Genomic DNA, 71946 nt, shown 5'->3' with positions numbered 1-71946 from the left:
AGTCTCTTCTTAATTAGAAGAAGCTTTTGCTTTGTACCCATGATTTGTGAGGCTGAAGTGAGACGGAAAGGGGCAGTTCTGATACTTGCATGAACACTTTATTTTCTTGTCATACATTCCCAGCACTTTCTGAGGTTTTGCTAAGCACTTTAAAGCCACCGTGGGATATGGGACAATTGGTGTTAGCACTGTAACAGCTTCCCCTCAGTCCTTCACAGCATGAATCAGAAGTATAAATTGCCATGCCTAAGTGGGAGAAGTAAGAAATAGACTGTTCCCACTGGAAAGATAAGTGACTGGAAATGAGCCCAAAAATTTGTGCTTTGGAGTCTCAAAGCTGGAATACTGCTAGAGTGGATTACCAGGGAAACCAGCAAGGAGTAGAAACCAGAGCCTAAACATCTGACTGCTTGCCTGGCACATATTTTACAGAGCTGCAGTGTGCATAAAGACCTTGGATTTACTTCATCTCTCAATAAAGAGACATATTCAAGTAAACTGCTGCAGAACATCATTTGTGACTGGTTCAACCTTTGATTCCCTACAAGCAGTGTGCTCCTGGGTACAACCAATGACTCTCAGAATTAGAACTAGCATTAGAATTAGAAGCAGAAGTAGAAAAGTAGAAGTAGAAATAGAAGTAGAGGTAGAAGTAGAAGTAGAAGTAGAAGTAGAAGTAGAAGTAGAAGTAGAAGTAGAAGTAGAAGTAGAAGTAGAAGTAGAAGTAGAAGTAGAAGTAGAAGTAGAATTAACCATGTTGGAAGAGACCTTTGAGATCATCAGGTCCAACCTATCACCCAACACCATCTAATCAACTAAACCATGGCACCAAGCACCCCATCCAGTTTCTTCCTAAACACCTCCAGTGATGGTGACTCCACCACCTCCCTGGGCAGCACATTCCAATGGCAAATCACTCTTTCTATGAAGAACTTCTTCCTAACATCCAGCCTAAACCTCCCCTGGCACAGCTTGAGACTATGTCCTCTTGTTCTGGTGCTGTTTGCCTGGGAGAAGAGATCAACCCCCACCTGGCTACAACCTCCCTTCAGGTAGTTGTAGAGAGCAATAAGGTCTGCCTTGAGCCTCCTCTTCTCCAGGCTAAAAGGGAATAAGTGGGTTGAAACAATAGGCTAGCAGAAGAATTAGTGACTGCATTCCAGAGAGCTGATCTGCTAGGCAGAGACTAGATTAGTTAAACCCAGGAATAAGATGTTTAGTACAACAAAGCAGAAAAATTTGAAACACTACCTTGGATTTTTAGCTATAGAACAACAGAATCATAGAATGGCTTAGGTTGAAAGGGACCTCAGACATCATCTATTTCAACCCCTCTGCCATGGGCAGGGACACCTCTCAACTAGAGCTGGTTGCCCAAGGCCTCAGTTCATTTTGAAGAAAGTTACAGCAGTTCTGGGCTCCTCAGTTTAGGAAGGATGTTGACTTGCTGGAGCATGTCCAGAGAAGGGTGACAAGGTTGGTGAAGGGCTTGGAGCACAGCCCTTTGAGGAGAGGCTGAGGGAGCTGGGGTTGCTTAGCCTGGAGAAGAGGAGGCTCAGGGGAGACCTTATTGCTCTCTACAACTACCTGAAGGGGGACTGTAGCCAGGTGGAGGTTGGTCTCTTCTCCCAAGCAACCAGCAGCAGAACAAGAGGACACAGTCTCAAGCTGCATGAGGGGAAGTTTAGGCTGGAGGTGAAGAGAAAGTTCTTCACAGAGAGAGTTGTTAGCCATTGGAATGTGCTGCCCAGGGAGGTGGTGGAGTCACCATCCCTGGAGGTGTTCAAGAGGGGATTGGACGTGGCACTTGGTGCCATGGTTTAGTCATGAGGTCTGTGGTGACAGGTTGGACTTGGTGATTTTTGAGGTCTCTTCCAACCTTGGTGATTCTGTGATTCTGTGTAAAAGAGAGGAAGGAGGATTCTGTGCCAATTTAACTCCTACTCCTTATTTTCAGTGACACAGGACCCTCTACATGTCTTCCTCTGCCCAGTGATAAGCTGGAATGCCCATCCACTCTGTATTTCCTCTATTGACAATTATTGCCCAAGCAGCAGCTGATTTCCAGCAGTCAATTATAGCAACAGCCCCCCCCTCTCCCCCTTCCCCATCTCCCCCTCTCCACATTCCCACTCTCTGGAAAAAAAATTGCTACTTTTATACATACACTTTAGATCCCTCTTACAGCGTCTGGATTTTGCATCCTCAGGCAGGCTTCAATCCCACCTAAAAAGTTTTGTTTGGGTTTTTTCTTTTTTTAGCCCTGGACTTACAGGAACTGGAAATATATTCCAGAGAACTGACTCCCAAACCCACCAAAGATCTGGAGATGACCAAGCCCAGCAATGTGTTCATCCTGGCCTGTATCAGGAACAGTGTGGCCAGCAGGAGCAGGGAAGTCATTGTGCCCCTGTGCTCAGCACTGGTTAGGCCACACCTTGAGTCCTGTGTCCAGTTATGAGCCCCTCAATTTAGGAAAGATGTTGAGATGCTGGAATGTGTCCAGGAGGGCAGCAAAGCTGGGGAGGTGTTTGGAGCACAAACCCTGTGAGGAGAGGCTGAGGGAGCTGGGGTTGCTTAGCCTGGAGAAGAGGAGGCTCAGGGGAGACCTTATTGCTGTCTTCAACTCCCTGAAGGGAGGTTGTAGCCAGGAGGGGGTTGGTCTCTTCTCCCAGGCAACCAGCAGCAGAACAAGAGGACACAGTCCCAAGCTGCACCAGGGGAGGTTCAGACTGGATGTTAGGAGGAAATTCTACACAGAGAGTGTGATTGGCCATTGGAATGTGCTGCCTGGGGAGGCGTTGGAGTCAACATCACTGGAGGTGTTTAGGAGGAGACTTGATGGGGTGCTTGGTGCCATGGGTTAGTTGATTAGTTTGTGAGGGATGATAGGTTGGACGCGATGATCTTGAAGGTCTCTTCCAACCTGGTTTGTTCTATTCTATTCTACATATGCATATGCACACAGAGAGCTTCTCTGCAGGGTCTACTGTGCATGCAAAATCTGCCCTAATTCTGAGAAACTTGCTTCTAACCCTCCTCCACACTCACATGTATTCTAATTCCCTCCCCCTTGTATGAATTCACCCTCTCCCACGCTGACATAGATATTACCTCTCTCCTTAACCAGTCTCTTTGCCTCTGAGCTAAATTACTCTGCTGTGGAAATTGCCATCAGCAATTTTCACCCTTTGCTGCTCCTTCAAGGAGTTTATGCAGTGGTGCAGTCGTGATGCTCAATTAGTTACTTGGTATCTTTGGAGCTGTTTTCTAACCATATGGACCCACCATGGTGCCATGGTTTAGTAGTCATGAGGTCTTGGGTGACAGGTTGGGCTTGATGATCTTTGAGGTCTTCTCCAACCTCATTGATTCTATGATTCTATGATAAGATCCTGGCTGAATTCATGGCTGGAGCTCTTGACCCCAGGTAAGCACAAGGAAAGTCTTCTACCTTTCCTCCTGAAAACTTTGTAACTAAAAATTTCCTCAACACTTTCTACCACATGGGGATATTCCAAGGTTAAGGATCATGGGTACTGTCATGCTAGAGTAATGAACTACAAATGAGCCCAAGAAATCTTTTGCTTTCCCTATGTGAGCATAAAAAACCAATCCAAACCAAACCCAACCCATCCCCAACCCAACCCAACCCAACCCAAACCAAACCAAACCAAACACAAACCAAACCCAAGCCAAACCTAAACCTAAACCTAACCAAACACAACCCAAACCCAACAAAAAGCAAAGCAAACCAAACCAAATGAAAACAAACCAAACCAAACCCAAATCAAACCTAAACCAAACCAAACCCAAAACAAACCAAACACAAACAAAACCAAACCCAACCCAACCCAAACCCAACCCAACCCAACCCAAAACAAACCCCACCCAGCCTAACCCAACCCAAGCCAAACCCAACCAAACCAAACCCCAAACCAAACCAAACCCAAACCAAACACATACCCAACCCAACCAAATCAAACCCAACCCAAACCCAAACCAAACCAAAACCAACCCAACCCAAGCCAAACCAAACCCAAACCCAAACCCAAACCCAACCAAATCCAAACCATACCAAATCCAAACCAAACCAAACCCAAACCAAACCAAACCAAACCAAGCCAAACCAAACCAAAACTAAAACAGGTTCCCAGACAATAACCTTGGTGGTTGTATACAAGAAGTTGAACCTAAGCACTCAGTTACTAAAGGAAGAACAGAAGTGAATTTCTGAGCTATAGCATGTCAAAAAAAAGTTGAAATTTAGGGTAAGGATAGATTGTGGAAAATGTAGATCAGCAGCTAATGATCTCTTTGAAAGAAAAGTTTTCACTGTCTCCCCCACCCCCATGAAAAGATCTTGCTGCCAATAACAGCTTTTTGCTCATGAGAAATGCTGATGTTTGTGGGAAGTGAAGGGAACCTTTACTCAGTTATTCTGATCTTTTAAGTAAATAATTATTTCTTTTCTGGATGAAGTTACAGAGTTTCTTGGGAATACAGATAATGTAGCAGGAGGAAAAGTAATTACTGTAATTTTGCCCGTGCTTTTAGGAAATAATCCATCTGATAAGCATTGCATTTACATTTTGTGAATCACCCAGCTAAGCACATGAGCATCTTAACTAGGTGCATGCAGTCTCTAGTTATCAAATACTATGCTTCCCATGCTGACAGAAGCATTTGTTTTCACAGAATCACAGACTCACCAAGGTTGGAAGAGACCTCAAAGATCACTAAGTCCAACCTGTCACCACAGACCTCATGACTAGACCATGGCACCAAGTGCCACATCCAATCCCCTCTTGAACACCTCCAGGGACGGTGACTCCACCACCTCCCTGGGCAGCACATTCCAATGGCTAACAACTCTCTCTGTGAAGAACTTTCTCCGCACAACCAGCACCAGAACAAGAGGACACAGTATCAAACTGCACCAGGGGAAGTTTAGGCTGGAAGTGAGGAGAAGGTTCTTGACAGAAAGAGTGATTGGCCATTGGAATGTGCTGCCCAGGGAGGTGGAGTCACCATCGCTGGAAGTGTTTAAAAGGAGACTGGATGAGGCACTTATTGCCATGGTTTAGTTAGTCCTGAGGTGTTGGGTGATAGGTTGGACTTGATGATCTCTGAGGTCTTTTCCAACCGTATTGATTCTATGATTCTATGAACACCACACACAAGACTTAGCAGTGACCTTTCTCTACGCATCAGTCCTCAGTACTAAGTAGAAACATTCAGCATTGTCTCTGTTGAAAACTTGCTGGTGATTTCAGAAAATGCAGTCACTTAGGAGAGACTTAGCTGAAAAGTAAAATCACTGAACAGAATTAGTTGTGTTCTAATTCAAACCAGGACACACGGGTTCAGGCATTGCAGGAACAGCCGTGTCACGCACTGTCCAAGCGTGTGAATGGAGACGGCAGGATGCCATCTGCTTGGAAGGTTCTGCAGGTTCCACTCTTTCTCTTCAGTGCCTCTTTGTCCCTTTCCTACCAAGTCTCAACCCTCATGGCATCTGAGCTGCAGCTTCTCATGTAAGCTGCTAGTGGAATAGTTGTTTATTATGTCTTCACAGAGAGAGTTGTTAGCCATTGGAATGGGCTGCCCAGGGAGGTGGTGGAGTCACCATCCCTGGAGGTGTTCAAGAGGGGTTTGGACATGGCATTTGATACCACGGTTTAGTAGTCATGAGGTCTGTGGTGACAGGTTGGACTTGATGATCTTTGAGGTCTTTTCCAACCTTATTGATTCTATGATTCTGTGATTTTGTGCAGGAATCTGCAACTTTCAGTGTTCATGTGACATACAGCAAGGCATTATTTTTCCACTGAACACCTTTGCCTTAAAAAAAACACATTCTATCCTCTGCAGAGGATAACAAAATATTCCTAAGGCATCAGGCTTGTTACACAGATTTTTTCCTCACTGCCTATATGCCAAAGCATTTCACAGTTGTAAAAATTATGAGGCTGCATAGAGTGAAATGTAAGGAAAGCTGCTGCAGAATGACACTGCACAGCGTGAGTGGGAGAGGGAAGGACAAGTCCATCATGAGACCAACAACTGAAGGAGAATAAAAATTAAGAGTCATAAAACAAACTGCCATTCAAAACTCCCTTTCCATAGCAAGGCCATTACTGTGGCTTTTGACAGCTTCACAAAATGAGGATAATTTGGGAATGGTCCTGAGAATGTATTTCTGCTCCTGTCCTGTGTGCCACAGGACATGTCAGACCTCTTCCATAGCCACACTCTGAAATCCAACAGAGCACTGGAATGGAGCATTCATAAAGATAATGAGACCAGCTGCAAACAGAGCAAATGGATTAAAAATGAAAAGGGAGATAAAGTTTGGTTTCCAAAGCAAAGCCTTATACTTGCAAGGACCTGAATGAAAACCTACCCCCGATGCTGTATTGCCTGGTGTGTATTTGATGCACATGCATCAAATTTGGAGACAGGGTAGGCAGCACCACTGGCTCAGTTTAGTAGGACACTGCCCCTATGATCTGTCTGTGATAGAATAGAATAGAATAGAATAGAATAGAATAGAATAGAATAGAATAGAATAGAATAGAATAGAATAGAATAGAATAGAATAGAATAAACCAGATTGGAAGAGATATTTGAGATCATCAAGTCCAACCTATCACCCAACACTGTCCAATCAACTAAACCATGGCAATAAGTGCCCCATCCAGTCTCGTCTTAAACACCCCCAGTGATGGTGACTCCACCACCTCCCTGGGCAGCACATTCCAATGGCCAATCACTCTTTCTGTGAAGAACAACTTCCTAAAATCCAGCCTAAACCTTCTAACAACATCTATCTGCTTCAAAGCATATGTGACCAGGAAACAGTATCAGGCTAACATGTTTCCCGTGCTTTCCTCCCACAGTTTTCTTTTACTGCTGCCACTGCTACAGCACAATATAGGTCTGTGAAAACACTTTTTGTGATTTTGATTTTTTGTTTTGATTGTGCTTGCATGCAGAGAAATGCACACCCAAAGTACTAATTGCTTTGTATGAAGCAACTGTCAGTGCAAACTAAGAAACGGATTAAACTGCCGGTGATAAACACAGAATAAATGGGACATTAAGTGCTTTCAAAATGAAAGGAGACTGCATTTGTTTAATGACCTCTAACCTCAGTCTTGGAACAGCTCTTTAGAAACTGATCAAATAAAATAATGCTTGTCTGCTTCATGAAGGCTCACTTCTTAGAGTCATAGAATCAATGAGGTTGGAAAAGACCTTTGACATCATCAAGTCCAACCTATCAGCCAGCACCTCATGACTAACTCAACCATGACTTGAAGGGCCACGTCCAATCCCCTTTGAACACCTTCAGGGACAGTGACTCTACCACCTCCCTGGGCAGCACATTCCAATGGCTCACAACTCTCTCTGTGAAGGACTTTCTCCTCACCTTGAGTCTAAACCTCCCCTGGGACAGCTTGAGACTGTGTCCTCTTGATAGTTCTGATAATTTTCATGATAAATCTCTGGCCTGCCATCCTCAGCGGAAAACAAACACAGCAAAAGGCAAAATCTTTGTAAGAAAGTTTAAGAAACCTTCTTCCTTCTTTAGAAAATGCATCTTCAGAAGAAGTTTTTATTTTCTCCCTCTTGCTTCACACCATTTCCATTTTACACCTGTTCTGCTGCTTCCCTTCCCACACACTCTCCCTACCTGTTGCTGGTTTTGTGGTCTAATCATCTTACTTGGCTTATGAACAATTACATGCTCCTGCCTAGAGGTGCCATGGATGCCAGCAGTTCTCTGAAAATAATATTCTGTTTGACACCTCGTCTGCAGCTATGCCAGATACAACTGCAGCTTAAAAATGGATACGGGAGGTAAAAAATACAAACTACAATGGCACCTAAGGAAAAAAATAGTGACTTCTACAGATCTCTGTCTGGGATCAGTGGATGCAACAGGTGTGCTCCCATGCAGACAATTAACACATCTCTCCATGGATGTCACCGTCACTGGGGGTGTTTAGGAAGAGACTGGATGGGGTGCTTGGTGCCATGGTTTAGTTGATTAGATGGTGTTGGATGATAGGTTGGACTTGATGATCTCAAAGGTCTTTTCCAACCTGGTCTATTCTATTCTATTCTATTCTATTCTATTCTATTCTATTCTATTCTATTCTATTCTATTCCATTCCATTCTATTCTATTCTATTCTATTCTATTCTATTCTATTCCATCCCATCCCATCCCATCCCATCCCATCCCATTCCATTCCATTCCATTCTATTCTATTCTATTCTATTCTATTCTATTCTATTCTATTCTATTCTATTCCATTCTATCACTGAGTTCAGTGATACTTTCGAATATTATTTCCTGCCTTCTCTCTCTGGGCCACATAACAGAAATGTTTTATGTATGTCTTTCCCTCCCCATATGTCCATAACCTTAAGTTATTCCTGAGCAATTCAAATCCTTACCCATCTGCTGGCTCAGGATCCAAACTCTTATCCATTTATCTGGTATATTAAAAGATAAAATCACTTGAATCTTGACGCAGACAACACACAAATTCAGATGCTGTACCCAATCACCTTTAATACCACTGCTGAAGCTGTCAATGGCAAGGTAATTCACTTGATTTTAAATGTGCAAAATGCTAGAGACTGTTGGTGTCAAAGCAGATGGGGCCTCTTACTTCCTATGAATTTTATTTAGCCCATCTCATTGAGTCCTATGTCCAGTTCTGGGGCCCTCAGTTTAGGAAAGATGTTGAGTTGCTGGAAGGTGTCCAGAGAAAGGCAATGAGGCTGGGGAGAGGTCTTGAGCACAAGCCCTATGAGGAGAGGCTGAGGGAGCTGGGGTTGTTTAGCCCAGAGAAGAGGAGGCTCAGGGGAGACCTTCTTGCTCTCTACAACGAATTGAAAGGAGGCTGTAGAGAGGTGGGGGTTGGTCTCTTCTTCCAGGCAACCAGCACCAGAACAAGAGGACACAGTCTCAAGCTGCACCAGGGAAGGTTTAGGCTGGATGTTATCATTGGAGGTGTTTAGATGGAGACTGGATGGGGTGTTTGGTGCCATGGTTTAGTTGATTAGATGCAGTTGGATGATAGGCTGGACTCGATGATCTCGAAGGTCTCTTCCAACCTGGTCTATTCTATTCTATTCTATTCTATTCTATTCTATTCTATTCTATTCTATTCTATTCTATTCTATTCTATTCCCTGTACCTCAACCACTTCAGACCATAGGGCTAGGGCTTTGCCATTGTTTGATAATCAAATTTGATTTCACAAAAGATCTTTGTTCATTGTCATTTCATAGATGCCCATTGCATGTAGCTGAACTGCAGACTATGAGCAGAATCCTCATCATACATAATGAGTCAAACAGGGCTTCCCAGCAGGCCTCTGCAAAGCAGAGAGATGTCAGTGTGTTGTGCAGATTACAAATGCAGTCAAGAGGTGTGTCTCTCCTCAAGGGGTGGAAGCTGACTTTCCTGTTCTTATTTCAAGGGTCACTGGCTGCCCAGGGAGGTGGTGGAGTTACCATTGCTGGAGGTGTTTAGGAAGAGACTGGATGGGGTGCTTGGTGCCATGGTTGAGTTGATTAGATGGTGTTGGGTGATAGGTTGGACTCGATGATCTCAAAGGTCTTTTCCAACCTGGTCTATTCTATTCTATTCTATTCTATTCTATTCTATTCTATTCTATTCTATTCTATTCTATTCTATTCTATCCTATCCTATCCTATCCTATCCTATCCTATCCTATCCTATCCTATCCTATTCCGTTCCGTTCTATTCTATTGCTGAGTTTTAAGCCAACAGTCTTTGGAGCAGAGAATAAAATTCAAGACTTCCCATCTCTTCCCTTGACATGGGGCATAATTTATGGCACTTTTTAAAGACATGAGGGAACTGAGCTTGAATCCCTTTGAGCTAAAAAGAGAAGAGGACACTTCCCTTTTTGTTATGAAAGACACCCACACCTGACAAAATGATTTGTGCAGCACTCAATTCATTAGGCTTCCTCAGGGAACATGTACCAGTGAAGACTCCTGGTATTATAAAACACCTAATGTGTACTCAGAGTTTTGCCAGGAACTTGGAGCCCTTTAGCAGGATTTTCTAGAGGATTTTCTTTCCCCTTACAGGGGACAGAGCAGAGAGGATGTCTCAAATCACTTGCAAAAGGGGCAACACGACAGTAGATGCAAGGTGATTCATGGGGGAAAGAAGGGAAAGTTAGATCAGGCTACCTATTCAACTACCTGAAGGGAGATTGTAGTCAGGTCAGGGTTGGTCTCTTCTCCCAGGCAACCAGCACCAGAACAAGAGGACACAGTCTCAGGCTGCACCAGGGGAGGTTTAGGCTGGATGTTAGGAAGAAGTTCTTCACAGAAAGAGTGACTGGCCATTGGAATGTGCTGCCCAGGGAGGTGGTGGAGTCACCATCACTGGAGGTGTTTAGGAAGAGACTGGATGGGGTGCTTAGTGCCATGGTTTGGTTGATTAGATGGTGTTGGGTGATAGATTGGGCTTTCTGATCTCTGATGTATTTTCCAACCTGCATTATCTATTCTATTCTATTCTATTCTATTCTATTCTATTCTATTCTATTCTATTCTATTCTATTCTATTCTATTCTATTCTATTCTATTCCATTCCATTCCATTCCATTCCATTCCATTCCATTCTTGTCTTCCCTCAAAAACTGGCATGTCAGCTGATGCCTATGAACTTTCACTTACGCAACAACAGCCTCCGTTGTCACTTTGACGACCTAAGAATATTAAAATACTTCCTGGCAAAGGGTAAATTGCAATATTGTGCCACAAAGGGTTTTATGATACATATGTCTAGAAAGTAACTAAGTCTCCCACAGTCTCTGTCAACACCTGTTCTTTATATGCCTAAAGCTGTCTTAACAACTCCACTGTCTCTGCAAGACAGTGTATCTAGATGCCATGCCACACAAGGTAATTGGAAGTCTACCACTTGAATTTCAGACTCTCTATACTACTTAAGTTTCTGAACATTTTACCTATTTTACCTTTATTTTGTCAAGAACAGTGAGTGTTTGAATTCAGAAAACCACCTCCTTTCACCCTTGTGCTCTGCTTCTCTGGAATCCTAAATCATATAGAATCATAGAATCAATAAGGTTGGAAAAGACCTCAGAGATCATCAAGTCCAACCTGTCACTCAACACCTCATGACAACTAAACCATGGCACCAAGTGCTACACTGAATCCCCTCTTGAACACCTCCAGTGATGGTGACTCCACCACCTCCCTGGGCAGCAAATTCCAATGGCCAATCTCTCTCTCTATGAAGAATTTCTTCCTAACATCCAGCCTAAACCTCCCCTGGCACAGCTTGAGACTCTGTCCTCGTGTTTTGATGCTGATTGCTTGAGAGAAGAGATCAACCCCCACCTGGCTACAACCTCCCTTCAGGTAGCTGTTGAGAGCAAGAAGGTCTCCCCTGAGCCTCCTCTTCTCCAGGCTAAGCAACCCCAGCTCCCTCAGCCCCTCCTCGCAGGGCTTGTGCTCAAGACCTCTCACAAATCACACACATGAAAAGCTACCATTTTCTTCCTCATCTGAAGAGCTCTGCAGGAAAGGATAAGGAGGTTAAAATTCACAAGAGAACCATACTGTACATGAAGGCTTGAAAAAACTGCAGTGCTGGGTTTGGGGAGCAAGGGAGAGAAGGCTCTGGAGAATGATATTTCCTAAAGATTCATCTTAGCAGATGCAATTAACTTCCTCAATACCCTTTTGGATAAAAGTTATCAGACAAATGATCATGAGAGAGAACATGATTTAGCTCCAGCAAGTCTCGATTTACAATCTGTCTTCCCTCATCTGAGCTCATTTTGTGCAACTCCTGTGTCATGTTCCTTTCTTGCAGAGATGGAAGAAAGAGTTTAAGTCAGATAAGTGTAGAGCCTCCAGAGGCCCAAATGAAATGTCTCTTAATGGCATTTTGATGGCAGTCCCAGGATATCACCGTATCCTACAGGGCTATTATGAGGGGAATTTCATCTGCTTTACTCAAAGAACCTTTGGTGACAGTCTGAAAAAAAATAAATGCATAATGCAGCAGTTTAAGAGAGCTAAAATATTTGGTTCAAGTTTCCTGGGTTTCAGCACTGGCTGAGAAAGGAGGCAGGTAAAAAAAAGGAGATAATTATAAATGACTCTCCCTTTATCCTGTCGCTCTCTTTTCCCACCACTCTCCAACATTCAAAGTCTTCCTGAGGAACAAGGGGCAGGATGTTTTTTTTTAAGAGTACTCTTTGCCAGGCTTCCCAGGGGAGTGGTCTGATTTTCACAAGCATGAGCAGGAGACCTCTCCCTGATCATGTTTCCAAGCCAGGATTATTAATTGTTGGATTTCACAGAATCACAGGATCATAGAATCGCCAAGGTCGGAAGAGACCTCAAAGATCATCAAGTCCAACCTGTCACCACAGACCTCATTTCAGGCCCTTTAACTGTTTCCTTTTCTGCTGGTACATTGTTTAGGATAGGAAAGGAGGGAAGGGAAGGGAAGGGAAGGGAAGGGAAGGGAAGGGAAGGGAAGGGAAGGGAAGGGAAGGGAAGGGAAGGGAAGGGAAGGGAAGGGAAGGGAAGGGAAGGGAAGGGAAGGGAAGGGAAGGGAAGGGAAGGGAAGGGAAGGGAAGGGAAGGGAAGGGAAGGGAAGGGAAGGGAAGGGAAGGGAAGGGAAGGGAAGGGAATTGGCCAGGTTGGAAGAGACCTCAAAGATCATCAAGTCCAACCTATAAACCAATACTATCTAATCAACTAAACCATTGCACCAAGCACCCCAACCAGTCTCTTCCTAAACACCTCCAGTGATGGTGACTCCACCACCTCCCTGGGCAGCACATTCCAATGGCAAATCACTCTTTCTGGGAAGAACCTGGCTACAACCTCCTTTCAGGTAGTTGTAGACAGCAAGAATGTCTCCCCTGAGCCTCCTCTTCCCCAGGCTAAGCAACCCCAGCTCCCTCAGCCTCTCCTCACAGGGCTGTGCTCCACACCTCTCCTCAGCCCCGTTGTCCTTCTCTGGATACGTTCAAGTGTCTCAATGTCCTTCTTACATTGAGGGGCCCAGAACTGGACACAGGACTCAAGGTGTGGCCTTAATCAGTTCTGAGTCCAGGGGCAGAATGACCTCCCTGCTCCTGCTGGCCACACTGTTCCTGACACAGGCCAGGATGCCATTGGCCCTCTTGGCTGCCTGGGCACCCTGCAGGCACATGTAGCTGATGTCTGAAGCAAAAAACTAATTAAAAAAACCTAATAAAGTATCAAGCCACTTAATCTTTTTGTATCCTGCCATTGGCATCACATTCTGGAGTCCCTCAGCTTCTTAAAAATATATACAAAATTCCATTGGGCCTGATCTGCAGCTCACACCTCCATGATCTGCACTTCCAACTACAATTTATTCAGGCAGTAATACAGAAGAAATTGGTTGTTTTCAGCAGTTTATGACTTGTTATTTAACATTTAACAGAATGGCAGTTTATTTTGGTAACAACCAATACTGAGAGCTTTATGGCCATTGTAAACCATAATCAACTGTTTGTGTCATTACTAGTTTTTCAAGATATAAAAGTGGCCAGCTGCATTGGGGAAACTGTTTGGAAGCTATAAACATTTGCATTGAACATTGTGCAAGTGGTCAGTTCACCTTAAAGGTCAATTGTATTTACAGAATAGAATAGAACAGAACAGAACAGAACAGAACAGAATACTCTTAACCACATTGGAAAAGACCTTTCAGATCATTGAGTCCAACCTGTCACCCAACATCATCTTATCAACTAAACCATGGCACCAAGCACCCCATCCAGTCTCCTCCTAAACACATCCAGAGACAGTGAGTCCACCACCTCCCTGGGCAGCACATTCCAATGGCAAATCACTTGAATATCTGTGAAGAGAAACCGCTGGACAGATGGGCAGAGTCCAAGGGCATGAGATTTAACACTTCTAGCTGCCAGGTTCTACACAATGGCCACAACAGCCCCATGCAGTGCTACAGGCTGGGGTCAAAGTGGCTGGAGAGCGGCCAGGCAGAAAGGGACCTGGGGGTACTGGTTGGCAGTAGGCTGAACATGAGTCAGGCCAATGGCATCCTGGCCTGCATCAGCAATAGTGTGGCCAGCAGGAGCAGGGAGGACATTGTGCCCCCGGACTCAGCACTGGTTTGGCCACACCTTGAGGACTGTGTCCAGTTCTGGGCCCCTCAGTTTAGGAAAGATGTTGAGTTGCTGGAAGGTGTCCAGAGAAGGGCAACAAAGCTGGGGAGGGGTTTGGAGCACAGCCCTGTGAGGAGAGGCTGAGGGAGCTGGGGTTGCTTAGCCTGGAGGAGAGGAGGCTCAGGGCAAACCTTCTTGCTGTCTACAATTACCTGAAGGGAGGTTGTAGCCAGGTGGGGGGCTGGTCTCTTCTCTCAGGTAACCAGCACCAGAACAAGAGGACACAGTCTCAAGCTGCACCAGGGGAGGTTTAGGCTGGAGGTGAGGAGAAAGTTCTTCCCATAAAGAGTGATTGGCCATTGGAATGTGCTGCCCAGGGAGGTCATGGAGTCACCATCACTGGAGGTGTTTAGGAAGAGACTGGATGCAGTGCTTGGTGCCATGGTTTAGTTGATGGTGTTGGGTGATAGGTTGGACTTGATGATCTCGCAGTTCTTTTTCAACTTGGTTAATTCTTTTCTATTCTCATTGTAAATTATTCAGAAGATTGGTAAAGGCCAACCCCAGAAAGACAATATTGAAGCAAGTCCCAGTATTTTATATTTTTTTCAGTTATGGTCACAAAAAAAGGAATCTGTAGGAGATGGACCATATGGAAGATTGTGTTATCTCATCATCATGCCAGAAACTATGGTTTGTTGCCTTTATAGATGTTGCAACTCTTTTGCTGAATAAATTTATTGTACTGTGTACTTCAAAACACCTCAATCATCAAGGTTTCCAATTTCATAGAATCATAGAATCAATAAGGTTGGAAAAGACCTCAAAGAACATCAAGTCCAACCTATCAACCAACACCCCATAATTAATTAAACCATGGCTTCTTGTGCCACATCCAATCCCATCTTGAACAGCTCCAGGGATGGTGACTCCACCACCTCCCTGGGCAGTACATTTCAATGGCCAATCACTCTTTCTGGGAAGAACTTTTGCCACACCTTGAGCCTAAACCTCCCCTGGCACAGCTTGAGACTGTGTCCTCTTGTTCTGGTGCTGGTTGCCTGGGAGAAGAGACCAACCCCCACCTGGCTGCAACCTCCCTGCAGGGAGTTGTAGACAGCAAGTAGTTCTCCCCTGAGTCTCCTCTTCTCCAGGCTAAGCAACCCCAGCTCCCTCAGCCTCTCCTCACAGGGCTGTGCTCCAAACCCCTCCCCAGCTTTGTTGCCCTTCTCTGGACACCTTCCAGCAACTCAACATCTTTCCTAAACTGAGGGGCCCAAAACTGGACACAGGACTCAAGGTGTGGTCTAACCACAGTGCTGAGACCAGGAGCACAATGACTTCCCTACTCCTGCTGGCCACACTATTCCTGATGCAGGCCAGGATGCCATTGGCCTTCTTGGCCACCTGGGCACACTGTTGGCTCATATTCAGCCAGCTATCAACCAGTACCCCAGGTCCCTTTCTGCCTGGCCGCTCTCCAGCCACTCTGTCGGCAGCCTGCAGCACTGCATGGGGTTGTTGTGGCCAAAGTGCTTCTGCCTTAGCATCAGGCAACTGGCCACAGATTTCATAGCTGATGTATTGAGAAAAAATTCAAAATGCTTCCATTCTGACTGGAACAGGGTTCAAATGAGAGCACACATTTTATAACAGTATATCAATTCTTCATCTTAATCCATTATATGGAGCCAAGACTATGTGGGTAATTCACAGTGAATAATTCAAGTGTACAAATTAGTTTCTATTTTTGCTCTCTGCAATTTCCTTTCTTCTACTTACTTACCTAATATTTCTTTCTGCTCCACAGTTGCACAAGTAGTTACTGCAGAATGTTTGAGCTGAGTTTAATCACGATAGCTCTTCTACTGCTACTGTCTTAGTGGATATCATAGTATCATAGTATCAGTCAGGGTTAGAAGGGACCATAAGGATCACCTGGTTCCAACCCCCCTGCCATGGGCAGGGACACCCCACACTACATCAGGCTGGCCAGAGCCTCATCCAGCCTGGCCTTAAACACCTCCAGGGATGGAGCCTCAACCACCTCCCTGGACAACCCATTCCAGGGCTTCACCACTCTCATGGGGAAGAACTTCCTCCTCACCTCCAGCCTGAATCTCCCCACCTCCAGCTTCATTCCATTCCCCCTAGTCCTATCACTCCCTGAGATCCTGAGAAGTCCCTCCCCAGCCTTCTTGGAGGCCCCCTTCAGATACTGGAAGGCCACAATTAGGTCACCTCAGAGCCTTCTCTTCTCCAGCCTGAACAGCCCCAACTCCTTCAGTCTGTCCTCACAGGAGAGGTGCTCCAGCCCTCTGCTCATCCTCGTGGCCCTTCTCTGGACACCTTCCAGCACCTCCAGATCCCTCTTGGAATAGGGGCTCCAGAACTGGAGGCAGGACTCCAGGTGGGGTCTCCCCAGAGCTGAGCAGAGGGGGAGAATCCCCTCCCTTGCCCTGCTGGCCACACTTCTCTTGCTTCAGCCCAGGATCTGATTGGCTTTCCGGGCTGCAAGTGCACACTGAGAGCTCCTGTTGAGCTTCTCCTCCACCAGCACCCCCAAGTCTCTCTCCTCAGGGCTGCTTTCCAGCCAGTCTCTGCCCAGCCTGGATTTGTGCCTGGGATTGCCTCAACCCAGATGCAGGCCCCTGCACTTGGTCTTACTGAACCTCAAAAGGTTGTATTGTGCCCACCTCTCCAGCCTGGATGGCCTCCCTTCCCTCCAGCCTGTCTGCTGCACCACACAGCTTGGTGTCATCAGCAAACCTGCTGAGGGTGCACTTAGTGCCATCGTCCATGGCACCCACAAAGATGTTGAACAAGACTGGATATATACATCTGCAAAGTTCATGACAATATTTACCTATGAATAAAAAAATCCTTTCCTCTTAAGAGTTGTACCTGGCTGTAAAGGTTTGGATTTTTGGCTTTCCAAGTTGTTTGCACTAGTAAAACTTCCACTAATCAAAGCTATTGCACAGAAAGGAAAAAATGGATGAAAAATATCTCTTTAAACCTTTGAGCAGGCAAGAGGAAGGTTTAGGGGGTTAAAATTTATGTTTAGTAGTATAGATTCACTACTTCTCTTCAGCTTTCTGGCAGAAAGCTTTAATTCATTTTTTCATCTGGTCTTCAAACATTACAAAGACAATTAAGCCCTCCCATAACTCTGGTGAAATGGAGGACATTATAGCAGAGATTACTTTGGCACTGTAGTTCTTGGTTTAAGTGCTTTCTTGCTCATGCACACATTTTAGGATAGGATAGGATAGGATAGGATAGGATAGGATAGGATAGGATAGGATAGGATAGGATAGGATAGGATAGGATAGAATAGAATAGAATTAACCATGTTGGAAAAGACCTTCAAGATCATCAAGTCCAATCATCCAACACCATCTAATCAACTAAACCATGGCACCACGCACCCCATCCAGTCTCTTCCTAAACACCTCCAGTGATGGTGACTCCACCACCTCCTTGGCAGCACATTTCAATGGCCAATCTCTCCTTCTGTGAAGAACTTCTTCCTAACATCCAGCCTGCACCTCTCCTGGTGCAGCTTGAGACTGTGTCCTCTTGTTCTGGTGCTGGCTGCCTGGGAGAAGAGACCAACCCTCACCTGGCTACAACCTCCCTTCAGGTAGTTGTAGACAGCAATGAGGTGTCCCCTGAGCCTCTTCTTCTCCAGGATAAGCAACCCCAGCTCCCTCTAAATAAAACAGAAAATCAAAAGCACAACAAATGCTTATTTTTGCTTCCCTGACAAGCCTAGAAATAATATGTGACGTGAAAGAAACTGAAGCAAAGTCCTAAGGAAAAAATTCCAGCCCCTAATCTACCTCCTAGTCATATTCAGCCTGTCCTTCATGCTGTTAAAAATTCTCTTCAGCCCAGGGCATTGGTAGCATAACTGCAGCAATGAGGATCAGGCAATGCTGCCAGTCAGTGGCATTAGCACTTTGCTGGTTGCAGAAAACCTAAAAATAAAAGCAGAATGTTTCATAAAGCAACAAAAGCAAGGCAGGCTTCTTCCTACCAGGCTACATCACTACAGCTACAGGCTACCAGGTATCCAAGATGAAGAGCAGTTGAAGAACACAGAATACAGAATTAATCAAGTTGGAATAAGACCTTCGAGATCATCAAGTCCAACCTGTCACCCAACACCATCCAATCAACTAAACCATGGCACCAAGTGCCTCATTCGGGCTCTTCTTACACACTTCCAGTGATGGTGACTCCACCACCTCCCTGCGCAGTGGATTCAGCGATTCATTTTTCAGGGCTCTGCGATCATTTGCTTATCATAGTATCATAGAATCAGTCAGGGCTGGAAGGGACCACAAGGATCATCTAGTTCCAACCCCCCTGCCATGGGCAGGGACACCCCACACTACATCAGGCTGGCCACAGCCTCATCCAGCCTGCTCTTAAACACCTCCAGGGACGGCACCCCAACCACCTCCCTGGACAACCCATTCCAGGGCTTCACCACTCTCATGGGGAAGAACTTCCTCCTCACCTCCAGCCTGAATCTCCCCACCTCCAGCTTCATTCCATTCCCCCTAGTCCTATCACTACCTGAGATCCTGAGAAGTCCCTCCCCAGCCTTCTTGGAGGCCCCCTTCAGATACTGGAAGGCCACAATGAGGTCACCTGGGAGCCTTCTCTTCTCCAGACTGAACATCCCCAACTCCTTCAGTCTGTCCTCACAGGAGAGCTGCTCCAGTCCTCTGACCATCCTCATGGCTCTTCTCTGGACACCTTCCAGCACCTCCAGATCCCTCTTGTAATAGTGGCTCCAGAACTGGGCACAGTACTCCCGGTGGGGTCTCAGCAGAGCTGAGCAGAGGGGGAGAATCACCTCCCTGGCCCTGCTGGCCACACTCCTCTTGCTGCAGCCCAGGATCTGATTGGCTTTCGAGGCTGCAAGTGCACACTGAGAGCTCCTGTTGAGCTTCTCCTCCACCAGCACCCCCAAGTATCTCTCCTCAGGGCTGCTTTCCAGCCAGTCACTGCCCAGCCTGGATTTGTGCCTGGGGTTGCAGGACCCTGCACCTGGCCTTGTTAAACCTCAAACCTTATGAGTTTGGCATCCTCACCCAGGGACACCCTAATCCATGAGCTCACCAGAAATGTGCTGCCCAGGGAGGTGGTGGAGTCCCCATCACTGGAGGTGTTTAAGAGGAGACTGGATGGGGTGCTTGGTGCCATGGTTTAGTTGATTAGATGGTGTTGGGTGATAGGTTGGACTCGATGATCTCAAAGGTCTTTTTCAACCTGGTTAATTCTATTCTAAGCTATTTTAAGGACACCTCAGTGCCATGTTTTTTCTCTTTCCCTGTTGCCCATGGACAAGCTTTTGAACTAAGAATTTCACAGCATAGAAACAAATTCTGTGCCCTCTCCACCTCCACTCTCAACCCAACAAACCCTGGGTACTTTTTCAGCTATGCTTCAAGTCAATCTGAATAACCAGGTCAAACTTGCCAAGCACTGGCTGCTCAGCAGCTAATGCTGAACTAGCATAAGCTAATTTATATTCTGTAGGGTCACTTAAACTCTTGAGTGTTAAGCTGAAGTGTCAGGCAGGTCCCAGTGGGGCAAGCCTTTGCAGGTCTTGGAGCACTTTTTCTTAGGAGGAGAGTTTCGTCCCTCATTAGAATTCGTTTCATATTATGGATTCCTTCCTTCCTCCCAGAAGTGGAAGGACTAATTAGGAATAGTTATCACTGCTGACATTCAAAGCATTATTAGAATTGCAGCCCACTGAAACAAAAAGGGAATTCATATCTATTGTAGGAGGTAACCTGACAATTCAGGCAATGTTAGACTCCAGAGGGTCACCTTTAAAGCTTTTCTAAGCTTCAGCTGCAGCAACCTGTCTGTCATTACAGACCAGTGAGAATGGGGTACACAAGCCTTGGAACACAAGCCCTGTGAGGAGAGGCTGAGGGAGCTGGGGATGTTTAGCCTGGAGAAGAGGAGACTCAGGGGTGACCTTATTGCTGTCTACAACTACCTGAAGGGAGGTTGTAGACAGGTGGATCTTGGTCTCTTCTCCTAGGCAGCCAGTACTAGAACAAGAGGACACAGTCTCAGGCTGTGCCAGGGAAGGTTTAGGCTGGATGTCAGGAGGAAGTTCTATACAGAGAGAGTGATTGGCCATTGGAATGCACTGCCCGGGGAGGTGGTGGAGTCACTATCACTGGAGGTGTTCAGGAGGAGACTTGATGGGGTGCTTGGTGCCGTGGGTTAGTTGTTTAGGTGGTGTTGGATTGGTTGATGGGTTGGAAACGATGATCTTGAAGGTCTCTTCCAACCTGGTCTATTCTATTCTATTCTATTCTATTCTATTCTATTCTATTCTATTCTATTCTATTCTATTCTATTCTATTCTATTCTATTCTATTCTATTCTAACTGATGTTGTCTGGACCTCTGAGTTGTTTGCTGGTTTGGTTTCTTTTTTGCTTGTTTGTTTGGGGAGTTTTGTGGTGGTGGTGGTTGGTTAGTTATTGTTTCTTATGTTGTTGTTGTTTGTTTGCTTGTTTTTCAGCCTAACCCCTCAACTGTTCTCACTTCTGCTACTGCATTAACCACCGAAGATGTTCACAGAATCATAGAATCAATAAGGTTGGAAAAGACCTCAAAGATCATCAAGTCCAACCTGTCACCCAACACCTCAGGACTAACTAAACCATGCCTTCAAGTGCCACATTCAATCCCCAGTTGAAATCCTCCAGGGACAGTGACTCCACCACCTCCCTGGGCAGCACATTCCAATGGCCAACAACTCTCTCTGGGAAGAACTTTCTCCTCACCTCCAGCCTAAACTTCCCCTGCTGCACCATCTAATCAACTAAGCCACGGCACCAAGCACCCCATCCAGTCTCTTCCTAAACACTTCCAGTGATGGTGACTCCACCACACTGCACTGGCCAATCACTCTTTCTCTGAAGAACTTCTTCCTAACATCCAGCCTAAAAAAGCTGGGTGGTTCCTTGAAACTACAGCCCCATCACAAGTTTTAATGCAATGAGGTACCATGGAATGTGCTGCCCAGGGAGGTGGTGGAGTCGCCATCCCTGGAGGTGTTCAAAAAGGGATTGGATGTGGCACTTGAAGCCATGGTTTAGTTAGTCATGAGGTCTTGGGTGATTGGTTGGACTTGATCTCTGAAGCCTTTTCCAACTTATTTATGATTCTATGCACAAGTCAGGGGGGCCTTCAGTGGCTACAGGCTATAAAGCTGGCATAAGAAGGGCACACTGGTACATCTTTGTGCCCACAGAAGATCTCACAAGAGTCTTCTAGTCTGACATTTTTGTTATGCTTACAGACTTTGAAAGCACCAAACAGGGTTTAGCTTCACAACTTTTAAGCCACATCCCTTTGGGGGTGGGGTGGCTGTTGCTGAGGGGAAGAAGAAAACCCTTTCCTATTTAATTCTCAGCAGCTGGCAATCTAATCTAAGCTTGCTAACCAGTTTTACATACGCAGCTTCAGTGCTTAGCAGCAGATAGAGCTACAAGTTTGAGGAAGGGGGGGGGGGGGGGAAGGCAACCTAAAATAAATCACACTTAGAGATTCCAGGCAGATTTCAGTATCAAAATGGAAACAGAGATAAAGTGTTCAGAAGCTTAGGAGAAAAAAAAAAATTGAAAGACTCCATCTGAGTGTTGCTGCAAAGGGTTTGTAGTGTATAGGAATCTTCATTATAGTAGAATCCCTCCTCCCATTCCCCACCCCACCCCCCCCAAACATTTTTAAGTTGCAGTGCTACAGGCTTTGGTCAGAGAGGCTGCAGAGCAGCCAGGCAGAAAGGGACCTGGGGGTACTGGTTGATAGTAGGCTGAACATGAGCCAGCAGTGTGCCCAGGTGGCCAAGGAGGGCAATGGCATCCTGGCCTGCATCAGGAATAGTGTGGCCAGCAGGAGCAGGGAAGTCATTCTGCCCCTGTACTCAGCACAGATTAGGCCACACCTTGAGTCCTGTGTCCATTTCTGGGCCCCTCAATTTAAGAAGGATATTGAGACCCCTGAACGTGCCCAGAGAATGGCAACAAGGCTGGGGAGGGGTTTGGAGCACAGCCCTGTGAGGAGAGGCTGAGGGAGCTGGGGTTGCTTAGCCTGGAGAAGAGGAGGCTCAGGGGAAACCTTCTTGCTGTCTATAACTACCTGAAGGGAGGTTGTAGCCAGGAGGGGGTTGGTCTCTTCTCCCAGGCAACCAGCACCACAACAAGAGGACACAGTCTCAAGCTGCACCAGGGAAGGTTCAGACTGGATGTTAGGAAGAAGTTCTTCCCAGAAAGTGTGATTTGCCTTTGGAATGGGCTGCCCAGGGCATCACTGGAGGTGTTTAGGAAGGTACTCTATGGGGCGCTTGATGCCATGGTTTAGTTGATCTGATGGTGCTGGGTGATAGGTTGGACTCGATGGTCTTTTCCACCCTAGTTAATTCAATTCAATTCAATTCAATTCAATTCAATTCAATTCAATTCAATTCAATTCAATGCTATGCTATGCTATGCTATGCTATGCTATGCTATGCTATGCTATTCTCTGTTAATGATTGCCTTTATATTTTCACTGACATTGTGTTGCATTGTCAGTTTCTAATATTAGATGCAATTTTGATACATGACATTGAAATTGGGCTTAAAGTAAGATTCCACTTGAAGGAGTCACTTTAGATCTAAGCCTTTGTAAAGCTGTTTATTGCTTTTGTGATTGTGCTATCAAGTATCTCTTGTATACAAGTACCATGCTGCTAACAGCCAGATCCAAAATAGATAAAGAGAGATAAACATTTGCCTAACTCAAATTCTGATGTCTGAAGACAGATTTGTACTCTAGAAGCCCTGCTTCTTCACTCCAGTTTTGAAAAGTGAATATACAGACTAGAATAGAATTAACCAGGTTGGTAAAGACCTCAGAGATCATCAAGTCCAACCTATCATCCAACACCATCTAATCAACTAAACCATGGCACCAAGCACCTCATCCAGTCTCTTCCTAAACACTTCCAGTGATGGTGACTCCGCCACCAACCTAGGCAGCACATTCCAATGGCCAATCACTCTCTCTATGAAGAACTTCTTTCTAATGTTATAAATGCAATAGTGGTTTTGATTTGTGTTGCAGAATGTGATTTTAGGGAAGCTTGGTACCAAGTCTGGACAGTTGGTTTGTTTTGAGAACAGAGGGTAAATATTCAGATTATTTTGACTTCAGAGAGGAGCCTTATGCCAACTTTCTCAGGACCACAGAATGTTTACCTTAGATAAGCCCTGTGCTGCAGCTGTGCCTGTGTGAGCAGATGAGTTGTTCAAAGGATACAGGAGAATAGAATAGAATAGAATAGAACAGACCACACCAGGTTGGATGAGACCTTCAAGATCATTGCATCCAACCTATCACCCAACACCACATAATCAACTAAACCATGCAACCAAGCACCCTATCAAGTCTCCTCCTAAACACCTCCAATGATGGCAACTCCACCACCTCCCCAGCCAGGCTGGAAAAGACCTTTGAGTCCATCAAGTCTAACCTATCACCCAACACCATCTAATCAACTAAACCATGGCACCAAGTGCCTCATCCACTCTCTTCCTAAACACTTCCAGTGATGGTGACTCCACCACCTTCCTGGGCAGCACATTCCAATGGCCAATCTCTCTTTCTATGATGAACTTCCTAACATCCACCTAAACCTCCCCTGGTGCAGCTTGAGAATGTGTCCTCTTGTTCTGGTGCTGGTTGCCTGGGAGAAGAGACCAACCCCCACCTGGCTACAACCTCCCTTCAGGGAGTTGCAGACAGCAGTGCTGCAGCTGTATTTTAGTTTGGCTTAACCTCTGGTTTCCAAAAACTGTGTTTTGCCTTTGCACGTTGCCAGAATTAAGTCTGTAAGTGCTGACTGCCTCTATGCCCAGTACACACCAAGGAACTAGGAGATTAGATGGAGCTATGAAAGCTGTTGGAGTCAAACTGCTTCTGGACACAGCACTGGACACGCTGGCATCTAAACTGTTAAATGCTGTAGATTTAACACCTTGAATACCGTGTCCAGTTCTGGGACCCTCAATTTAAGAAGGATATTGAGACCCCTGAACGTGCCCAGAGAAGGGCAACAAGGCTGGGGAGGGGTTTGGAGCACAAGCCCTATGAGGAGAGGCTGAGGGAGCTGGGGTTGCTTAGCCTGGAGAAGAGGAGGTTCAAGGGAGACCTTCTTGCTCTCTACAACTCCCTGAAGGGAGGTTGTAGCCAGGTGGGGGTTGGTCTCTTCTCCAAGGCAACCAGCACCACAACAAGAGGACACAGCCTCAAGCTGTGCCAGGGAAGGTTTAGGCTGGATGTTAGGAAGAAATTCATCACAGAAAGAGTGATTGCCCATTGGAATGTGCTGCCCAGGGAGGTGGTGGAGTCACCATCACTGGTGGTGTTTAAGAAGAGACTTCATGGGGCATTTGGTGCCATGATTTAGTTGATTGGATGGTGTTGGATGATAGATTGGAGTTGATGATCTCAAAGGTCTTTTCCAACTTGGTTAATTCTATTCTATTCTATTCTATTCTATTCTATTCTATTCTATTCTATTCTATTCTATTCTATTCTATTCTATTTCTATTCTATTCTATTCTATTTCTATTCTATTCTATTCTATTCTATTCTATTCTATTCTATTCTATTCCATTCTGTTCCGTTCCATTCCATTCTTTGGCAACACAGAAACATAACTCACTGCCAGTGAACTCCACTTGGACTGGGATCCAGCTACTTCAAGGTTAAAATCAAGACAGCCAACAGTTAGAAGGAGGAAAAAAAGAAGTCCACAAAAATAAGACGTGACAAGTGCTTATTTATGCCATCATTTCTCAGGAGCCAAGCTGCACCTTAACACATAAATGCATTGTACCTTTAGTGAAACCTTCCTCCTGAATAGCTAATAAGTAATACTTAAGTGCTTTCACCAATGAACTGACTGACATTAGTTACTGTGAAATCATTTTTATTATCCATCTGTCCCCAGAAAAGGTGGAGATAGCCAAAATCATTTGGGGGCACCTCCTGCAAGCTTATGAATTATTGAAGGCTGGAGGTAGAGTGGCTGCACTGAGAAAAGATGGACTGCATTTTTACTGTTCCTGAGATGATGGCTGGAAAGGCAGGCAGGAGCCCAGGGAACATCTGCAGGATTGTACTCTTGATGAAGGAATTGTGGAAAAGACTGAAGCTGACTCACCAGAGACTGAAATATTTAATTGTGTAATATCAGCATATGGAGATGCCAACTGAGCATGTAGGCAAGTTGCAGATGTTGCTTTGTGGCACAGCACCTGGCTTCCAGCTCTCTCTCCCAGGTATTTAAGGCCCCTGTTGAAACGGTATTCATGTGCTGCTGAGAGTGACGTGAGCTGCTGGTTAATACAGTAAGGAGAGGAGAAACATAACAAATAGGAGCTTGCAAAGCACTTTTTTTTTTTCCTCAGAGGGAAATCCCACTGCTTCTTCACCACCTGTGGCCACAGAAAATCAGGAATCTTGTAGCCCTCCACTTAATGCAGGAAACCTGGACTGCTGTCAGTAACCTCAGCACTCAGATCTCTAAGCCTGTCTTAGCTGATCAATTTCTTCCCTACAGCAATTTCTACCACAGCAATTCCTGCTGACCCAGCGAGGGAAGCACTGAACAGTTACAGGCTGTCCAGCTGCTGAACCTGCTAACTAGGTGCTCACAATTTGAGATGTTTCTCTCTGCCATTAGCAGTTTTACAAGGCAGAATGTCTTTGTTCTTGGCCCACTGAGAGACTAGGTGGCTTCCCACCCCTTGGTATTAGAATAGAATAGAACAGAATAGAATAGAATAGAATAGATCAGGTTGGAAGAGACCTTCAAGATCATCGCGTCCAACCCATCAACCAATCCAACACCACCTAAACAACGAACCCATGGCACCAAGCACCCTATCAAGTCTCCTCCTGAACACCTCCAATGACGGCGACTCCACCACCTCCTTGGGCAGCCCATTCCAATGGGCAATCACTCTCTCTGTATAGAACTTCTTCCTAACATCCAACCTAAACCTCCCCTGGCACAGCCTGAGACTGTGTCCTCTTGTTCTGGTGCTGGTTGGAGAAGAGACCAACATCCGTCTGTCTACAACCTCCCTTCAGGTAGTTGTAGAGAGTGATAAGGTCACGCCTGAGTCTCCTTGTCTCCAGGCTAAGCAACCCCAACTCCCTCAGCCTCTCCTCACAGGGCTATGTTCCAAACCCCTCACCAACTTTGTTGCCCTTCTCTGGACACATTCCAGCAATTCAACATCCTTCCTAACCTGAGGGGCCCAGAACTGGACACAGTACTCAAGGTGTGGCCTAACCAGTGCAGTGTACAGGGGCAGAAGGACCTCCCTGCTCCTGCTGGCCACACTCTTCCTGATGCAGGCCAGGATACCATTGGCCCTCTTGGCTGCCTGGGCACACTGCAGGCTCATGTTCAGCCTACCATCGACCAGTACCCCCAGGTCCCTCTCTGCCTGGCCGCTCTCCAGCCACTCTGCCCCCAGCCTGTAGCACTGCATGGGGTTGTTGTGGCCAATGTGCAGAACCCAGCACTTGGATGTGTTAAATCTCATGCCCTTGGACTCTGCCCATCTGCCCAGCCTGTCGAGGTCCCTCTGCAGAGCCTCTCTACCCTCCAGCAGATCAACTCCTGCCCCCAGCTTGCTGTCATCTGCAAATTTACTGATGATGGACTCAATGCATTAAGAACAACGGCCTAACCCAACCAGTGACACCAAAGCTGGATGCAGAGTCCTCTGGAGAGCTGGCTCCAGGACTCTACCACAGAGCAGTATTAAAATACCAGTATTTTGTATTCTGCACCTCTCCAAACATTCAAGACCATTTTAATGATGGTTCTATGTTCAGCTGTCCTTGAGACTTTATAAACAGGCAAACAAAATCACCCATGGAAAGCACTGCAGGATACTCCTTTGAATGTTGCCCTCACAGAATCACAGAATCACCAAGGTTGGAAGAGACCTCAAAGATCATCAAGTCCAACCTGTCACCACAGACCTCATGACTAAACCATGGCACCAAGTGCCACGTCCAATCCCCTCTTGAACACCTCCAGGGATGGGGACTCCACCACCTCCCTGGGCAGCACATTCCAATGGCAAATCACTCTTTCTGGGAAGAACTTTCTCCTCACCTCGAGCCTAAACTTCCCCTGGTGCAGTTTGAGACTGTGTCCTCTTGTTCTGGTGCTGGTTGCCTGGGAGAAGAGACCAACCCCCTCCTGGCTACAACCTCCCTTCAGGGAGTTGTAGACAGCAAGAAGGTCTCCCCTGAGCCTCCTCTTCTCCAGGCTAAGCAACCCCAGCTCCCTCAGCCTCTCCTCATAGGGCTTGTACTGGAGGCCTCTCCCCCAGCCTAAGCAACCCCAGCTCCCTCAGCCTCTCCTCATAGGGCTTGTACTGGAGGCCTCTCCCCCAGCCTCATTGCCCTTCTCTAGACACCTCAATATCCTTCTTAAATTGAGGGGCCCAGAACTGGACACAACACATCCATTTTGAAGAGGAGCCATGGTGGAGAAGAATGTTGCCACTATTTAAAACTAGAGTTTGTTAGATGCAGTATCTGCTGTATTAAAAAGAGAGAAAGAAAGAAAGAAATCCCTAATTAACCTCTCCTTGTGTGAGTCTGTACAGAAATAAGGAAACTGTAAGAGCACAGTAGGGGTGTTTTAATGTCACACGAAGCTGTACAGTAATTATTCTGTGTACCATGACTAACTCTAGGAAAATCTTAACCATATTAATTAGATGATGCTACCATTGTCAAAATGCACCAGAATAAATCAACCTCGATGCAGATTTCTTCCACACAAAACATTCTGTATCTGAGAAGTCAAGAAAGTAGCCTCAGGAGGCTATTGAGAAGGTTAAATTAACAGGCTATACTATTAAGAATGTAGTCCTTTTTTTCCTATCCATTTTTCCTAGTCCAGTTGAGCATCAAATCAGGTTGTGCTCTGCAAGGCAGTCTCCTGCCTTTCTTAGCCTGCAAAGCTGACTATCGGCAACAACGAATAGAGCAGTATTTACATGATTTGCTCAACCTCACCTGAGGGGCACAAAACTGGAGTCCTGTGTCCAGTTCTGGGCCCCTCAGTTTAGGAAAGATGTTGAGTTGCTGGAACGTGTCCAGAGAAGGGCAACAAAGCTGGGGAGGGGTTTGGAGCACAGCCCTGTGAGGAGAGGCTGAGGCTCAGGGGAGACATTCTTGTTCTTCTCCCAGGCAACCAGCACCAGAACAAGAGGACACAATCTCCCTTCAGGTAGTTGTAGAGAGCAAGAAGGTCTCCCCTGAGCCTCCTCTTCTCCAGACTAAGCAACCCCAGCTCCCTCAGCCTCTCCTCATAGGGCTTGTGCTTGAGACCTCTCCCCAGCCTTGTTGCCCTTCTCTGGACACGTTCAAGTGTCTCAATGTCCTTCTTAAACTGAGGGGCCCGGAACTAGACACAGCACTCAAGGTGTGGCCTAACCAGTGCTAAGTCCAGGGGCACAATGACTTCCCTGCTCCTGCTGGCCACACTATTTCTGATACAGGCCAGGATGCCATTGCCCTCCTCGGCCACATGGGCACACTACTGGCTCATATTCAGCCTACTATCAACCAGTACCCCCAGCTCCCTTTCTGCCTGGCTGCTCTCCAGCCACTCTGACCCCAGCCTGCAGCACTGCACGGGGTTGTTGTGACCAAAATGCAGCACCCAGCACTTGGACTTGTTGAATGCCATCATGTTGGACTCTGCCCATCTGTCCAGCCTGTTATGGTCCCTCTGGAGAGCCCTTCTACCCTCTAACAGATCAACTCCTGCTCCCAATTTGGTGTCAGACTTGCAGCAATCGTGCTCACACAAGTTATTAGCTTCACCTATTGTGCAACATCTGCCAGAGATACAACTGGCCACTTAGATCTTTTGTTTGCTTGTTTGTTTTAATTTGTGTGCCACAGTCTGCCTTGAAAAGGAGAAAGCAGAACTAGAATTTGGGTTTATTTGTTTTCATTAAGGACAATCTCCCTCATAACCCAAAGCCATAAACCAAGTGTTTCATCCAAAGATATAGATATTAGATCAGGAAGAAAATGATCAACACCACAACCTCTTGAAAATAAAACCTCTGCTTCCTACCAAGACATGGAAAGTTAATTTTTAAGAGCAGAACAAGGAGCTGTTTTTAATGCTCTTCTTTCATCTGATCCTTGAGAATAGCTCTTTATGGCTCAGGATAAAAATAAAGGAAACAATGAAATGTGAAAACAGCTACTCAGTTCAAAATCATTAGAGAGAATGTTTTCATCATCTACCACACACACACATCAGGTTTGATGCTGAACAGTGACTCAGATCACTTACATACTCCAGAAAATTAGGAACAATCCCACCATCTCACTTCTCTCAAAACAAAAACCTTCGTGATTTGTTTGTTTGCTTTGCTAATACATATCAACACACCAGGGAAAGGAATAACTAGCCTTAAATGTGCAATAATTGGTGGCAAAACCAATTCAGGCACAGGAATAAAGTCCAATACCTTTAACATTTCTTGTAGTGGAGCTTCAGCACAAGCCCTACGAGGAGAGGCTGAGGGAGCTGGGATTGTTTAGCCTGGAGAAGAGGAGGCTCAGGGGAGACCTCATTGCTCTCTGCAACTACCTGAAGGGTGGTTGTAGACAGGAGGGGGTTGGTCTCTTCTCTCAAGCAACCAGCAGCAGAACAAGAGAACACAGTCTCAAGCTGTGCCAGGGGAAGTTTAGGCTGGAGGTGAGGAGGAAGTTCTTCACAGACAGAGCTGTTAGCCATTGGAATGTGCTGCTCAGGGAGGTGGTGGAGTCCCTGTCCCTGCAGGTGTTCAAGAGGGAATTGGATATGGTACTTGGTGCCATGGTTTAGCCATGAGGTCTGTGGTGACAGGTTGGACTTGATGATCTTTGAGGTCTCTTCCAACCTTGGTGATTCTGTGCTTCTGTGGTTAGGTTTATGCCTATTCCCAGGCAGACTTTTTCTTGAAGCCTTCTTTTGCTTTTTTCACTCAAGTTGTGTCATATGCCTTGCCACTCCAATTGCAAAGAACTACATGAAGTTAGTGGTTTTTTTCTCAGGGTCAACATTTTTTCATGTCTCTTTCATGAAAGTTGGAGAATTGTGACAAAGCCTTATGAGGAGAGGCTGAGGGAGCTGGGGTTGCTTAGCCTGGAGAAGAGGAGGCTCAGGGGAGACCTTCTTGCTGTCTACAACTACCTGAAGGGAGGTTGTAGCCACGTGGGGGGTGATCTCTTCTCCCAGGCAACCAGCATCAGAACAAGAGGACACAGTCTCAAGCTGCACCAGGGGAAGTGTAGGCTGGATGTTAGGGAGAAATTCTTCCCAGAAAGAGAGATTGGCCATTGGAATGTGCTGCCCAGGGAGGTGGTGGAGTCTGTCCCTGGAGGAGTTCAAAAGGGGATTGGACGTGGCACTTGAAGTCGTGGTTTAGTTAGTCATGAGGTATTGGGTGACAGGTTTGACTTGGTGATCTCTGAGGTCTTTTTCCAACCTTATTGATTCTATGAGTCTATGAAAGAGTGAAGAAATAGATAAAATACCCATATTCATATACAGTCTATGAAAAATCCATATAACATTCACCACTGGATGAACAGAGAAATGCACATTCTGGCAGATAATATGAGGTTGGATGCTTTAAATATTTTAACTGCTTTTAGCCACTTTCCTCTGGCTAAATAACCTAAGAAATGGGTTACCTACATTTTACATTTGTAGCACTTGAGTTGGTTGTTGCACCTCAAATGATACGTGTTTAAAAGGACACTAGGAAGTCTTTCAGTCTTGGTGATGAATCCACTAGGCTGCCTCATCTCATCATCATCCTCTTAGGAGAGTTAACTCATCTGCTGTCATCTTACTGGTAGGCATTTGCAGCAGCCAAGTGCCCCAGATAGCATCTGCTCCCAGATGTCGTTTAAAACATGTTCACCTTAAAGTTAGAGATGCATAGCTTCAGTATTTCCTGAAGCCAGCAATAGGTTGCCAAGGTGCTGCATAAGGAGGTGTGTATACTTCAGGAAATGGAGATGTGAACATTACTGGAGAAGTCACCCAGAAAGTTCACCCAGAGCCATGAGCGAAGTGACTGTCATTAGCAGTACAGGCCTGTTGATTCCCTGCCATAAAGGTCCTACATCAGGCTGACTGGATGGGCCTAGACAACCACATCCTGTAAAATCCACCTGACTCCATGCCACACAGATTTACCGCCTTCATTCCTACTGCCACAAAGACCCCTGCACCACCCCAGCTGCTACAGAGTTGGGTACTCCATGACTTAAATTAAAAGCATGCTCATACAATTATTTGACAATTTCAGAAAGTTCTTAATATACAAAAGAACTAAACCCAAGACAATTCCTTCCTATCTCTAAGCCCCACTGATAAAGCTAAAGGAAGCTGCAGTCAGCAGGCCTGTTAGTCATTTAGTTCTGACTTCTCATAGAATCATAAAATCAATGAGGCTGGGAAAGGCCTCATAGAGCATCAAGTCAAACCTGTCACCCAACACCTCAGGACTAACTAAACCATGGCACCAAGTGCCACATCCAGTCCCCTGTCACCTCCAAGGACGGTGACTCCACCACCTCCCTGGGCAGCACATTCCAATGGCCAATCTCTCTTTCTGGGAAGAACTTTCTCCTCACCTCGAGCCTAAACTTCCCCTGGTGCAGCTTGAGACTGTGTCCTCTTGTTCTGGTGCTGGCTTCCTGGGAGAAGAGACCAAGCCCCACCTGGCTACAACCTCCCTTCAAGTATTTGTAGAGAGCAAGAAGGTCTCCCCTAAGCCTCCTCTTCTCCAGGCTAAGCAACCCCAGCTCCCTCAGCCTCTCCTCATAGGGCTTGTGCTCAAGGCCTCTCCTCAGCCTTGTTGCCCTTCTCTGGACACACTCAAGTGTCTCAATGTCCCTCTTAAATTGAGGGGCCCAGAACTGGACACAGGACTCAAGGTGTGGCCAAACCAGTGCTGAGTACAGGGGCAACAATGACTTCCCTGCTCCTGCTGGCCACACTATTCCTGATGCAGGCCACGATGTCATTGGCCTTCTTGGTCACCTGGGCACACAGCTGGCTCATGTTCAGCCACTGTGCTAGTCAACCACTACCCCCAGGTCCTTTTCTGCCAGGCTGCTCTCCAGCCAATCCAACCCCAGCCTGTAGCACAGCATGGGGTTGTTGAGACCAAAGTGCAGCACCCAGCACTTGCATCTCTCAAACTGCACTCATGAACGAATCCTACTATTTCACAAATGATTCATGTCTAAGGTGATACTGAAAATGTGCTGTATGGCATCTGACATACTTACTGTGACTCAATCTCTTGTGTCATAGATGTTCTGGCAAGAGTTTTTGTCAATGAAGGAAAAAACAAAGATGTTGAGTTGCTGGAAGGTGTCCAGAGAAGGGCAACAAAGCTGGGGAGGGGTTTAGAGCACAGCCTTATGAGGAGAGGCTGAGGGAGCTGGGGTTGCTTAGCCTGGAGAAGAGGAGGCTCAGGGGAGACCTCCTTGCTCTCTACAACTACCTGAAGGGAGGTTGTAGCCAAGTGGGGGTTGGTCTCTTCTCCCAGGCAAGCAGCACCAGAAAAAGAGGACACAATCTCAAGCTGTGCCAGGGGAGGTTCAGGCTGGATGTTAGGAAAAAATTCTTCATAGATAGAGTGATTGGCCATTGGAATGTGCTGCCCAGGGAGGTGGTGGAGTCACCATACCTGGAGGAGTTTAGGAAGAGACTGGATGGGGTGCTTGGTGCCATGGTTTAGTTGATTAGATGGTGCTGGATGATAGGTTGGACTCAATGATCTCTAAGGTCTCTTCCAAACTGGTTAATTCTATTCTTCTTCTAAACACATTTAAGACTACTTTTTAAATTTAACAAAAGCACAAAAAAGATTGAAGAAGACCAAAACTAATCCTGAAGAAAACCACAGATGGCAAGAGAAGGCTTTCAAAGCTTGTAATGGATCGTAATTCAGTAAAACTGAGACACAGAATCACAGGACAGCTCAAGCCCAAGCATAACTGTACACAACCACAAAATATTCCAGTTTGCTTTTAAATAACCTTCAATATTTGATTAGGACAATAAATACAAACAACTGATGCATGGTTATGAATTGTGCAGATGAAGTAAATATGAAAGCTGTTGCACAATGCAGCTGCTGCATCTCCCACAGTCCAAGGCTTTGGATTTCAGCTTTTGGCACTGGATTCCAACAAGTCTTTTGCTTCATTTATTTTTGTTGCCAAGTAAGGTGATCCACCTGAGAAGAAAAGGGAAAGAATCCTGTTTACACATCAGTAAAAAGCACCAAATATCTTCACTTGCAGCATCACCTAACTAGTCATTTTCATTAGCTAGTACTTCCTAAATAGAGATCTTCCATGCAACAACTTTAAACAATGGAATGGAATGGAATGGAATGGAATGGAATGGAATGGAATGGAATGGAATGGAATGGAATGGAATGGAATGGAATGGGAGTGGAATGAGAGTGGAATAAACCAGGTTGGAAAAGACCTTCAAGATCACTGAGTCCAACCTATCATCCAACACCATCTAATCAACTAAACCATGGCACCAAGTGCCTTATCCAGTCTCTTCCTAAACACCTCCAGTGATGGTGACTCCACCACCTCCCTGGGCAGCACATTCCAATGGCCAATCACTCTTTCTATGAAGAATTTCTTCCTAACATCCAGCCTAAACTTCCCCTGGTGCAGCTTGAGACTGTGTCCTCTTGTTCTGGTGCTGGTTGCCTGGCAGAAGAGACCAACCCCCACCTGGCTACAACCTCCCTTCAGGTAGCTGTGGACAGCAAGGAGGTCTCCCCTGAGCCTCCTCTTCTCCAGGCTAAGCAACCCCAGCTCCCTCAGCTTCTCCTCACAGGGCTGTGCTCCAAACCCCTCCTCAGCTTTGTTGCCCTTCTCTGGACACCTTCCAGCAACTCAACATCTTTCCTAAACTGAGGGGCCCAGAACTGGACACAGGACTCAAGGTGTGGCCTAACCAGTGCTGAGTCCAGGGGCAGAATGACCTCCCTGCTCCTGCTATGAAGTAAACTAATTGATGAGGAAATGTGAGAAATGTAACCAAACCCAAACACCACTGGAGAATAATGCTGAGTGATTTGTCTCAGAGGGAAGACTGAAATCTGAAATCAGTTGCTATTGGTGTGAATTAGAGTTGCAGTGCAAGGCAGTTGCAAACATATGCAAGGTCAGCTGTCTGGAACAGTCTCAAGCTGCACCAGGGGAGGTTTAGGCTGGATGTTAGGAAGAAGTTCTTCCCAGAGAGAGTGATTGGCCATTGGAATGTGCTGCCCAGGGAGGTGGTGGAATCACCATCATTGGAGGTGTTTAGGAAGTGACTGGATGGGGTGCTTGGTGCCATGGTTTAGTTGATTAGATGGTGTTGGATGATAGGTTGGACTTGATGATCTCAAAGCTCTTTCCCAACCTGGTTAATTCTACTCTATTCTATTTTTCAGAAGGAGGGTGGTGAACGTCTGTAACAGGTTGTGGTGCCTCCTCCCTAGGGGTGTTCAAGGACAGGCTAGATGAAGCCTTGAGGAGCTGAGTCTAGTTGTGAGGTGTTCCTGCCCAGGGTGGGGAGGTTGGAATAGATGAACCTTAATGACCCTTCCAACCTGAACCATTCTATGAATCTAGGAAAAGTAATTTCATGGAGTGATAAAATGACTGGAGAAAGCAATGGGAGTTCAATCATTCATGTTTTCATTTTGTTTGAATGCTGCCCTAGCAGGGAAGACACAATGGAGAAAGTGAGGCAAGGCAGGGGAAGAGAACTGGCTACTGGAACATAAATATTTGGGTGTATTTCCCTTCTTTTAAATGAAACAATTACTTTTTATCCAGGAAGAAGATTTACTGTATGAAGCATGGCTTCTTTCAGAGTAGACAAGAGAATCAAACAGTGAAGAGAGACAACTGCAATAAATGATGCATCCCAAGTAGTTTTTGAATGTGCATTGATTTTCTGCATGTCTGCAAGTGCAGGATCTTAAAGTAAATTCAAATCTGCTGGAAGTGTTTTCAGTACATTTACATCCTTAGGTCTCATACTGATTTTGTAGCCCTCCAATGACAGAAAATTCCATCTCATGATTGCCTAAGTGGTTGTTTATAATTATGGCAAGTCCCAAAGGGACCTAGGGGTACTGGTTGATAGTGGGCTGAACATGAGCCAGCAGTGTGCCCAGGTGGCCAAGAAGGTAAACAGCATCCTGGCCTGCATCAGGAATAGTGTGGCCAGCAGGAGCAGGGAGGTCATTGTGCCCCTGGACTCTGCACTGCTTAGGCCACACATTGAAGACTGTGTCCAGTTCTGGTCCCCTCAGTTTAGGAAAGATGTTGAGTTGCTGGAACATGTCCAGAGAAGGGCAACAAAGCTGGGGAGGGGTTTGGAGCACAGCCCTGTGGGGAGAGGCTGAGGGAACTGGGGTTGCTTAGCCTGGAGAAGAGGAGGCTCAGGGGAGACCTTCTTGCTGTCTACAGCTCCCTGAAGGGAGGTTGTAGCCAGGTGGGGGTTGGTCTCTTCTCCCAGGCAACCAGCACCGGAACAAGAGGACACAGTCTGAAGCTGCACCAGGGGAAGTATAGGCTGGATGTTGGGAAGAAGTTCTTCACAGAAAGAGTGACTAGCCATTGGTGCCCAGGGAGGTGGTTTGGATGGGGCATTTGGTGCCATGGTTTAGTTGATTAGATGGTGGGTGATAAGTTTGACTCGATGATCTCTGAGGTCCCTTCCAACCTGGTTTATTCTGTGTTCTGTATAGAGAGACAAATAGAGCAAACAAGCCTCTCTGTGGTGCCACATGTTCAAGATTACTCCAGGCCCTCACTCTGCAGCTAAGACATTATGCAGGCTTTCTTATATGGCCATGCCAGAAGAGCTGCAGGGGCAGCACAGAGGCACAAATCCCTTCAACTGGTGCTCCTGCTGAGAAAATGCTCCATCTTAATAGCACACAGGAGGGCTCACTACATTCATCCAAACCTACACTGTGCCCAACTGCAGGTGCATTACAGCTGTAAGAGTGGGTTGTTAAAACATATGATCTTTGAAAAGGGAACTGCCTCTTTAGGTCTGCTCACCATCCACAAGGAGATTCATGGTTCTGGTTTGTGTCTAAGTACTGCTGCAATAATCTGAGAAGTTAATTATCGACACAATTTGACCTAGTAGGTACTCAGGTGGTCAAGAGGCCTCTGGCCATCCTTACATATCGGGAAAGCAAAAGAGAATTTCTTTTCTGTGTCTATGCAGCTTGTACATTTTATGAGAAGTGTGAAATATGTAGGAAATCAAATAAATGTGACAACTTTGGAAGCAAACTGAGAGGTGAAGACAGCAAGGAAAAAGCATAAATGGAACACTTCCCATGCCCCGTGGCCACAGTCACTTTTTTGTTTTCTTAAAATGGGGTGCTGGCAGGGAGCCCTGTAATTCTGCCAATCAGGCATTAAACCCCCTCCCCTTTCCCCTTTTGACTTCTGAAATACAGTGCAGCTCTTCACCATCTGTTATTTCGAAGTAGAAACAGCAATGAACATATGGGCTTTCTTTCTCAACCAGCTGTAATGTAGTTGAAGTTATAATAATAGCTTTCCTGTAAGATAAATTTACTTTTAAAAACCTGGCCAGGAAAGCAACAGTGCCCAAACTTTACATTATTTCCCAATGAATGCCAGGAAGTCTGAAATTCATCAATGATAACAGAATCACAGCATGTTAGGGGCCTGGAAGGGATCTCCAAAGATCATCTGGAACGAGTCCAGAGAAGGGCAACAAAGCTGGGGAGGGGTTTGGAACACAAGCCCCACGAGGAGAGGCTGAGGGAGCTGGGGTTGCTTAGACTGGAGAAGAGGAGACTCAGGGGTGACCTTATCGTTCTCTACAACTACTTGAAGGGAGGTTGTAGACAGACAGATGTTGGTCTCTTCTCCCAGGCAGCCAGGACCAGAACAAGAGGACACAGTCTCAGGCTGCGCCAGGGTAGGTTTAGGCTGGATGTTAGGAAGAAGTTCTATACAGAGAGAGTGATTGCCCATTGGAATGGGCTGCCAGGGGAGGTGGTGGAGTCACCATCATTGGAGGTGTTCAGGAGGAGACTTGATGGGGTGCTTGGTGCCATGGGTTAGTTGTTTAGGTGGTGTTGGATTGGTTGATGGGTTGGACACGATGATCTTGAAGGTTTCTTCCAACCTGGTCTATTCTATTCTATTCTATTCTATTCTATTCTATTCCATTCCATTCCATTCCATTCCATTCCATTCCATTCCATTCCATTCCATTCCATTCCATTCCATTCCATTCCCCACCAAAAGTTACCTTCATGGATGTGACTGAGCCCATCCCATCTCACAACAGTAAAGTCAGTTTAACGTAAAAATATTACAGCTAGGGTTTTTTTTTCCCCCCTTATTTTTCTTAGTAAGGTTTTTTTGAAGTGTGAATGGCTGGTCCTTAAGCTCACAGTCTTAACTGAAGCAGCACAAGGATGGAAGATAACAGTGAAGAAAGAGGCATAACACTGTGGTTCCTACAGCCCAGTTTATCTGAAAGAAGACACACAGAGGCTCGAGTCTATAAATAAGCAACATCCATTTGCAGTCAGTGTGGTTATTTATACAATCAGTGAACTGAAAGCACATCATTTCAGCTACTTCCTTCCCAGCTCTAAGGAAATATTTACCTTTGTCAGGATGGTTCAAAATCATGATTCTTCTATGGGCTGCTCTGACTTGGGCCTTGCCGGCAGATGGACTGTGAAAAGAAAAGCGAAGCGCTCTTACCCTCGATGCCGCTGCACCCAGGCTGTAAATCAAGCTTACACTGCCTTCAAAGACAATTAAAACTTGGGATTTTCACCATCTTGTGGGCAAAGGATAAAATTGCATCTCTGAGGAAATAGTAACAAAGGCTTACATGTGTAAGATACACTGAGAATGGAAATGGTTTTTTTTTTTAAAGCCTGGGTATTTGACACTTCAGGTTGTGGTGTGTTTTTTAAACACAATACATCCACTCCCTTAAAATGAACCATTTTGGAGGGGAAAAACACTAAAAAGAAAAAAGAAAGTATTTCTAGCTTGCATCCAGCTGGTTGCTGTGATTATCTCCTGTTCAATATCTTTATTGATGATCTGGATGAGGGGATTGAGTCAGTCATCAGTAAATTTGCAGATGACACCAACTTGGGAGTAGGTGTTGATCAGTTAGAAGGTTGAAGGGTGCTGCAGAGGGACCTTGAGAGGCTGAACAGATGGGCAGAGTCCAACATCATGGCATTCAACAAATCCAAATGCTGGGTGCTGCATTTTGGTAACAACAACCCCATGCAGTGCTACAGGCTGGGGTCAGAGTGGCTGGAGAGCAGCCAGGCAGAAAGGGAGCTGGGGGTACTAGTTGATAGTAGGCTGAACATGAGCCAGCAGTGTGCCCAGGTGGTGAAGGAGGGCAATGGCATCCTGGCCAGGATCAGAAATAGTGTGGCCAGCAGGAGCAGGGAATTCCTTCTACCCCTGTACTCAGCACAGGTTAGGCCACCCCTTGAGTCCTGTGTCCAGTTCTGGGCCCCTCAGTTTAAGAAGGACATTGAGACACTTGAACGTGTCCAGAGAAGGGCAATGAGGCTGGGGAGAGGTCTGGAGCACAGCCCTGTGAGGAGAGGCTGAATGAGCTGGGGTTGCTTAGCCTGGAGAAGAGGAGGCTCAGGGGAGACCTTCTTGCTCTCTACAACTCCCTGAAGGGAGGTTGTAGCCAGGTAGGAGTTGGTCTCTTCTGCCAGGCAACCAGCACCAGAACAAGAGGACACAGTCTCAAGCTGTGCCAGGGGAGGCTTAGGCTGGATGTTAGGAAGAAGTTCTTCAGAGAAAGAGTGATTTGCCATTGGAATGTGCTGCCCAGGGTGGTGGTGGAGTCACCATCACTGGAGGTGTTTAGGAAGAGACTGAACAAGGTGCTCGGTGCCATGGTTTAGTTGCTTAGATGGTGTTGGGTGACAGGTTGGACTCAATGATCTCAAACATCTCTTCCAACCTGGTTATTTCTATAATATAAACCACTTTTTTTTCCCCTCCTAGAAAAAAAACCAGGTGTATGACCAGTGGCAAAACAACAAATATTTAAGGTTGGTGCATTTTGTTCTACTGTAAATATTTTTATGGCTGCTATAAATAATTCTTCTTTCTGCTGGGGCCTCAGAAAAAAAAAATAAATATCTGTGCATTTATTACTTCTACAAAGCTGTTCAATGTGTTCCATTCAGGGACATGCTGATTTACAAGTGCTACATAGTGCTGCTTCCTTCAGTGACATATGCATAAAATATGTACTTGGCCCAAATTAAATATGTACCTTACCAGGCAAATAATCACTTCTAGATGCAGTATGCCAATACAGCAAGGCTATCACATGGAAAAAGGACACTCTGAATGCTTTAGTTTTTCACAATTTGTTAAGCAGGCAGAAATGAATCAGGTGTTTTTTTCCACTTCAGGTGACTTCTTAATCAGTGACTGTTCACTTAATCAAACTTTTCTTTTGTAGATACAGTTTGAATGCAAGGTATCAGCCTAACGACATTCCTGAGGTAAACAACCTCTAATTGTTATTCTGTCACAGGGAGATTTGGGTATGTTGCAAAAATAGTTCCTAGAACTGCACAGGAAAATACTTCCAGGGAACAGAAAGTGACCCATAAAGGAAGAATTAAACAAGGACTGCTGAGCCTGGAGAACAGGAGGCTCAGGAGAGACCTTATTCCTCTCTACAACTACCTGAAGGGAGGTTGTAGCCAGGCAGGGGTTGGTCTCTTCTCCCAGGCAACCAGCACCAGAACAAGAGGACACAGTCTCAAGCTGCACCAGGGGAAGTTTAGGCTGGATGTTAGAGAGAAGTTCTTCACAGAAAGAGTGATTGGGCCTTGGAATGTGCTGCCCAGCACCACCTAATCAACTAAACCATGCAACCAAGCACCCTATCAAGTCTCCTCCTGAACACCTCCAGTGATGGTGACTCCACCACCTCCCTGGGCAGCACATTCCAATGGCCAAAAACTCTTTCTGTGAAGACCTTCTTCCTAACATCCAGCCTAAACCTCCCCTGGTGCAGCTTGAAACTGTGTCCTCTTGTTCTGGTGCTGGTTGCCTGGGAAAAGAGACCAACCCCCATCTGGCTGCAACCTCCCTTCAGGGAGTTGTAAACAGCAAGAAGGTCTCCCCTGAGCCTACTCTTCTCCAGGCCAAGCAACCCCAGCTCCCTCAGCCTCTCCTCACAGGGCTGTGCTCCAAACCCCTCCCCAGCTTTGTTGCCCTTCTCTGGTCATGTTGCAGCAACTCAACATCTTTCCTAAACAGAGGGGCCCAGAACTGGACACAGGACTCAAGGTGTGGCCTAACCAGTGCTGAGTCTAGGGGCAGAATGACCTCCCTGCTCCTGCTGGTCACGCTCTTCCTGATGCAGGCCAGGATGCCATTGGCCAGTGTTAACCATGCCTTCAAGCCAAACACAAGTCACTTGCTTTATTAGCATTTCATTGTTTGCTTTTTATCTTAAGCAGAAGCATACTAGAACGGTTCACAAGCCATTAGGAGCCTTAAAAAAAACCCACCCAAACACTTCTGATTATGCCAAGAGTATTCCATCTTCTCACAACACACATTTTCTTCATTCCACACCTACCAAACAAAAACATATTAGTGCAGCACACCTACCTCACACCTAAAATAAGACCAGCTTCTCGCCTACTCATTTTCTGTTCAAATCCTCCTTTATAGTATGATGAAAGAGTCTAAAATAAAGAAAGGGAAAAACAAGCAGTAATTAGTTTCATGTCCAAGGTGCCAGAACCTAAATCATATTTCCATGAACTTGTGCAGAGCTTTACATTCATCTATAATTTATTTTGAAGGCAGGGAATGACTACAAACCTGAGAGTATGAAAGGGCCTTCTCCTGAGTGTCAACACATACAAAACCTGGGTTAAAAATAACTACCTGTAGTTTTTACAAGCTTCTGCTGCTATTAAGAGATATTAATAGCTACAACCATCAAAACCCTGCCTTCAGGCAAAAAGAAGTCCAGAATCAAAGTACATACTAGCAGAGTGGTATAATGTCTGTGTGGAGGAGGGTAGGGGAGAGAAAGAGGAAAAATGTGTGCAGAACATCTTTGGTACCATCCCAACAGAAAACAGCAAAAGTCACAAGATCTTGTCATCCCAGGAATTATGAACAGTCACTAAGAAGTCCAGACATTTCTATGGAGAATGGAATGGAATGGAATGGAATGGAATGGAATGGAATGGAATGGAATGGAATGGAATGGAATGGAATAGAATAGAATAGACCAGACCAGGTTGGAAGAGACCTTCAAGATCGTCGTGTCCAACCCATCATCCAACACCATCTAAGCAACTATACCATGGCACCAAGCATCTTATCAAGTCTCCTCCTGAACACCTCCAATAATGGTGACTCCACCACCTCCCTGGGTAGCACACTCCAATGGCCAATCACTCTTTCTGTGAAGAACTTCTTCCTAACATCCAGCCTAAAACTCCCCTGGCACAGCTTGAGACTATGTCCTCTTGTTCTGGTGCTGCTTGCCTGGGAGAAGAGACCAACCCCTACCCAGCTACAACCTCCCTTCAGGGAGTTGTAGAGAGCAAGGAGGTCTCCCCTGAGCCTCCTCTTCTCCAGGCTAAGCAACCCCAGCTCCCTCAGCCTCTCCTCACAGGGCTGTGCTCGAGACCCCTCCCCAGCTTTGTTGCCCTCCTCTGGACATGTTCCAGTAACTCAACATCTTTCCTAAACTGAGGGGCCCAGAACTGGACATAGAACTCAAGAGGTGGCCTAAGCAGATTGGTTAGTGGTGGTGACAGAGATGAAAGCAAATCATTAGAACATTAGTTGTCACAGGGAATGGGCTGAAAATAAATCTATTTCTCAAACTAATATTTGTAAAGAAATAATTCTTGAGGGTCTCTTCCAAACTGTTCTGTTCTGTTCTGTTCTATTCTATTCTATTCTATTCCATTCCATTCTATTCTACTCCACTCCACTCCTATTCTATTCTATTCTACTCTATTCTATTTCTATTCTATTCTACTCTATTCTATTCTATTCTATTCTATCCTATTCTAATTAAATGAGAGTTCCTGAACCATCACTGATGGTTAGCAGTGACCTCCACAATGCAAATGTTTCTACAAGAATTGAAGACCAGCCCATTGCTACACAATTAATCCCCTAAACTCTGTAAGTCCCAGAGGCAACAACAGATAGGGCTCCAAGACACCCTGCTTTTGGGGACTGGCACACAGATATCCCTCCACAAGGCAAAAGTTTTGTTCCTCAATGCCAAACCTATCAGGCAGGGGAAAATATGCTTTGTCACTCTCAAAGGGAAGTCTGGCCTGAAAGCTGAGATTATTTTTAAGTGCTACTTTTATCCCCCAAGTAAAAATATGCCTGGCGCTTAATAAAACACTTTTCTCACTAAATATATCCATTCAGATGCGCTGCAAATTCTGCCTTATGTTTATGCAAACTCTCTTTTATGTCATTTCCAAAGCACTAAAGCATTTAAATGCTCTGTGACAGCTAAGCAAAGCCTTTAATTAGCTGCCGGAGCAACACTCGCCCTACAGCAGGATTCAGAACTGCTTCACCTCTTGCTGCCATGAAGTTGCAGGCAGGTGCAGGAAAGAGTTTTCTTTAGCATGCTGCAACAATCTGAAACTAATTTTGTCTTTTTTTCCCCATCTGTGGCAGTTTAGGCTGGGAGCCTCCTGCTGCTGCCACACAAGATACACCTCCGGTGTCCCGAGTGTCCAGCCCAGCGGACACAGGAAGCTGCGTATTTCATATCCATAATAACCTGCTCCCTATAAACCTATCTGCAAGGTCTCACACTTCCTTTCTTCTCTCCCTACTCCCATGAGAGATGCTTGCCTGTCTGGTAATGGTGGGGGAGTACTTCAAGGCCTTTTATGCCTGGCTAAGCCTAATGCCAGGAAGAGAAAAGGGAGGGGCAGTCTCAGACCTGGCCAGTCTTGTGACCAGCCTAGCAGTGGAGGGGGAAGAGTGAGCCCTGGGGGTTTTGGGTGTACCCTCTGGTAGGGAGAAGGGAAATGCTGGGAGGCTTCTGGGTATGCTGTAAGGGACTCTGTATGCTTTGGGTTTGTCACTATGCTTGTAGCTTCTGAAAAACACTTTAGAATAGGATAGGATAGAATAGAATGGAATGGAATGGAATGGAATAGAATAGAATAGAATAGAATGCAATAGAATAGAATAGAATAGAATAGAATAGAATAGAATAGAATAGAATAGAATGCAATAGAATGCAATAGAATGCAATAGAATGCAATAGAATAGAATACAATAGAATAGAACAGAATGCAATAGAATAGAATAGAATGCAATAGAATTAAGCAGGTTGGAAGAGACCTTTGAGATCATCGAGTCCAACCTATCATCCAACACCATCTAATCAATTAAACCATGCAACCAAGCACCCCATCCAGTCTCTTCCTAAACACCCCCCAGTGATGGTGACTCCATCACCTCCCTGGGCAGCCCATTCCAATGGCCAATCTCTCTTCCTGGGAAGAACTTCTTCCTAACCTCCAGCCTAAACCTCCCCTGGTGCAGCTTGAGGCTGTGTCCTCTTGTTCTGGTGCTGGTTGCCTGGGAGAAGAGACCAACCCCCACCTGCCTACAATCTCCCTTCAGGGAGTTGTAGAGAGCAAGAAGGTCTCCCCTGAGCCTCTCCTTCTCCAGGATAAGCAACCCCAGCTCCCTCAGCCTCTCCTCATAGGGCTTTACTGCTTTTCCATTTAAATTTCCCATCACTTCTGCAATCCATTTTTTTCTGCCCCTGTGGAAGGCAAGAGAGGATGTGCCTGGCATCTTAACCATGGACACCAGCTGAAATCATGCATGAAAAAAATGGCTCCTGTAACACTGTAGGTATCAAAGCTGAAGCAACTGTGGACATGTCATGCCTGCAACAAACTCTGTAGAGAAAGCTGCTACAGCTACAAGGTAAACCAAAGCAGGTATCTGATAGTGCACACTGACATTAGAGGTTAAAGTATGTTAAGACTAAGGGGAACACACAGGGCTTCTCCAATCCTTCAAGAGGAAACAATGCTAATGATCTAATGGCTACCAGATAACACCCTTGAGGAGGAAGAACCTGCACAGCAATGATTCTGACAATTACTACAGCCAGGAGAGAAAAGCACAGCTCAGTGTCCTCTGAAAGATTTTCCAGACCTTCTCCCACAGCACCTTAGGAGCAGATGGATTTCTGAAAAGGTTAATTCTTATCTGCCCTTCAAAACTCTGGCATATAACTCTAACAGAGGAGGACACTGGTTCACTATTCATGCAGAGAAGAGCACTATTCCTATTTCTCTCTCTAACACAGTTTGTCTCAGTTCTCTGTAGATTTAATCCAACATACCATTTGAAATAAGAGAGTAGTGAGGAATGGCTATAGGCTTAAATTCAGCCATACAAGCCTACATCCTTGATACTCTTATAACCTTTGGGAGGCTTTGATTCAATTCACTTCCAAGGGGAATGAAAGGAGAACTACTACTGCATGTGTCCTTTGGAATATAATCAAAAGCAGTTTGCTAAATTGATCATCAAGAAAAAAACATTTTCATCTCTGAGTTGAAGCACATGGCAAGAATAATCAATTCTTGAATGACAATCTTAATCCTAAACAGAACTGGCCAAGAAGGCCAATGGCATCCTGGACTGCATCAGGAATAGTGTGGCCAGCAGGAGCAGGGAAGTCATTGTGCCCCTGGACTCAGCACTGGCTAGGCCACACCTTGAGTCCTGTGTCCAGTTCTGGGCCCCCCAGTTTAGGAAAGATGTTGAGTTGCTGGAAGGTGTCCAGAGAAGGGCAACAAAGCTGGGGAGGGGTTTGGAGCACAGCCCTGTGAGGAGAGGCTGAGGGAGCTGGGGTTGCTTAGCATGGAGAAGAGGAGACTCAGGGGTGACCTTATTGCTGTCTACAACTCCTTGAAGGGAGGCTGTAGCCAGGAGGGGGTTGGTCTCTTCTCCCAGGCAACCAGCACCAGAACACGAGGACACAGTCTCAAGCTGCACCAGGGGAAGTTTAGGCTGGAGGTGAGGAGAAAGTTCTTCACAGAGTGAGTGATTGGCCATTGGAATGTGCTGCCCAGGGAGGTGGTGGAGTCATCATCACTGGAGGGGTTTAGGAAGAGACTGGATGGGGTGCTTGGTGCCATGGTTTAGTTGATTAGGTGGTGTTGGGTGATAGGTTGGACGCTATGATCTCAAAGATGTCTTCCAACCTGGTTAATTCTATTCTATTCTATTCTATTCTAAAAGCAAAAGGAAATTAGACATAGAAGCTATTTTTCCCATTGGTTGCTGTAAGGGGAAGAAACTTTGAGTCTTCATTTTAGGCAATATCTTGGCAAATTTCTAGTTTCCTAATGAAACAACTTTGGTATGCTATTCAAATTACAGCATTTCCACCCCCCTAGCTGTAAGTAATGGCTGCAATGAAATGAAACAATATGCAGATGTTTTTCTGCTATGAGAACTCCTCAATGACCAGGCAGTCCTAGACATTTGATTGTTTGTGCCCTGCTGTGCTGCCCCTCCAGCAGATATTAGCATAGCTATAGTCTCACATGAGAGCCAATGCCTGCAAATGTGAGCATCATTCTGGTTGTCTGCAGAAGGCTACATCTGCTTCTTCCTGACTGCACAGCCTACAGGGAACATCCACCACAACACTACCTGCCTTGGTCTGTCTGCTAATCCCAAGCCACAAATTCTCAGATAGCTCACCACCCATCCCTAGGAAGAGCTCCATTTATTCCTGATACATTCTCACATATTGGCCAATCCTCCTGTCTTGCCTTTCTTAAAAAGCCTGTATCCACCCTTGACAGAACTCCAACCATGTGAGCTCTCCCACTGGCACAGTATTGAAATTGTAATTGTTTATTAAGCCAAGAAAACAAATTCTGTACTGGAATAAACACTGAAGTGAGGCCTCCATTCTTTCCTGAAGAATTTGAGGAGGGGCTGCTAGTTAATTTACTTCACTCCCTTGCAAGTTGCTACAGTTTAGAATCTTACATAAGGAAATTCTGCTTCCTGAACACATCCTATTAATAGATTGGGTGGAAGAACAGAAAGGAACTGGGCTTGTTCTGCAACTGCTTACCCAATCCTGCAAAGTTCCACAAAAGGCAGTCATCCAAGGAAATCCAATTCATTGCCACCATGACACCTTCAGGACATTTTTCCTGGCATAGCTTAGGGAAAGCATAATCATTGTTTCCATGCCCAGGTAAGAGAGTGAAACTCCACAACTGAGGCCATCATTCATATGAGGAGAGGCTGAGGGAGCTGGGGTTGCTTAGCCTGGAGAAGAGAAGGCTCAGGGGAGACCTTCTTGCTCTCTACATCTACCTGAAGGGAGGTTGTAGCCAGATGGGGGTTGGTCTCTTCTCCCAGGCAACCAGCACCAGAACAAGAGGACACAGCCTCAAGCTGTGCCAGGGGAGGTTTAGGCTGGATGTTAGGAAGAAATTCTTCACAGAAAGAGAGATTGGCCATTGGAATGTGCTGCCCAGGGAGGTGGTGGAGTCACCATCACTGGAGGTGTGTTTAGGAGGAGACTTGATGGGGTGCTTGGTACCATGGTTTAGTTGATTAGATGGTGTTGGGTAATAGGCTGGACTTGATCTAAAAGGTCTCTTCCAATCTGATTAAATATATTCTACTCTATTCTGTTCTATTCTATTCTATTCTATTCTATTCTATTCCATTCCATTCCATTCTATTCTATTCTATTCCATTCTATTCCATTCTCTCCCACTGGCACAGTATTGAAACAGTGGTTGGTTATGAAGCCAATCTATTGAAAACAAATTCTGTACTGGAAAAAACACTGAAGCGAGGCCTCCATTTTTCCCTGGAGAATTTGAGTAGGGGCTGCTAGTTAATTTACTTCACTCCCTTGCAAGTTGCTACTGGTTAGAATCTTACATAAGGAAATTCTGCTTCCTGAACACATCCTATTAATAGACTGGGTGGAAGAACAGAAAGTAGCTGGACTTGCTCTGCAACTGCTTACCCAATCCTGCAAAGTTTCACAAAAGGCAGTCAGCCAAGGAAATCCAATTCATTGCCACCATGACACCTTCAAGATATTTTTCCTGGCATAGCTTAGGGAAAACATAATCATTGTTTCCATGCCCAGGTAAGAGAGTCAAAACTCCACAACTGAGGCCATCATTCATATGAGGAGAGGCTGAGGGAGCTGGGGTTGCTTAGCCTGGAGAAGAGGAGACTCAGGGGAGACCTTCTTGCTGTGTACAACTACCTGAAGGGAGGTTGTAGCCAGGAGGGAGTTGGTCTCTTCTCCCAGGCAATCAGAACCAGAACAAGAGGACACAGTCTCAAGCTACACCAGGGGAAGTTTAGGCTGGATGTTAGGAAGAAATTCTTCACAGAAAGAGAGATTGGCCATTGGAATGTGCTGCCCAGGGAGGTGGTGGAGTCACCATCACTGGAGGTGTTTAGAAGGAGACTTGATGGGGTGCTTGGTGCCATGGTTTAGTTGATTAGATGGTGTTGGATGATAGGTTGGACTTGATGGTCTCAAAGGTCTTTTCCAACCTGGTTAATTCTATTATGTTAAGCAGTGAATTTATCTGAGATGCCTGTGTGTTGCTCCACCACAGTGACAACCTTCCACTGAAAAGGTAATGAACACTGGAAGGGAAAAAAAAGGAAAACACCTCCCAAAACCAAACCAAACCAAACAATCCCCAACAAAACAAACCCACAGAAACTAGTTAGCTGTGTTATAATACAGTCTACAGACTACAAAGATCCACTTCAACTTCTTTAACTCCAGTTAGAAAACACTATAAAATGGACTGCAAACTGCACTACTCCCTGAGTGCTTTCTTTTCAATGAAGGACAAGAAGAAATGGTTGCTGGCCTCGCCTCTCAATTCAGAACGCTTATGAGTCTAAGCAGACTCAGATAAGGATTAATGAGGAAATTCAATAAGGGAACCAGTGCAAAAATCTAATTAAGTGCTGTAGAAGACATCCCTTTCTTCTGCAACACAGAATTGTCAGGGTTGTGGGATTTCAGTATTTTGACAGTTCATTTTGCTTACATTTATTTTTTACAGCAGCACAGAGTCATTAAGGTTAGAAAAGACCTTTAAGATCACGGAGTCCAACTGCAACTTACAACCAATAAACTGTATCCTGAAATGCCACCTCTACACGTTTCTTGAACACCTCCAGGGATGGTGACCACCACCTCCCTGGGCAGCCTGTTCCAATGCCCAACCACTCTTTCAGGAAAGAAGTTTTTCCTGATACCCATCTAAACTGCCCCTGGCACAACTTAAACCCACTTCCTAGAACAGAATCGAACAGAACAGAACAGAACAGAACAGAACAGAACAGAATAGAATAGAATAGAATAGAATAGAATAGAATAGAATACAGCAGAATAAACCAGGTTGAAAGAGACCTTTGAGATCATCAAGTCCAACCTATCACCCAAAACTATCTAATCAACTAAACCATGGCACCAAGTGCCTCATGCAGTCTCTTCCTAAACACCCCCAGTGATGGTGACTCCACCACCTCCCTGGGCAGCACATTCCAATGGCCAATCTCTCTTTCTGGGAAGAACTTCTTCCTAACATCCAGCCTAAACCTCCCCTGGCACAGCTTGAGACTGTGTCCTCTTGTTCTGGTGCTGGTTGCCTGGGAGAAGAGACCAACCCCCACCTGGCTACAACCTCCCTTCAGGGAGTTGGAGACAGCAAGAAGGTCTCCCCTGAGCCTCCTCTTCTCCAGGCTAAGCAACCCCAGCTCCCTCAGCCTCTCCTCACAGTGCTGTGCTCCAAACCTCTCCCCAGCCTCCTTGCCCTTCTCTGGACACCTTCCAGCAACTCAACACCTTTCCTAAACAACCTTCCTATCACTAGTTACTTTGGAGAACAGACCAACACTGGCCTGGATACAACTTCCTTTCAGGTAGTTGTAGAGAGCAGTAAGATCTCCCTTTAGCCTTCCCGTTTCTATCTGCAGTATCTTCTATTTTTCATCCTTCAGTATCACTGATTCAACAACCAAAGTAATGAATGCTACTGAAATGCTTTTTTGCATTTAACAATTTAAGGAAATATTAACATCAGAATTAATAGCATTAAAGATGTGAGTAAGAAAAGCCAAATGACTAGGTAGCGTTATGCACCTTCTGCTGGCAACAGTCACTACACACAGAAAGACAGAAAGTGTTACTGATATTTGTGTAACACCAGTAACAGGGCTGGGCTCCAACTAAAAGAAATCACTGTTTCTGTGGAAACAGCACTATGACTTGTCACACAGGTGAAAAGGCAATGCTTCCTTCCCTGTCTTTCTGCACTGAAAAAAAAGAAAGACATGGCATACAACTGCAGGACTAAATGAAAGCAGCGTTCAAATTTCCTATCAGAAAATGATTGCTTTGTAATTCCTCAACTTGACCTCACCCAAGTCATTTATTAGTGAGCAGGAAGAAAGGATAAGCAGCATCTGGATTAATATGGCAAACAAGAAGGGGGAAGGGGAGATGTGAAAGTGTAGGGGAGGAAGAGCGGTGAGCTTACAGAGAGAACAAGCTAGCCTTTGAATAGGCAGCTGCTTCAGCCTCTGAAAAATGGAGGTGATGAAGGAAATAATTTGGTTCTAGAAACCCAGAGCAACCACTCAAAAAGACAGCAACCAGGTTAGGCATTTCCAAACACCATGGGAAACTAGTAAAGTAACATTGTCTACAACTACCTGAAGGGGGATTGTAGCCAGGAGGAAGTTGGTCTCTTCTCACAGGCAACCAGCACCAGAACAAGAGGACACAGTCTCAAGCTGCACCAGGGGAAGTTTAGGCTCGAGGTGAGAAGAAAGTTCTTCACTGAGAGAGTCATTAGCCACTGGAATGTGCTGCCTGGGGAGGTGGTGGAGTCACCATCCCTGGAGGTGTTTAAGAGGGGACTGGACGTGGCACTTGGTGCCATGGTCTAGCCATGAAGTCTGTGATGACAGGTTGGACTTGATGATCTTTGAGGTCTCTTCCAACCATGGTGATACTGTGATACTGTGATACTAAGCCTAGAAATCCCATGCAGGGGTCATACAGCCATTTCAGCTTGTGTTTAAACCAAAGAAGCATCTTATATGCCCAATATCTACCCAGCTTTTCAGTCATGGCTGACATGCACCACCTGTACAGGATCACAGTCACAGCAAATGCCACAAAACCCAAAACAGCTTCATTTTGCTTCATTAATCTGAGCAGGAATTAACCAATCAAGCAATTGACCCATGCTGGGCGCCCATTATTTTGTAATGTGGTGGGTTGAAGTTTTTCCCCCCCAGCATTAACTGTGCCAGACCAACTCAGTTAGAAGCAAATAAAGCTGTATTTACAAACCAGCACTACACTCTATAATGGAATGCAATGAATATGTACAAAATAGAAAGGATTTACAATATTAAATTGACAATATCAAATGTGGCCAATGTGCAGAACCTGGCACTTGGATGTGCTAAATCTCCAAGGGCATGAGATTGAACACATCCAAGTGCTGGGTTCTGCACATTGGCCACAGCAACCCCATGCAGAGCTACAGGCTGGGGTCAGAGTAGAGTGGCTGCAGAGCGGCCAGGCAGAGAGGGACCTGAGGGTACTGCTCGATGGTAGGCTGAACATGAGCCAGCAGGGTGCCCAAGCAGCCAAGAGGGCCAATGGCTTCCTGGCCTACATCAGGAACAGTGTGGCCAGCAGGAACAGGGAAGTCATACTGCTCCTGTACACTGCACTGGTCAGGCCACACCTCCAGTCCTGTGTCCAGTTCTGGGCCCCTCAGTTTAGGAAAGATGTTGAGTTGCTGGAAGGTGTCCAGAGAAGGGCAACAAAGCTGGGGAGGGGTTTGGAGCACAGCCCTGTGAGGAGAGGCTGAGGGAGCTGGGGTTGCTTAGCCTGGAGAAGAGGAGGCTTAGGGGAGACCTTCTTGCTGTCTACAACTACCTGAAGGGAGGTTGTAGACAGATGGATGTTGGTCTCTTCTCCCAGGCAAGCAGTACCAGAACAAGAGGACACAGTCTCAGGCTGCGCCAGGGGAGATTCAGGCTGGATGTTAGAAAAAAGTTCTATACAGAAAGAGTGATTGCACATTGGAATGGGCTGCCTGGGGAGGTGGTGGAGTCGCCATCACTGGAGGTTTTTAGGAGAAGACTTGACGGGGTGCTTGGTGCTGTGGGTTAGTTGCTTGGGGGGTGTTGGATTGGTTGATGGGTTGGACGCGATGATCTTGAAGGTCTCTTCCAACCTGGTTTATTCTATGTATTCTATTCTATGTATTCTATGTAACTACCTGAAGAGAGGTTGTAGACAGGCAGAGGTTGGTCTCTTCTCCCAGGCAACTAGCACCAGAACAAGAGGACACAGTCCTCTGCACCAGGGGAGGTTTAAGCTGGAGGTTAGGAAGAAGTTCTACATAGAGAGAGTGATTTGCCATTGGAATGGGCTGCCTGGGGAGGTGGTGGAGTCACCATCATTGGAGGTGTTCAGGAGGAGACTTGATGGGGTGCTTGGTTGTGTGGTTTAGTTGATTAGGTGGTGTTGGATGATAGGTTGGTCGTGATGATCTTGAAGGTCTCTTCCAATCCAGTCTATCCTATCCTATCCTATCCTATCCTATCCTATCCTATCCTATCCTATCCTATCCTATCCTATCCTATCCTATCCTACCCTATCCTATCCTATTCCATTCCATTCTAATCTATTCCATATTATACAGATATTTACAATTAGCAAAGAACACTAAAACCTCCCAGGTCAGAGACCAGGGAAGCTGTTCCACTGCCCGCCCCCCCGTCCCCCTGTCCCCCAAGATAAGAGGAGCAGAGAGAAAGCAGTGAGTTAGGCTTAACTAAACAGCTCAGCCAAGGCCAGCTGACAAGCAGGTCAACCTCTCCTGAGTAAAGCAAACAGCAGAGATCAGAAAAGATAGAATTGTTTTGGTACAAGTCATCTTGTTCTAGACATTTATCCAATGAATTTGTTTAGAATAATGTTTTGCTTTCCTTTTGACACCCAATAATGATTCATTTATATTTTTCCACTTTTCTGCTCAAAATCTGTGACTAAATTTTAAAGGCATAGCCTAAAACCACTACAACACTAAAGGTCATGAGATGCTTTCCAGCAAGCACAGGTAGAAGTACTACTAACTGCTTGATTTCCTTTGACAGTGCAGCTTAGAGGGCAGCATGATGTAGAGAAACGTGATGGAAGTGCTAATACACAATTTATACTCAACAGCTCAAATTACCCAAACAAAATCAGATAGGGCCACCAAAAGAAGAAGCTTGGACAACAAGCACTTACACAGGAATTTTGTACCTAATGTTTTCTCTATTGTTATTTCCTGTTATAAACAGGAAATCATAGAATCTTAGAATCAATAAGGTTGGAAAAGACCTCAGAGATCATCAAGTCCAACCTGTCACCCAACAGCTCAGGACTACTAAACCATGGCTTCAAGTGCCACATCCAGTCCCCTCTTGAACACCTCCGGGGATGGTGACTCCACCACCACCCTGGGCAGCACATTCCAATGGCTAACAACTCTCTCTGTGAAGAACTTCACAGTATCACAGTATCACAGTATAACCAAGGTTGGAAGAGACCCCAAGGATCATCAAGTCCAACCTGTCCCAACAGACCTCACGACTAGACCATGGCACCAAGTGCCACGTCCAATATCCCCTTGAACACCTCCAGGGACAGCGACTCCACCACCTCCCTGGGCAGCACATCCCAATGACGAATGACTCGCTCAGTGAAGAACTTCCTCCTCACCTCGAGTCTAAACCTCCCCTGGCACAGCTTGAGACTGTGTCCTCTTGTTCTGGTGATGGTTGCCGGGAAGAAGGGACCAATCCCCACCTGGCTACAACCTCCCTTCAGGTAGTTGTAGACAGAAAGAAGGTCTCCCCTGAGCCTCCTCTTCTCCAGGCTAAGCAACCCCAGCTCCCTCAGCTGTTCCTCATAGGGCTTGTGCTCAAGGCTGCTCCCCAGCCTTGCTGCCCTTCTCTGGACACATTCAAGAGTCTCAATATCCTTCCTAAACTGAGGGGTCCAGAACTGGACACAGTACTCTAGGTGTGGCCTAACCAGTGCTGACTATAGGGGCACAATGACTTCCGTGTTCCTACTGGCCACACTATTTCTGATGCAGGCCAGGATGCTGTTGGCCTTCTTGGCCAAAGGGGAGAAAAGAAGCAACTTGGCAAAATTACACTCCAAGAAAGTAGTAGTTGTAGAGCAGTAAAGAACAAATAACCTTGGCCAAGAATTATAAAAGGATCTTAAACTTGAACTATGATTGTAGAAGAAAAATATGATCACTACCCTTACAAATGTAAAGATGACAAACACACACAGTTAAAGGCTAATAGGAAAAGAGAGTTTTTACTGTATTCAGCTGATCCTGTCTTACACTGAAAACTTGTACATTCAAGTTCAGAAATAGAATAGTGGGAGAGAGATACTACTCTAGAAATCAACATAGAATTCTGGGCTGTAAAGCAAGATGAGAAAGCACAATGTAGCTCCAGGGACTAGGAACACTGAGAATGCAGAAGCTTAGGTTGCTCTTTCATAGAATCATAAAATCAGTAAGGTTGGAAAAGGCCTCAGAGATCATCAAGTTCAACCTGACACCAAATACCTCAGGACTAACTAAACCATGGCACCAAGTGCCATATCCAGTCCTTTCTTGAACACCTCCAGGGATGGTGACTCCACCACCTCCCTGGGCAGCACATTCCAATGGCCAATCACTCTTGCTGGGAAGAACTTTCTCCTCACCTTGAGTCTAAACCCCCCCTGGTGCAGCTTGAGACTGTTTCCTCTTGTTCTGGTGCTGGTTGCCTGGGAGAAGAGATCAACCCCCACCTGGCTACAACCAACTTTTAGGTAGTTGTAGAGAGCAAGAAGGTCTCCCCTGAGCCTCCTCTTCTCCAGGCTAAGCAGCCCCAGCTCTCTCAGCCTCTCCTCACAGGGCTGTGCTCAAGGCCTCTCCCCAGCCTCATTGCCCTTCTCTGGACATATTCAAGTGACTCAATATCCTTCTTAAATTGAGGGCCCCAGAACTGGACACAGGACTCAAAGTGTGGCCTAACCAGTGCTGAGTACAGGGACAGAATGACTTCCCTGCTCCTGCTGGCCACACTATTTCTGATCCTGGCCAGGATACCATTGGCCTTATTGGCCACCTGGGCACTCTGTCAACCAGTACCCCCAGGTCCTGTTCTGCCTGGCTGCTCTCCAGCCACTCCAACCCCAGCCATGGCTGTTCATGAGTTCTGCAGGATTCAAAGCCACTGTGGTAAAAATTGGACAGGCCTGTAACAAGCTTGGTTCAGCCAGTATACCAGTATTGAAGCATACAGTTTCCTAGGAACAGACACCTCTCTGCACAGTAGCATGTCATATTTCAATGTGTTAAAAAGAGTCACTCTCTGCTTTCTCATGTGAACATGTCTGAATTTAGATTCTCCAGCCTTTATCTACAAATGGATAGCAGGAGAAATGCTGCACTAAAACCACTAGAGAGGGAGGGTGAAGACTGAAGCCACATGTCCTCATTGCTAGCTACTTCTAGCAAGCTGGCAAGTCAGAATGAATCCATACCAATTTAATTCTCAGTACCTAAAGTCCCCTCTGCTGCTTTGGCAGGCAGCTTGGGAATCTTTCAATTACTTTCAAAAGAGGAAGAAAGATACTTTTTAGGTGTTTTTTTTTAATGGTGTTGGTCTCCTAACAGCAATGCAATCGAGGGACAGGGAGAAAAACCTGATCCAGGAGCATCATTTCTGACTGATACACATTACAATTATGAACAGGTGTGGAGCAGCCCCAAGAGGACAGCCCATATTTTGAGTCTCCCCCTCCCCAGCACTCTTGCACTGATCAAACTTGCACCATCAGCACAACGCAAAGTACAGGCAGCACATTAATTCAGACCCTAGAGTTTGTCTGTATACAGTACATGGCTCTGTGTTGCAAGTGGTCTCACACTAATAGGTAGAATGCTAATGATGACTTAAAAAACCCTAATTTAATGTAATAATTTTTCAGGAAATAATAATCTTCAATAACTACTCCCTCAACATCCTCACCCATCAGCAACAACAGTGCAAATGTATTCCTTCAACTGCAGGTAAGTGCTCACAGACTACAGAATCATAGAATCAATAAGGTTGGAAAAGACCTCAGAGATCATCAAGTCCAACCTGTGACCCAACACCTCAGGACTACTAAACCATGGCACCAAGTGCCATGTCCAATCCCCTCTTGAACACCTCCAGGGATGGTGACTCCACCACCTCCCTGGGCAGCACATTCCAATGGCTAACAACTCTGTAAAGAACTTTCTCCTCACCTACAGCATAAACTTGCCCTGGTGCAGCTCTGAAAGAACACCTGTAGTGAAAGGTGCTTATGACCAGGATTGTACCCCAAATATTACCAGAACATGCTTCTGTGTGTGTGACTCAAAACCCCTTTGTCCCCCCTGCTGACTCACCTTAGTGCCACTGAGTCCAGGTAAACAATCTGCAATAAGGGTGACCTTATTGCTCTCTACAACTACCTGAAGGGAGGTTGTAGACAGCTGGGGGTTGGTCTCTTCTCCCAGGCAACCAGCACCAGAACAAGAGGACACAGTCTCAAGCTGCACCAGGGGAGGTTTAGGCTGGATGTTAGGAAGAACTTTAGTGATACTGAAAGAAGTTCTTCCCAGAAAGAGTGGTTGGCCATTGGAATGTGCTGCCCAGGGAGGTGGTGGAGTCACCATCCCTGAAGGTGTTCAAGAGGGGATTGGACGTGGCACTTGGTGTCATGGTCTAGTCATGAGATCTGTGGTGACAGGTTGGACTCGATGATCCTCGAGGTCTTTTCCAACCTTAGTGATACTGTGATACTGATACTGATTTTTAACCTGGTATCAGAAAGAAAAATGATTAAATTGTGTCATTTTAACTTCCTGAAATGAAACTGCATGTCATCACTTTGCAATCTCGAAGAATTAGCCATTTTCTCAGCGTGCACCTCACCAATTTATCATGCTCTTCCTAGCACTGAGTTCTGAAACACAGAACATCACCAGGGAAATTAGAACTGTTTCTCAAACTTCAATCATCTTTTGATATAGCTTCATCCAAAGGGATTTAAAACATACCAGATAATATGCCATAATACACACATTAAGGACCATCCCCAGCTTGGGAAAAAAACATAATCTAAGTGGCACTTACCATATTTAACATAAAATGTCTAAGCACATGAAATATAAAATCATAAATGTAGCATACAGCAACTTCTAAACTTACAGAAGTTGAAATCCTCTTTGCTGTCTCTGTAACTGCCTGCCCCAATGGCTTCCAAAGATGGAAAGCATAACGACCTGGAAGAGATTGAAGTCAAATTGAATTATAGCCAACATTCATTACAAGAGGGAGAGGGGGGTGGGGTGGAAGTCTCACATTGATGTTCATCAGCTTACAGGAAAAGAAAACAACAAAGTTGAAAATAAAATCAAAACTCTTCCTTACTAATTTTTCTGCTCTGCCCAGGGAGGTGCTGGGGTCACCACCACTGGAGGTGTTTAAGAAGAGAATGGATGGGGCGCTTAGTGCCATGGTTTAGTTGATTAGATGGTGTTGGATGACAGGTTGGACTTGATGATCTCAAAGGTCTTTTCCAACATGGTTAATTCTATTCTATTCTAATTCTATTCTATTCTATTCTATTCTATTCTATTCTATTCTATTCTATTCTATTCTTCTATTCTATTCTATTCTATTCTATTCTATTCTATTTCTATTCATATTTCTATTTCTATTCTGTATCTGCCTGGGAAGTTCAAGAAAGAGGGCAGTATGAAACATTAGCATTGGATATACATTATTTATTAACTACTCTTCAAGGGTTATGCCTTTAAAAAAGGAAATCTACGTGCTATATGTTTCTTGCTGTGATTTTGTATGCTTAAGCACACATCTTGTAAGCACTGCATTTTTTATTTCCTCACAAAAAGAGGATCTTCTGGGATTAGGAACCATTCAATTCCCTACCAGCAGTGAATGTCTGTAACTAGGAAAGTCTAGAGGGAACTCAAGACTGTGTTCTCAGAGGTAGAAAGCAGGTCTTCGTTCTGAAGTTCACAGAGCTGTGCTATGTTACTGCAGGATTTTCCCTGTAATTCCCTTCAACTTAATTGCTGTTTTGAGTAACTATTATAGAATCAGTCAGGGTTGGAAGGGACCACAAGGATCATCTAGTTCCAACCCCCCTGCCACAGGCAGGGACACCCCACACTAGACCAGGCTGCCCACAACCTCATCCAGCCTGGTCTTAAACACCTCCAGGCATGGGGCCTCAACCACCTCCCTGGACAACCCATTCCAGGGCTTCACCACTCTCACGGTGAAGAACTTCCTCCTCACCTCCAGCCTGAATCTCCCCACCTCCAGCTTCATTCCATTCCCCCTAGTCCTATCACTCCCTGATATCCTGAGAAGTCCCTCCCCAGCCTTCTTGTAGGCCCCTTTCAGATACTGGAAGGCCACAATTAGGTCACCTCAATGATCTCAAAGGTCTCTTCCAACCTGGTCTATTCTATTCTATTCTATTCTATTCTATTCTATTCTATTCTATTCTATTCTATTCCCTCATGTTCCTAATGTTGTCTGTTACCACTTTATCATTAGCTACCACTAATATATAAGCCTAACCAGCAGCAGAAATTGTAAGACCGTTCCTCTTCTGCTTCTATACCAGAACATAGACAAACCAACTGCTTAATGGACTCTGCCCATCTGTCCAGCCTGTCAAGATCCCTCTGCAGAGCCCTTCTACCTTCTAACAGATCAACACCTGCCCACAACTTGGTGTCACCTGCAAACTTACTGATGACTGACTCAATCCCCTCATCCAGATCATCAATAAGGATATTGAACAGGATGGGCACCAGCACTGATCCCTATCACCGTCACGTTACAAGATCCTGTCGCACTCTTCTGTACTAGAGAAGCTCCACCTTGCCATATGGTATTAAATAAACAAAGTAAGATTTTCACATTGCATTTTGCAAATAAAAAGCAGGTGGAACCTTTTAGCTGCTGCTCAGAAAAGCAGTTTTTTTTTCCAGCAGTGACTATTCAAAAAGAATTTTGGGAAATGTGTCAAGGATTTTGATGGGACAGGAGCAATAACTGGATACAATCCTCCACAGCACTGTCAAGCAACCTCTCCACTATTTATGATCATAAAAGTTTCATTACCCCTTTTGGAAACAGCAGCTCACAAGCAATAGCTTCACATTCAGCTAGTTATTTAACTTACCTGCAAATGCAACAGTTGCAACACCAAGTCCAACTGCTATCATAGTTTTGGCCTGAAGCAGAAAAACAGGAATCAGAATGTCATGCAAATTCTCATTTAAAATATATGTGCCTTTAACAGTGATTTCTGATGCCTGCTGTGGACACTTCATACATAATGTACACAAAGACAGAAGTTCTTTATTCCACAGGCTACACTAGATTTTATAGTTCAGTTCCATTAACCCATGCCAATGCATCAGGTTTGACTTGGAAGCAGTTAGTATCAAATCAGTGCAAAAACACAGACAAAGCAGCTCATAGTATGCAATGACAAAAAAAACAAACACAAAGAATGGAATGGAATGGAATGGAATGGAATGGAATGGAATGGAATGGAATAGAATAGAATAGAATAGAATAGAATAGACCAGGTTGGAAGAGAACTTTGAGATAATCGAGTCTAACCTATCACCCAACACCATCTAATCAACTAAACCATGGCACCAAGCACCCCATCCAGCCTCTTCCTAAACACCTTCAGTGATGGTGACTCCACCACCTCCCTGGGCAGCACATTCCAAAGGCAAATCACTTTCTGGGAAGAACTTCCTAACATCCAATCTATACCTCCCCTGGTGCATCTTGAGACTGTGTCCTCTTGTTCTGGTGCTGGTTGCCTGGGAGAAGAGACCAACCCCCATCTGTCTACAACCTCCCTTCTCTGGACACCTTCCAGCAACTCAACATCTCTCCTAAACTGAGGGGCCCAGAACTGGACACAGGACTCAGGATGTGGCCTGACCAGTGCTGAGTACAGGGGCAGAATGACCTCCCTGCTCCTGCTGGCCTCACTGTTCCTGATCCAGGCCAGGATGCTACTGGCCTTCTTGGCCACCTGGGCACAGTGCTGGCTCATGTTCAGCTTACTATCAAACACTGAAGGCACTGCCATCAAGAGTTTCAGCTCTGAAGACAAGTATCCATGATTTCTGCCTGCAGTATTGAGCTCAGTACAGAAAAAGCAGTAGCCACCTCTGAGCCAATCTATATTTTTCTGTATCTGGGCTCTGGATCTGATGGATTTTATCTAAGTACCAACCTCCCATCTACCTAGATGGAGCTATTCCAGCTATCTGCATAACAGAATACTGCAGTGGCCTAGAGGTTTCCAGTACTGAAAGCGGAGCTCCAAAGTTAAGACTGGGTGAGTTTCCTGCACTAAAAATCTTCCTGTCTATACCATTTTAGTAAGCCAAGCCTTTCATCTCAGTATAGTCTTCAGCCTTGATATTAGCATTCATTTCTGAATGTAAAAATAATGTAGCAGTTTTATGTCTGTTGTTCCTTTCAGTTCCACAAGATTTCCCCTCATCTTTAAACCATGAAGAGAGGTAAGTACGTCATCCTAAACGGCAGGGGATATAAAGCGGCGATGCAGACAGCTCCATCTCCTCACTGAAACAAAACTCTTCCCAGCTCTTCTCTCTTCTTTTTGTTCCTGTTTAGACATTAACCAGAAACAGCCACGCTCCTGAAAATGCCATAACCTCACAGAAATTCTGTATTCTTCTGTTCCCTGGCTCGTGACCATGGATTTGTAATCGGCAGAGGCTTTCTTTGCGCTGTTCAGAGTGACAGCAAGAATCTTATACTAAGTGGTCACAGACAATTAAGAGCTCAACAAGGTGTTAAATAGATCACACTGACAAAAAATAATATATATTTATTAGCTTGTGCTTGTTCAAATGAAGTACACTTGCTTTGCCACCAGAAAAAGGTGGTTTGAGTCAGGAGTTCACAATAAAGTGTGCTGCCACTGGTAAGCCTCTAACAGCAGACACCGCATCACAGGTAAGGCCAAGCACAGAGACCAGGCAAATAAAAACTACCTGGATTCTTGTCAGTTCAGTGCAGAAACAGCACAGTAGTCTGGCAACACAACCTGGGATCTCTGAGGGCCTTTGATAAAGCCAGTCATGTCCACTGGGATGCATTATTTGACTCTCAGTGGACAGTACTAGCAGTTAGTGACAGCGAGTGCTGCCTGGAAGACAGCAGGTACAAAAGCAGCAAAGCAGCAGCTCTAGAATAGGAACAGAATGCAGTATCAACAGGCATATAAAAACAAGCTAGGAAACTAGGTCAAAGTGATGGGAAGCTCAAGACAGGCACAAAAGACTGCCCACAATTTGAGTTAAGGTACAACCACCACGATAGTTGAGAAATATGGTTGTTCAAAGCACAAATACTGGAAATAAGAAAGCATAACTGCTAATGAGCATGCAGGTCTAAAACACACAGTGACTGTGTGAAGGCTCAGCTGTCCATGTGTGTGATGGGACCAAAAAGAATGTTGGTTGGGGCCAGGAGTTGCCCTAGCATTTCTTTTGCCTTGCTTATGCACAAGCCAAGAAGGCCAATGGCATCCTAGCCTGTATAAGGAACAGTGTGGCCAGCAGGAGCAGGGAGGTCATTCTGCCCTTGCACTCAGCACTGGTCAGGCCACATCCTGAGTAATGTGTCCAGTTCTGGGCCCTTCAGTTTAGGAGAGATGCTGAGTTGCTGCAAGGGGTCCAGAGAAGGGCAACAAAGCTGGGGAGGGGTTTGGAGCACAGCCCTGTGAGGAGAGGCTGAGGGAGCTGGGGTTGCTATACCTGGAGAAGAAGAGGCTCAGGGAAGACCTTCTTGCTGTCTACAACTACCTGAAGGGAGGCTGTAGCCAGGTGGAGGTTGGTCTCTTCTCCCAGGCAACCAGCACCAGAACAAGAGGACACAGTCCAGGGGAGGTTTAGGCTGGATGTTAGGAAGAAGTTCTTCCCAGAAATAGTGATTTGCCATTGGAATGTGCTGCCCAGGGGGGTGATGGAGTTACCATCACTGGAGGTGTTTAGGAAGAGACTGGATGGGGTGCTTGGTGCCATGGTTTAGTTGATTAGATGGTGTTGGATGATGGGTTGGACTCAATGATCTTGAAGGTCTTTTCCAACCTGGTTAATTCTATTCTATTCTATTCTATTCTATTCTATTCTATTCTATTCTATTCTATTCTATTCTATTCTACTCCATTCTAACAGTTAACTATTTCAGACCACAATCAACTTTTACTGGGAGAACTTGATTTTTACATCAAGTCTGAAAGAAGCACCAAGAAATGTCTGTGTAACTGAAAAGCCCACTCAGTGACACAGATACAGTTCCACTCCCACACTTCAGACAATAGAAACATTGAGGGTTAAGGATTAGCCCTTTACGGAACACAATCTGTGGACAAGAACTTGACAACAAAGCTCTAGGGAGACACTGACAGGTTTTGTCCTCCTTGCCCTCCCTCCTCAGAAGGGATGCCCTTTTAGTAAGCTGTGACCTCAACACTGCTGAGCATACTTTGTCCTGAGTAATTATGCATGTAATTACAATTGTATTTTCTTACAGCCGTACAGCGATCTCTGAGGCTAAGTCCCTATCAGCAGCAATCGTAAGGAATCTGTATGTATGCTGCAAGTGTAAATAAACCCTGTCATTGGTGCATCCAACTGCTGAAGTGCAACCAGACCTACAGCAAATTAGGCTGTTTGTGCATCTGGTGCTGGACACATCCTCATGGGAAACCGTGTTGCTATTCACACATCTGACGGCTCCCCTTGAAGGGAACTGGGCCTACAGCAAAGCAGCTGTCAGTGTGTCTGGTGTAGGACCTACACCAACCCATCCTAATTGGCATTCCTATTAAGAACTAAGTCCAGCTGCACCTAGCCTCTCTAATCTCTGAGGACTTGGCTAGAATACAAGGGGATTCATCTCTTACTGAATTTACCCCTCGCTTCACAAAGCAGCAGTTTATGGCAATGCAGTTTGTTTGCATTATGAGCAGGTTAGAGAAGAGACACCTACCACATAGTAGCTAAGTGGTAACCTGTCACAACAATGTGAATATATATTATGGGTTGAATATAGCCTGATTCAAATTCAGGTTATAATGTAAGAAAGATAGCATGGCTTGTCTTTTTGTGAGAAAAACCATGTCAGTAAATGTAGTGACCTCAGATTCTAACCAGTGAGTGTGAGAGACTAAATCTTGTCTCTCTTGATGTGACTCAAAGATAAAATCACCTTTGCTGCTTGCCCAGACAATAGCTGATGTGTATTGGGCATTTGCCACTGGATAATGACTCTCTGGAAGGCGCATAGATAAAGACTGCTCAGCAGAGTGCAGCTGCCCTGGAAATAATGGACAGAGGCCAGTGCTATGGATACTCTCTGGAATATACATACCTAAAACACTGTATAAAAGATCTGGGCAACTACTAGCTGAGGAGAAGGAAAACACAAGGAAAGGAAAAGACCTGGGCAACGCTGCTCTGAAGAAAAACAAAGAAAATACCAGGAGAGAAAAGGACAGAGATATCACCATGTAGCCTGGAAGAAACAGACCAGGAGGAACCCTCTCTCCATGTCCTAAGTTCCACCTGCTGCAACTCATGGAGCTGAAGAGGCTGCTCAGAGAAGGGCTTGGACTTGGACTTTGGGATCTCTCCCTCCCCTCCTCCACTGGAGGACAGTGCAGCCAACAAGGATGACCTCTCCTCCAGGCCAAAGCTGCAGCAGCCTTCCTCCACAGAGCCAACATCTCCACCACGCTAAAGCTGCAGCAGCCTTCCTCCACAGACCCAAACTGTCTTGGGGGGTGAGGGCTGTGGTAATATAATTCCTTTCCTTTTCTCTCTCCCTATTTTCTCTCTCTCTCCCTATTTTCTCTCTCTCCTTCCTATCCATCCACTTTACTCTGTTAATAAATAGCCTCACTGTTGATAATTTGGCCTTGTTTGTGCCTCTAATTTCATAACACAGGAAGATTCAAAAGAACTGAGTCTCTTTCCCTCTCTGGACCTAGACAGTGAGTCATTTAAGCCCAGACTGACTGAGCTTCCTTTTCCATGCTCACTTAACTAATTTGATTATTTAGAAGAGTAAGTCATAGATACTCTGGTGCTTTGAAATGTAGAGTATAAAGTGCAAAGCCTTAATTAAATTAACTCTTTTCATATCAATATTAAGTGAAAGCAACTCACTACCACTGTGGAAGGGATCAGTTCATTTATGGCAGGCTAGTACAACTACCACCACAACCATCTTTGGCTCCCATTGCAAGAAAATCCATTTTATTTCAGACTCATAAAGGCCATTTAAAAACATACATAAAAACATTACTTTCAATTATGACAGAACTGACCTTGCTTCCCTCTACCCCACCAAAAAAAAAAAAGCCATTAAGAAGTTCCTAATATGTAGGTTTTAAATGAAGGCATTCTGTTAAGATCCAAGGGGGAAAAATAAAGAAATAAAAGACTAAAAAGTAACATCTGTCCCTTTCTTTGTTCAGTGAATCAGCTCCCAAAGGTCAGTCGACAACCCTATGGTATCCTGCTGATCTCAGCATTTGAATTTTACTATGTGGTTCAGTTTTCAGAAACAAATCCTCTCAGATACAGAAAATCAATGCAAGTTTTGCTACATCCAAGAATTCTGATTTTGTTTTTTTAGAGCTCTTTATGGAAATGCATAAGAAAACACAAACAATTGAAAGGCAACTGCAAGACCTGAATTAGCAAAGTGTTTGGCAAACAAAAGAGGATAAAGCATGTTATTTAACATATAGAATAGAACAGAACAGAATACAACACAACACAACACAATAGAATAGCATAGCATAGCATAGAATAAATGAGGTTGGAAAAGCCCTATGAGATTATCAAGTCCAACCTATCACTCAACACCATCTAATCAACAAAAACAGGGCACCAAGCACCACATCCAGTCTCCTCCTATACACCCCCAGTGATGCTGAACTCCACCACCTCCCTGGGCAGCCCATTCCAATGGCCAATCACTCTTTCTGGGAAGAACTTCTTCCTAACATCCAGCCTAAACCTCCCCTGGTGCAGCTTGAGACTGTGTCCCCTTGTTCTGGTGCTGGTTGCCTGGCAGAAGAGACCAACCCCCACCAGGCTACAACCTCCCTTCAGGCAGCTGTAGAGAGCAAGAAGGTCTCCCCTGAGCCTCCTCTTCTCCAGGCTAAGCAACCTCAGCCTCTCCTCACAGGGCTGTGCTCCAAACCCCTCCCCAGCTTTGTTACCCTTCTCTGGACATGTTCCAGCAACTCAACATCTTTCCTAAACTGAGGGCCTCAGAACTGGACACAGGACTCAATGTGTGGCCTAACCAGTAACATATAGCATCACAGAATCAGTCAGGGTTGGAAGGGACCACAAGGATCATCTAGTTCCAACCCCCCTGCCATGGGCAGGGACACCTCATGCTGTTCACAGGTATATATCACCTCATGTATGTTCAGAGGTATATATCATATACTGTTAGCATACAGAGATCTGTGGGCTAATCATTTAATACCTATTTTTCCATTAGCCTTCATTTCTATCAGAAGGAGCAGGGAAGAATGAGATATTCTTTGTTTTTTTGCAGATTCCTAATCCCCAGTGCTTTGCTCTCAACCACATTCCAAAATATGATGACCTGTGATTTTTTTGGCACTGCAGTTTCTCCTATGAATTACAAAAATAGCTTAACTTATAAACAAAAGGAGAATTTCAAATGCACAGTTTTTAAAGCTCAGCACAACACTATTACATCTGACTACAGGCTACAGGCACTACCTTCATGAATGTTAAAATCTGCCTGCTTGCATAGGATTTGGATTTTATCTATTTTGGTGGTGCTTAGTCAAACAAAAAAAGTAGAATAGAATAGAATAGAATAGAATAGAATAGAATAGAATAGAATAGAATAGAATAGAATAGGTTGGAAGAGACCTTCAAGATCACTGCGTCCAACCCATCAACCAACCCAACCCACCTAAACAACTAAGCCATGGCACCAAGCACCCCATCAAGTCTCCTCCTGAACACCTTTAATGATGGTGACCCCATCACCTCCCCAGGCAGCCCATTCCAATGGGCAATCACTCTCTCTGTATAGAACTTCTTCCTAACATCCAGCCTAAACCTCCCCTGGCACAGCCTGAGACTGTGTCCTCTTGTTCTGGTGCTGGCTGCCTGGGAGAAGAGACCAACCTCTGCCTGTCTACAACCTCCCTTCAGGTAGTTGTAGAGAGCAATAAGGTCACCTCTGAGTCTCCTCTTCTCCAGGCTAAGCAACCCCAGCAGATGTGCCTAGGCAGCCAAGAGGACCAATGGCATCCTGGACTGCATCAAGAACAGTGTGGCCAGCAGGAGCAGGGAGGTCATTCTGCCCCTGTACACTGCACTGGTTAGGCCACACCTCAAGTACTGTGTCCAGTTCCGGGCCCCTCAGTTTAGGAAGGATGTTGAGTTGCTGGAACGAGTCCATAGAAGGGCAACAAAGTTGGTGAGGGGTTTGGAACACAAGCCCTGTGAGGAGAGGCTGAGGGAGCTGGGGTCTGCTCTTCTCACAACTGGCTTTTGGCCACACAGCAAGAACTCTGCAGTCTTCTGCCTCAGAAGCCTTCAGTGTTATCAAATAGAAAGCAGAGAGAAAATAAAAATTTGGTCTGATGGGTTAGATGGCATTTTGCAATTAGTCCATGTTTCATCATGGATCAGTGAAATAGGAAGGATGTACTCACATTCCAGTAAGACACACAAGTGCATACTGCTGAACTAGAAGCTCAACTTTTAAAGAGATTTGGTTTGTGGTGTTATAAAAAGTGCTGTACACCACTAAGAAGCAGGATACAGAAGCACATAAACCCAGTCTAGAAAAGTATTTCTAAAACTGTATTTTCTCGTACATAATATCAGTAAGTTTGCAGATGACACCAAGCTGGGGGCAGGAGTTGATCTGCTGGAGGGTAGGAAAGATTTGCAGAGGGACATCCACAGGCTGGACAGATGGGCAGAGTCCAAGGGCATGAGATTGAACGCATCCAAGTGCCGGGTTCTGCACATTGGCCACAGCAACCCCATGCAGAGCTACAGGCTGGGGTCAGAGCAGCTGGAGAGCAGCCAGGCAGAAAGGGACCTGGGGGTACTGGTTGAGAGTAGGCTGAGCCTGCAGTGTGCCCAGGTGGCCAAGAGGGCCAATGGCATCCTGGCCTGCATCGGGAACAGCTTGGCCAGCAGGAGTTCCTTCTGCCCCTGTACACTGCACTGGTTAGGCCACACCTTGAGTCCTGTGTCCAGTTCTGGGCCCCTCAGTTTAGGAAAGTTGTTGAGTTGCTGGAACGTGTCCAGAGAAGAGCAACAAAGTTGGGGAGGGGTTTGGAGCACAGCCCTATGAGGAGAGGCTGAGGGAGCTGGGGTTGCTTAGCCTGGAGGAGGTTCCAGGGATACCTTCTTGTTGTCTACAGTTCCCTGAAAGGAGGCTGTAGCCAGTTGGGAGTTGGTCTCTTCTGCCAGGCAACCAGCACCAGAACAAGAGGACACAGTCTCAAGCTGCACAAGGGGAGGTTCAGATTGGATGTTAGGAAGAGGTTCTTCACAGAGAGAGTGATTGGCCATTGGAATTGGCTGCCCAGGGAGATGGTGGAGTCACCATCATTGGAGCCTGGATGGGGCGCTTGGTGCCATGGTTTAGTTGATTAGATGGTGTTGGGTGATGGGTTGGATCTTGCAATGATCTTGAAGGTCTTTTCCAACCTGGTTTATTCTAGTCTAGTCTAGTCTAGTCTTTTTTTTTTTTTTTCACTTGAAAGAAATTATTCTTAGTATAGAAACTAGAATAAGGCTTCTATTCCACAGAAGAGTAGCTACATCTTATTGGAAGTCTGTTTCAGAGCAAACCACCTAATTAACTCTACATGGAGCCGGATACATTTTGAAGTGGGATTGTATTAAAACTATCTGCAGCAGATTTGATTTCATAATCTAATGTTCTCCTTCCAGTTTTACCTTCCTATGAAATGTAATTTGTTTTCCAACAGAGAATTAAAAGCAATTTCAGCTAGACATTCAGCTGGAATGTGTCCAGAGAAAGGCCACAAGGATGATCAGAGGGCTGGAGCACCTCTCCTATGAGGACAGACTGAAAGAGTTGGGGCTGTTCAGTCTGGAGAAGAGAAGGCTCCCAGGTGACCTCATTGTGGCCTCCCAGTATCTGAAGGGGGCCTCCAAGAAGGCTGGGGAGGGACTGCTCAGGCTCTCAGGGAGTGATAGGACTAGGGGGAATGGAATGAAGCTGGAGGTGGGGAGATTCAGGCTGGAGGTGAGGAGGAAGTTCTTCCCCATGAGAGTGGTGAAGCCCTGGAATGGGTTGTCCAGGGAGGTGGTTGAGGCCCCGTCCCTGGAGGTGTTTAAGAGCAGGCTGGATGAGGCTGTGGCCAGCCTGATCTAGTGTGGGGTGTCCCTGCCCAACGTAGGGGGTTTGGAACTAGATGATCCTTGTGGTCCCTTCCAGCCCTGACTGATTCTATGATACTATGATGGATGCTGCTCTCCATACTCACCCAATTCTCATGGAGATCTGTGCCATTTATTTTACAGCAGCTTTTTTGGTTTGTACTTAAAACTATGCCTGAAGTTTCTGACAGTTTTTCAGCTAGAGGAACTTTGAAGCAGGTTCCATTGCCAACTGCATGCTAACAGTCAACCACCTCCCTGCACAACCCATTCCAGGGCTTCACCACTCTCATGGGAAAGAACTTCCTCCTCGCATCCAGCCTGAATCTCCCCACCTCCAGCTTCATTCCATTCTCCCTAGTCCTATCACTACCTGAGATCCTGAGAAGTCCCTCCCCAGCCTTCTTGGAGGCCCCCTTCAGATACTGGAAGCTTTGGTTGCACTTTGCCTCTGCTCCAGACCCATCCAATCTCATCCGTATGATAAAATATTAGGTGAGGATTAGCATTCTGAAACGGAGCTGTACAAAACCATTAGTGGTCAAACCTAGGGTAATAAAACTCACACAGTATGTGAAAATACCACTGGTATCCTCTCTTTTAAGGCAGGAGGACGAAATTGCAGACCTCGTCTGCTCACGCCTGTGCGCGCTGGAGCAGCAGAGCGCTTTAAGCGGGGGCTGAAGCGCTCCCGCGTATCCCGCAGCCCACGCTGTAGGGCAACGCGCGGCCTGAGGTGAGAGGCACAAGCCTTCGCACCACAGGCACCACCACTTTGACCTCCCTGACGTCCACCGTCCACCCCGGGGGACCGATAACGTCTGCCTCCGCTAGCCCGATCCCCCAATCCACTGCCTAGCTGCTCACACGCGTTACCCTGAGAGAATGTGAAAGCCCTGGGACTTAGAAGCAGAGCAGGTGTCAGCCTGACGGCCGGGGGTGGGGGGTGGCAAACCGCCACTCCAGTCCTCAGGGGACACCCCTCAACGCCACCAGGCTGAGCGGGAGGAGCGACGACCCCCGCGTCGGCTTTGCAGGCAGCGACAAGCGGAGGGCCCTAGAGCGGGGAGGAGGAAGGAGGAAGGGAGGAGGAAGAAGGGAAGGAGGAGGGGCAGAGCCGACAGCTGCTCTGCTCTCTCGGGGATACACTGCCTCCCCCTCCCCGGCGCGCTCACCAGCCCTCGGTCCAGCTCGGCTTGGCCCGTGCCGGCGCCCGTAGGAGCCCTGGTGTACTCGGCATAGCGCAAGCCTTCGGAGGAGTTGGCGGCTCCTTCCATGATGGAAGACGGGGAGGAGAACCGCTACAGCTCGGCCAGAGGGACAAACTGCTTGACAGGACGGTCTCGTTCCTCCCCCCCGAGCTTCCGGGAGAGGGGCGGGGCGTGTGGCGCGCCGGACCCCGCTGTCTGCCCCGGGCGCTGGGGCCTCGGCGCGGCTTGGTGCTTGAGTGGTTGTGGCGGTGTGTGTGAATGGTCGGGTGGTGCTTTGGTGGAGGGTGGCCTTCGCGTCTGCCTTCCGCCCGGTGGCCGCCGTCGCTCACACGGGAGGAGCCCGGCTGTACCGCTGAAGGGGGCTGCACCCCCTCCACGGTAGCTCACGCGTCTCTGAGGAAGGGCGGCCGGGAGGTTGATGGCGCCTCACGGCTGGGAGGGAGCCACTTCCCACCAGCGTAACGCTGGGGCGGAGACCGGGAACTGATGATTCCTTCCTTTGTCTTCACTGTTTTGAGGAGCTGGAAACTGAACGTTGGGTGTTTTGAGTGCCAAGACAAGAAAGAAAGTGGCTGGGGTAGGGGAGAGGGATGGCAGAGATGAGGGGATGGGAGTCCCAAGGTGCACCACGGGGGCGTTTAGGCTGGATGTTAGGAAGAAATTCTTCCCAGAAAGAGTGATTGGCCTTTGGAATGAGCTGCCCAGGGAGGTGGTGGAGTCACCATCCCTGGAGGTGTTTAGGAGGAGACTGGATGGGATGCTTGGTGTCGTGGTTTAGTTGATTAGATGGTATTGGGTGATAGATTGGACTCGATTTGGAAGGTGTTTTCCAACCTGGTCTGGTCTATTCTATTCTATTCTATTCCTATTCTATTCTATAGTTTATGCATTAAAATTAGGATGAGAAAGCACCTGAGAAAAGCAGAGGCCACACTGAAATGTTTCATAGAGTAGAATAGAATGGAATGGAATAGAATAGAGTTGAATTGATTTGAATTAACGAGGTTGGAAAAGACCTTTGTGATCATCAAGTCCAACCTATCATCCAACGCCATCTAATCAACTAAACCATGGCACCAAGCTCCCCATCCAGTCACTTCCTGAACACCTCCAGTGATGGTGACTCCACCACCTCCCTGGGCAGCCCATTCCATGTCTATCTTAGAAAAAATACAGGGTTTTTAAAGGTGGTAAAAATTCATCTGGAGAGGAAAAATAAAGGCCTGAAATCTGGGTTTAATAATTGTGTATTTTGCACCTTGGTTGGTATCTCTGAGCAGTTTCAGTGTATTTGTATTTTGATTTCTTTAAAAGTGCTGACAGGCTCGCAGTTTGCTTTCCAGAAATTCTTCTTTAGCTGATTGCTTATATGCAGGAGATGTCAATCACCATAAAATAAAATGCTCACTCTCTTCTCAGTACAGCAGTGTGACAGGTCTTCTTTTCCATTTATGCTGGTTTTCCTTCTCTCTTACTTTACAGTACTGGCAAGAGTGTTGAATTACCTGCAGATTGCTGAGTGGTGTGACTCAACAAAAAGAATGCCTCTTCTTACCTCCTGTTTCAAACTGATTGTTCTCCTGAGGCATTATTCTAAGCACACAGGGTTTTGTATATCTGATTGGTACTTAACAATCCTATAACACCAAAAGGGATTGGATTTAATTCATGTCTTTTTAAAGAGAGCTTTTAAAGGACAGCTCATATTAACCATAAAGGTGAGTTGACCATATTTAGGATTTGATTAATCTTGTACAAATTCATAACTTTCTACAGCACAAAAATCATTGGAGGTTATACAGTAATCCATTTGGAAAGAAATACAGTCCTTGTTACTTCATTGAACACATACAATCATATATGATTCATTTTTTTTCACACCTTCAGTAGAATTGAGTTTCTTGCAATGTGAAAACCTATTTTTTGGATCAATAAAAATGTCCCCTTCTGACCCTTTTTTGTTCATTGATTTGCATGGAAGCAATGCAGAATAGAAGGTCACTTACAACTTTTTTGATTAGCAAGCACAGTTAACGTAGAATCATAGAATCAATAAGGATGGAAAAGACCTCAAAGACCATCAAGTCCAATCTGTCACCCAGCACCTCAGGACTAACTAAACCATGGCACCAAGTGCCATGTCCAGTCCCCTCTTGAACACCTCCAGGGGCAGTGACTCCACCACCTCCCTGGGCAGCATATTCCAACAGTTAACAACTCTCTCTGTGAAGAACTTTCTCCTCACCACCAGCCAAACTTCCCCTGGTGCAGCTTGAGACTGTGTCCTCATGGTGCTGGTTGCCTGGGAGAAGAGACCAACCTCCACCTGGCTACAGCCTCCCTTCAGGTAGATGTAGGCAGCAAGAAGGTCTCCCCTGAGCCTCCTCCAGGCTAAGCAATCCCAGCTCCCTCAGCCTCTCCTCATAGAGCTTGTGCCCAAGGCCTCTTGCCATGATTGAAAATACTGGACTTTACAAGTTTTTCCTTAATTTTCCTCTTCTGCATTTTACTGAAACTTCTTCTAAAAAAGCCCAGGTCTCTCCTGATGACATATAAGG

At 45.8% G+C, this 71946-nt stretch overlaps 1 protein-coding gene across 1 annotated transcript; it reads right to left on the bottom strand.

Annotated features, from left to right (window-relative positions):
* Positions 1 to 33200: 33200 nt before the first annotated feature.
* DNAJC15 (DnaJ heat shock protein family (Hsp40) member C15) lies at positions 33201 to 69525 on the bottom strand. Its single transcript, XM_009907558.2, has 6 exons — positions 69353 to 69525; positions 58865 to 58916; positions 56851 to 56924; positions 41080 to 41156; positions 38058 to 38128; positions 33201 to 33602 (listed from the first exon to the last, which is right to left on the bottom strand). Exons 1-6 carry the CDS (start codon positions 69452 to 69454, stop codon positions 33532 to 33534), a joined length of 447 nt encoding a protein of 148 aa, XP_009905860.1. The 5' UTR covers positions 69455 to 69525; the 3' UTR covers positions 33201 to 33531.
* Between the last annotated feature and the right edge of the window lie 2421 nt (positions 69526 to 71946).

The sequence above is a fragment of the Dryobates pubescens genome, chromosome 7, assembly GCF_014839835.1.
Source record: "Dryobates pubescens isolate bDryPub1 chromosome 7, bDryPub1.pri, whole genome shotgun sequence".
Taxonomy (NCBI): domain Eukaryota; kingdom Metazoa; phylum Chordata; class Aves; order Piciformes; family Picidae; genus Dryobates; species Dryobates pubescens.
Note: the sequence above shows the minus strand (reverse complement) of the source record. Positions and strands in the feature narration are given on the sequence as shown.

What these genes read in the sequence shown, in the direction of transcription:
- DNAJC15 (XM_009907558.2), bottom strand. Translation starts at nt 69,454, where the DNA reads ATGGAAGGAGCCGCCAACTCCTCCGAAGGCTTGCGCTATGCCGAGTAC. An exon ending in TGCAACTGTTGCATTTGCAG is followed by an intron (nt 56,925 to 58,864) that starts GTAAGTTAAATA and finishes AATCTCTTCCAG; the next exon opens with GTCGTTATGCTTTCCATCTT. An exon ending in TTTGAACCATCCTGACAAAG is followed by an intron (nt 33,603 to 38,057) that starts GTAAATATTTCC and finishes TTTTCTTCTCAG; the next exon opens with GTGGATCACCTTACTTGGCA.